At 31.9% G+C, this 71,574-nt stretch overlaps 7 protein-coding genes across 10 annotated transcripts in view; 3 read left to right on the plus strand and 4 right to left on the minus strand.

Annotated features, from left to right (window-relative positions):
* LOC125419082 (secreted RxLR effector protein 161-like) overlaps window positions 1-641 on the plus strand; it is a 3,242-nt gene extending 2,601 nt beyond the window's left edge. Inside the window, exon 2 of the mRNA XM_048464189.2 lies at window positions 490-641. Within this exon, the coding sequence (XP_048320146.2) occupies window positions 490-641 (152 nt within the window). The remainder of the gene's footprint in view (window positions 1-489) is intronic.
* Window positions 642-7,943: 7,302 nt separating this feature from the next.
* LOC107430016 (probable (S)-N-methylcoclaurine 3'-hydroxylase isozyme 2) lies at window positions 7,944-10,031 on the minus strand. The gene is made up of 2 exons (XM_048464398.2): window positions 8,932-10,031; window positions 7,944-8,703 (listed from the first exon to the last, which is right to left on the minus strand). The coding sequence occupies exons 1-2, from the start codon at window positions 9,580-9,582 to the stop codon at window positions 8,098-8,100; spliced, it is 1,257 nt and encodes a 418-aa protein (XP_048320355.1). The 5' UTR covers window positions 9,583-10,031; the 3' UTR covers window positions 7,944-8,097.
* A 779-nt stretch (window positions 10,032-10,810) lies between these two features.
* LOC107430006 (scarecrow-like protein 28) lies at window positions 10,811-14,456 on the minus strand. Its single transcript, XM_016040786.4, has one exon. It carries the CDS (start codon window positions 13,236-13,238, stop codon window positions 11,211-11,213), a length of 2,028 nt encoding a protein of 675 aa, XP_015896272.3. The 5' UTR covers window positions 13,239-14,456; the 3' UTR covers window positions 10,811-11,210.
* A 1,707-nt stretch (window positions 14,457-16,163) lies between these two features.
* Window positions 16,164-21,543, minus strand: LOC107430015 (plant UBX domain-containing protein 8). The gene is made up of 11 exons (XM_016040796.4): window positions 21,274-21,543; window positions 19,938-20,008; window positions 19,230-19,812; window positions 19,036-19,119; window positions 18,845-18,960; window positions 18,492-18,711; window positions 18,157-18,357; window positions 17,943-18,074; window positions 17,129-17,272; window positions 16,981-17,037; window positions 16,164-16,777 (listed from the first exon to the last, which is right to left on the minus strand). The coding sequence occupies exons 1-11, from the start codon at window positions 21,355-21,357 to the stop codon at window positions 16,670-16,672; spliced, it is 1,800 nt and encodes a 599-aa protein (XP_015896282.2). The 5' UTR covers window positions 21,358-21,543; the 3' UTR covers window positions 16,164-16,669.
* A 3,255-nt stretch (window positions 21,544-24,798) lies between these two features.
* LOC107430012 (uncharacterized) lies at window positions 24,799-30,505 on the plus strand. 3 transcript variants are annotated; one of them, XM_016040791.4, is made up of 14 exons: window positions 24,799-25,105; window positions 25,209-25,256; window positions 25,395-25,455; window positions 25,743-25,775; window positions 25,957-26,081; window positions 26,361-26,513; window positions 27,050-27,126; window positions 27,254-27,519; window positions 27,996-28,052; window positions 28,133-28,301; window positions 29,218-29,275; window positions 29,359-29,444; window positions 29,521-29,577; window positions 29,986-30,505. In XM_016040791.4, exons 1-14 carry the CDS (start codon window positions 24,961-24,963, stop codon window positions 30,079-30,081), a joined length of 1,431 nt encoding a protein of 476 aa, XP_015896277.2. In that variant the 5' UTR covers window positions 24,799-24,960; the 3' UTR covers window positions 30,082-30,505. The 3 variants fall into 3 exon arrangements, with proteins under 3 accessions (XP_015896277.2, XP_015896279.2, XP_015896278.2); XM_016040793.4 differs by having other exon boundaries at window positions 24,801-25,105; window positions 26,382-26,513; XM_016040792.4 differs by having other exon boundaries at window positions 24,803-25,105; window positions 26,379-26,513.
* Window positions 30,506-43,791: 13,286 nt separating this feature from the next.
* On the plus strand, window positions 43,792-46,641 carry LOC107430010 (cytochrome P450 87A3). Its single transcript, XM_016040789.4, has 9 exons — window positions 43,792-44,172; window positions 44,283-44,604; window positions 44,727-44,876; window positions 45,128-45,379; window positions 45,482-45,571; window positions 45,685-45,763; window positions 45,871-45,977; window positions 46,098-46,225; window positions 46,333-46,641. Exons 1-9 carry the CDS (start codon window positions 43,979-43,981, stop codon window positions 46,445-46,447), a joined length of 1,437 nt encoding a protein of 478 aa, XP_015896275.2. The 5' UTR covers window positions 43,792-43,978; the 3' UTR covers window positions 46,448-46,641.
* A 90-nt stretch (window positions 46,642-46,731) lies between these two features.
* On the minus strand, window positions 46,732-56,281 carry LOC107430013 (protein HAPLESS 2). Of its 2 annotated transcripts, XM_048464655.2 has the most exons (18): window positions 55,890-56,278; window positions 55,329-55,472; window positions 55,069-55,157; window positions 54,816-54,855; window positions 54,208-54,265; window positions 54,053-54,113; window positions 53,265-53,343; window positions 52,386-52,520; window positions 51,335-51,529; window positions 50,643-50,723; window positions 50,459-50,559; window positions 49,795-49,912; window positions 49,566-49,598; window positions 49,393-49,486; window positions 49,226-49,314; window positions 47,855-47,970; window positions 47,516-47,616; window positions 46,732-47,423 (listed from the first exon to the last, which is right to left on the minus strand). In XM_048464655.2, exons 1-18 carry the CDS (start codon window positions 56,088-56,090, stop codon window positions 47,092-47,094), a joined length of 2,067 nt encoding a protein of 688 aa, XP_048320612.2. In that variant the 5' UTR covers window positions 56,091-56,278; the 3' UTR covers window positions 46,732-47,091. The 2 variants fall into 2 exon arrangements, 1 of the variants encoding a protein (XP_048320612.2); XR_007238191.2 differs by lacking the exons at window positions 46,732-47,423; window positions 47,516-47,616 and having other exon boundaries at window positions 49,105-49,314; window positions 55,890-56,281.
* Window positions 56,282-71,574: the final 15,293 nt, after the last annotated feature.

Raw genomic sequence — 71,574 nt, forward strand, 5'->3', positions numbered from 1 at the left:
TAGTAGGTAGTGATGACAATATGGTCCGAACTACAAAAGACATGTTAAATTTCAAATTTGAAATGACAGATATGTGGCTTGCGGATGTGATTTTAGGTACGAAAATCACGAGGACTTTGAATGGAATCATTCTTAGTCAGACGCATTACGTAGATAAAATACTGGCTAAATTTAATAATGAGGATACTAATATAGCCAGAACACCCATAAGTATGAGTTTACACTTATCCAAAAATAAAGGAGAAAGTGTATCTCAAGTATAATATGCAAAGGTGATTAAAAATCTGATGTACTTGATGAGTTATACCAGACCAGACTTAGCCTAGGCAATAAGTAGACTGAGTAGATAAACAAGTAATCCAAATGAATATCATTGGAAAGGAATCTTCAGAGTGCTAAGGTACTTGTGATATACTCATGAATACGGACTGCACTATACAAGATATCCTGCTGTATTAGAAGGATACAGTGATGCAAATTGGATATTAGATATCAAGGACTCAAAGTCCACTAGTGGCTATGTGTTCACATTAGCGAGTGCAGCCATGACATGGAAGTCCTCAAAACAAACAGTAATAGCTCGATCCACGATGGAATCTGCGTTTATCGCGTTGGATAAATGTGGTGAAAAGGCAGAATGACTATGACAATTTTCAGAGGACATTCCGAGGTGGTCTAAACCTATGCCAGCAATAAGTTTACATTGTGATAGTCAATTTGCAATTGGCAGGGCACAAAATATTATGTATAATGGAAAGTCCAGACACATTCGTCGTAGACACAATTCCATTAGACAGTTAATCTCAACTGGAGTTATCTCAATGGACTATGTAAAGTCAAAAAATAATATTGCAAATCCACTAACCAAATGGTTAAATAGAGAACTAGTTAAGAAGTCATCGAAGGGAATGGGATTGAAGCCCGTGAGTAAAGTCAATGCGATGGAAACCCAACCTAGTTGACTAGAGATTCCAAGATCTAGGTTCAATGGCAGAACACAATTGTAAAGACTGGTTTGAATCACTGTCGAGGTTAATCCTTTGCCCATTCCAATGATGAAACAGTGATAGAAAGAGGTTAAGCATAAAGTATGCTTTTAATGATTCCTATAATTGTGTGTAATAATTTATGCATAGTTATGTTGATTACATTGGGAATAGGAATCACTTATGTGAGAGAGAAGAATGGCCGCTTTAAAGGAGAATTGTAAAGGGCGTAATTCTTTAGAAACTCTCGTAGAACCAAGGAGGTGTTCGGGGCCAAAATGAAGACAACAGTGAGAACTAAAGTGTACCAGGAATGAATTATGTGTGGGCTATGTTGTCAATTACACAAAAGATGAAATGGTTCAAAGATATCACGCCTACCATAAGTCAGTAAAGAAGATGTACTCTCATAAGGGAAGGTTCAAAGAGTAACATCTATCTATCCTATACTGATTCCAACTGCAGAGCTTTACCACTAGAGTCATGGTTTGTTTTAGAAATCAAATCATTCATGTGTAGGATTGTTGTATTTTGAGCCTAAGTTTGAATGATTTGTAAATGGGCTTTGGGCCTTTATTTTTGTGTTTTTGTACCCTACGTTTGATGGAGAAAATAATGTTTATTTTAATAAATAAATTAAATATTATTTTGAAATTTGTGGGGGTTAAGAGTTTTGAGGAAATATAACTTAATGGTTGAGAGATTGATGCTTTCATGTAGTCTCTAACCTTCTTTTCAGTTTTAGGGTTTTTCAGAAATAAAGAAAAATACAGAAAAAATGCTTTTGAAAAAATGCAAAAAACACAAAGAGAAAAACTGTGACTGGGGTAAAGTAAAGGTACGCTGATAGTTCGAAGAAGAAAGCTTCGGAAGTGCTAGATTTGAAAGCTTGTGCAGCTGTTGTACCCTCTGAGACATTTGTCACAGAACTCCTATACTGGTAGGCGTAAAACGTCTTAAGAACACTGTAGTATCATACAAGCCTCAGTCAAACTTCCAAAAAACATATCAATACAAGGACCTATAGGTTCTAATATGTTTATATAAGTTTATTTATTTTGTATTAATTTTTCCACATGTATTTACATATATACATATATTTTTCCCAACATATCGATCGTCTCTGGAGCGTTTTCTCCGTCATACAAAAGCTCCTGCAGCTCAGCAACCAAAGCCTTCTAGTCCAAGCTAGTGATATGCTTCTCTTCAGCATCATAGTACAAGCTTTGAGCCACCAACAAGTAAACTGCAAATTCTTGCTCCTTTCTTCCGTGTTCGCCCCTCATTTTCTCTTCCCCATCCACTCCATCACATCTCCTTAAAACAGCTTCTCAGTTACCACCTCCGACATTATCCATCGTTCCATTCTCTTCTCTCTCTCTCTCTCTCTCTCTCTCTCTCTCTCTCTCTCGCTCTCTCTCTCTCTCATGCACACCCTAAAATGGTGTGGAGTAGAAAATGATCTAGACCTGTAGGCTTTGTGTGCATTCTATGAAGGTGGGAAATGATAGATTTAATCTGGACCGTTTAAAGGGTTTCTCTTTACGACAACCCACAACTCAGGTCCTACCAAGATTTTTCAAAAGGTAAGGTTTGGACAAGATGGTGTGGAGTGGAAAATGATTGATTCGATCTGGAACAATTAAATTTCCTGAACCAAATGATATATGATTTGGGTAGATTATTTGGGTAGCTAAGGTTTCTGTGTCTTATCATCAACCCGATTACTAGCTAGATTTTCTAAAGGTGACCGAAACAAAAACACGGAGATTTTCCAATGAAGTCGACAGTATCCATTATTGCATTCTCCTCTCGCTATCTCTCTCTCTCTTTCTTAAATGGTGTGGAGTAGGAAATGATCTAGACCGTAGGCTTTGGGTGCATTCTGTGAAGGTGGGAAATGATCTAGATCGTAGGCTTTGCATTCTCCTCTCGCTATTTTAAACTTACAAGCCTCGAAAAGTGGCTCATAAGTTTCTCCAATGCTCATTGCACTCTAGGGTCCATGCAAGTGAAAATTTGTTTACTGCCAAATTCTTAGCTGGTATAATGTGACGAACATATTGGCCAGATAGAATGCGATCCTAGGTTTTAAGAATTTCGGTGGAATGGATGATAAGCCAACGATAACAAGCTGATTTCAAAACCTGAGAGAGATGAGGAGGCCATAAGTATTAGCGAAGCTTGTCAAAGTCAAATGAGGTTTCTTTCCAATTTGAAAGATATTTCCCAGAATTGGCCATGGAAATGGACCTGGGGAGTTGTGAGGATTTAAACTTAGATGAAACTTTGAAGCACTTGAGGATATTAAAAAAAAAAAAAGAAAGAAAAAAAAAAGGAAAATTTGTATGAAAAAGGAGGAAGAGAATAGTGGTTTGCTTTGTGAGTCTAGTTTCAAACATGATTCTCATCAGCCCCATGTGAAATTTTTGCAAGCTAAACTTGGTATACCAATCATCAATTTAAAGGGGTGATGATGTTTTGAGGTATGTATCTCTTTCAGGCATTATTTTTTGTATGTTTGATTGATAATTAAAATTGAGGCTACAATATTAGTGACTCGCGGGTTCTTCAATCAGAATCGTAAACTATCAAGGCTTTTATTATTAGACATTGATTGTGTTAAAATGCTAAGATTTAAAAATGCATTTAAATTTACAAATCTAAAGAAATATAAAATTTTAAAAGAGCAAAATAAACTTTATATTACTTAGGGAAATATTGTCCTTGCTCCTGGATCTTTTACGAACGATATAAACTTCAAATATATTTTAAATCTTAACCTTTAAAACAATCTAAAAACTAATAAAATAGATTCTAATGTCTTTTCATCAATAACAATGGTGATGAGAATTTCTACAATATTTATAGTAGTTAATGATAGCCAACCAACTTGGTTCTCTAATTCAATATTTAAGAGCTACTACCTAGTTGGATTATATATTTCACCGAATCCTAGCCAATCAACTTCTTTCCCTCATTCATTATTTAAGAGCCATTAGCTAAGTGGGATTATATATTTCACCAAACACATTTGAAAAATGTGCGAAAGATCCAAATTTTAGCTTCTTAGGTTTTTGCAAATGAAGTAGCATCTAACCTTATACTAGCATTCCTTTCCTTAATTATAGCTCCCTATAGAAATTCTTAGTGGGTAATGGCGAATTGTCTAAAATAGATTTTCTAATAGATTAGGTTAAAAAGAAAACTTCATTGGTTTTTTGTCCATGATGCCATAGAAGACAGGTTCCATCCATAGGCATTTAATGCCACTTTTTATTAATTACCAATTTTATCCTTTTGATATGAGAAAAAGTAATGAGTCTTTTAATTTTCCATAGTGCCTCTTTGGTCCATTATTTTACATTCTTCACCCACTCATTATTTTGTTAAAAATAAAATAAAACTTTTTTATTAACTTTCTTGTGGATTAAAATTTTTTTTTTCTTTTTAAAGCTTAAAATAAAAATTCATTGAAATCAAAAGGATATGCCAAACAAAAAACCTTGACTCAGAAAACTTTCTAAGATAGTCATACAATCAACAAGCGAGGATGGCAATCAACTTGAATCCACAGATCCATTGACATAGTGGGTTGCCGCCCACTGACACACAGTGTGGGTAATTTATTAGCCCGTTTATGGACCGAAACAAAATTTAAATTTGCAAAGTTTGATATATACAAACATACGTCATTAAAAAAGATTTTAAAGGCCCAATGAAATGGGCTTTTGTTTTTCCTATTTAATGCTTTAATCACTGTAAGGGTGTCTAACTCAAATTGTACATTTGACCAACCATGTGTATAAGCCACCTACATGGCCTTCCAGATTGCTTCCAACTCAGCACTTTAAGAATTGAAACTTTTGTTTTGAAAGCATGAATATACAGAACCTTTCCTCTATCATCACGAGCTACCATAGCCAAGTCCGAATTTAACTTTATGGTTTCCGCAGGTGGGCATCTTCAGCCGAGTGTGTTCAACTCACTAGAGCCCACTTGTCCCTCTCTATCCTTCCCTTCTTGTTTTTGTGCCTCAATCAGTTCTTTGAATCTGCTCCTTATCTCTAACGGTGAAAGGTCTACATTCATGACATTTCATTCATGGTACACTTTGTTTTTGAGCCACCATAGATGCTTTAGGGTGATGGCACTGAAAAAAATAATAATAATAATATTTCTTATCTTCTAATGGACTAGGAAAAGAAGATCGTTGTATCCCAACAAGTCCCATCTAATGCCCAATGGGCTAGCAAACAAGAGTCTCCTTGCCACTTCACATTGGAAGAACACAAGTATTTCGTTCTCGGCACAATGACACCCATGGACACAAATTGTCTACATCAACTCCTTTGTCCACAAAGTTCGAAAGCATGGGAAAACCTAAATTGGCAAGTTTTTGTACTGGATCAGAGACTTAGAGTCCGAGCCTCTCTTCGTCTTCCTCTGAGAGGAACTCTTATACGATGGTCGGAGGTTCACAGCCAAGAACCATGAGTTCGGAAACCGTCTTCTTCGCAAAAAACCTACACTTTGGAGCCAACTTGTAGGTGCTCTTCTCTATTACTGTCATTACCCATTTTTCGTTGCATGTGGTTGGAGGACAAAGCAAACAAGGAAGCTAGGGAAAATTTTCCAATACTGCTGGAGTTCTCACAATTCAATGCAACGTCCATTTAATAGTTGACATGTGTATTAACTTGTCCAACTCATAAACGGTTCTTTTATTTTCCGTATGCATGTTTTAACTCTGTTTTTCTCAGTTTTGATGCCGTTCTCCTTCTCAAAGACACTACTTCTACTCCAACAATTTTCAAACTCACAAATCAAGAACGAATCTTATCGGGAAAAAAAAAAAAAAAAAAAAAAAAAGAAAAAAGATTAAATTGGATAACCAAATTCTACAATTTCTTCGAGAAAACGCTGCAACTCAAATTTTTTGGTTTGCCCCATCAAAATTACAAAGAGAAACTTTGGCATATTTTCCACCAGAGAAAAACAACCTTCACTTCCATAAAAAAAAATCCAAAATTATTTAATATTTTTCTATGCATCAAATTACACACCCAAAAGAAAAGTTAAAAAATAAAAAGCTTTTTTTTTTCTTTTTTTTTTTTTTTTTTGCCTGAAAAAATAAGAAGCCTTTAGAATGTTTAAGTCACTTTATTTTGAAAAAAAAAAAAATCACAATTTCAAGGTAAATCATTCACAAAAGTAAAACCCAATAACAAAGGATGGTTGTAACACTTGCATCACATGCAAAGGTTTCTTACCCTCACCAAAGCTCTTCTTGCTCTGCCTCAGCCCTTTTGTTTCTATCTTTAATTTTTGTATATCTCAGTAAACAGCTTGCAAGTGGATTCTCTTCCCCTTTTCCTATTATCTTCCCGATACCAACCCCATAAAATATTTTTGTTTTTGTCTTTTTTTTTTTAACTCTTCATGATGTTCTAACAATTAAGTTACAATCGGTCTTTTCTTTTTGTCATTCCTTCTATGCCTCCTTAGCTATACTAAATTGAGACATAGTGTTCTATTTTATTACAAAATTTGCCATTCGTTTGGTGGCGTGAAGCACGTGAACACTCATTAGCCCGGACAAAACACGGTCAAGGTGGTCCCCCCTATATATATATATATATATATATATACGTTTAGGGTCTTCACCAATTAATGTGAGACTTTATTATTCTCTGAGACAAATAATATGCCAAACTGATGCCAAAAGACAGACTAAAACCAGGTATGCTATTGGTTTACCCAACTATCTTGTTTGTGCGGCAAACCTATAATAATTCTTTGGCTGGTCTTTAATTCAACAAAACCATTAGTAGACCATCTTAATGATTATGTGTGTAACATGGAAATTAACCCAAGGAGAGATTTTTTTAAGTTTTCTGTCACTGCGGTGATGATGATAATGAGCCCCACAGGGCAGAGAAAGACGATGTTTTTGTTTGCCATTTAAAGGAATATTGCCTTTCATATTTGGGCATGGAAATGGAAATGGGCCTGCTGGGTAGTGATGGGTATTTGGATATTAGACCAAGTTTTGAAATGCTTGAAGATCATCAAGAACAACAGGAAAGATAGAATGAGAAAGGAGCAGGAGAAGATTTATTAGTTTTTTATGTATTTGTCATTCACAATAATGCAATTTGATATGTGAATTTCATAATTAAGCTCCAATTATTTATGAAACTTTTCAAGTGAAAAAGTTTGGTTTCTGAACCATCATTTTGGAATGCAATGCAGGAAGGTGATTTATATCTATGTCTATCACAATCTTGAGTGATTTTGAGATGCTAAATCATCATCCACTTTACTGTATAGTAAAAATATCCATTTGCTTTGTTTTATTACGGAAAAACATGCATATCTCATATCTTATAATATAAAATGCTCGCCATCTTCACCCTCAACTACTTAGTAAATTGCCCAAAGGAATTCTGTGATCTGTATCCCACCTAGATTTTCTACTAGATAATTAGGCCAAACAAAGCTTTTGCTTTACTCATCTGTTTTCATGGAGAACATTACTGTTTTTACCATGTGAAATTAGACTTAAGTTGGACTGCCAACAGCAATGATGGAAAGACAGAAATAACAAATCATGAACTAGGTAGAAATTGAAATATATTTGGTATTATTGTTTCTAATTTGTTAAGTGTAGTTTTTCTACTTTAAAATTAAGTTGAGAAGACAAAGTTTGTTGATAAAGGGATGACATGGACAACTATGTAGTTGTTAAAAAGTTAAATGTGTAAATCTTGTTTTTAGAGTCAGCATTATTTGTTTTAGGTTTTTGGATTTACTTAACCCTTGATGCTAGTGCTATTTAAAAAGTCTAGAAGGTTCTTTATATTACGATAAAATCTAATTCATTTTACTATTCTCATATGAGGTCCTGGACTTAAAAGTCTGATTTTCAAAACAATCTCTGAAGCTGCATCAGGATTTGCAAATCAGAAAACATATTATGTAGAGTGTTCATTACATATGAATATTGAAGCTTCATGCAATAGCTTACCTTGCTTTCCTTTGTTCTTCATGCGTGCTTGGTGGTCTCTGTAGCTTCTGTATGCACCCAACAGAAGCTTTAGATCTTCACTTAAAATTTAGTTTTCGGAATGAGGACACGAGGCTCTTCTTTCACCATATCAATACTAAATTTCTCTGTCATATCCAAGTCCTTTGGATCCTTTCCATGTGGAAGCGACCAATCAAAGAAATGAATAAGGGAGGCAATAATCAATGAAACATGCATGGAAGCCATTGTTAAGCCAGGGCAAATTCTCCTCCCTGAACCAAAAGTTATGAATTCGAAGTCGTTCCCTTTGAAATTCAAGCTCGAGTTGAGAAATCTTTCTGGTTTGAACTCTAATGGATCTTTCCAGTAATTGACGTCCCTTCCAATGGCCCAAAGGTTAACTAGAATCATTGAGTCCTTGGGAATGGTGTAGGTCATAACTTGGCATGACTCAACTGCCCGATGAGGGATGAGAAGTGGCACAGGAGGGTAAAACCTCAAGGCTTCTTTAATACAAGCTTGAAGGTATGTTAAATTGGCTACATGGGATTCTGTTATAGAATTGTGTTTGATTTCTGTAGCAAGTTCATCTTCAACAATCTTCAAGCATCTTGGATTCCTAATTAGTTCTGCCATAGTCCACTCAATCACCCAGCTGCTAGTGTCTGTGCCAGCAATAAATAACTCCTGTAAATGCATTCATGTCTCTTTAGTCCAACCATTTTATCACCATGTCAATATGACCAAGCATAATCAATATCAATCACATTTCTAGACAAAGTCCAATGACAAAGTTTACAATTCCTCTTGGAATCCCTTGCCTCAAATAAAAATAATAATAACATATATAAACAATATATAGAATACACATATAATCACAATATATTTTTTTATCAGAGGTAGAAGACATTATACCTGAAATAGCAGATTCACTTGATCTTCGGGACAGCCTTTTTTGATGATGGCATCAAGAAAATCTTGATGGTTTGGAGCAATAACAATTTCTCTGTTCTCCTTCCTATCTTTGATGATTGTCTTCCACATCTCACTGCTCCTTTGATGGAGTTCCATACCCTTCTTTCTTAATCTTTGCAGATCTAATGGAGCCAATAATGGATAAATATCGAATATATTTGGAATAGAAGCCAGATCCGAAATATTCCTCAAAATCCGATTAATTTCCCCAGTATGAACACTCTCATCTTCCAAGTTTACAAGATCTCTTGAGACCATAATATTACTAAGCATATTAAGCACAACAGCAGAAACTACATCTCTAATTCTAACCACCTTCCCTTCCATTTTACCTATAAATTCCAACATTTCCTTCACCTTTTTCTCTCTTATACAAGCTTGACTACTTATTGCTTTGCTTGAGAATAGCTCTTCTCGACAAAGGGTCCTCAAGTTCCTCCAGAATTCATTGCACTCTAGAGACCACCCAAGTGAAAATCTGTTGAGTTCTAAACTCTTAGCTGCCAAAACTTGAGGAACTTGTCGTCCAGATAAATTCCGGTCATGTATCCTGAGAATTTCCATTGCAGCAGACGGCGATGAGCCTACCATTAGTAGTTGGTTTCCAAATTGAGTGAGATGAGAGGGCCATAGGTTTCAGCAAGGCGTGAGAGAGAGACGTAAGGTTTTGTTCCTATTTGAATAATATTGCCTATAACTGGCCATGGAAATGGACCAGGTGGAAGTGATGAGGATTTGAACACAGACCAAGTTTTGAAGTGACTGATCAGGACGATGAACAGAACATGTAGAATAAGGAGGAGGAGGAGGCAAAAATTAGTTTCTTCCGAGACAAATGAAGTTTGAGACATAGTTTTCATGATCCCAATCTCAAAGTGAAATTGGTAACTGAATCAGAAACTTAAAGGGTGATTGCCAACAGGTACTAGAAAGGTGGTCGGCCGGTTATGTTTAAGATTGTGTAACTTTCATAAAATATTTATATTAATATATATACTTAATAGTCATGAAATTACTTTATGACTAAGTTATGCCTATGGCGTTACCCAAAAAAAAAAAAAAAAAGGTAGACAACTATAGTTGCATCATATAAGGTTTTCAGCCACACGCCTCTGTCAGTTTTGGATAATGTTCTTAGAATTTTCAAAAAAATACAAAAACACCCTATTATGATTCATTTTTGTTGCCATAAAAAAATTTTTTTTTTTGGGGCACATTTTTTGAATTTTTCACCTGAGCAAAAGGGGTGACATTGCTTGGTTTTGTTAAGACTTAACAGCATCATGCATATCAATTTAAAATCTTAAAGATCTTCTCCAACCACTGCTTTCCTTAATTAAATACCATGCAAAAGAAATTCCCAGCGTATATTTTCTATCCAACCTAAATTATTCTAGTTGAAAATTTTGGCCAAATAAACCTTTACTTTACTCAGCTTTTGTCATCTGAAGCTCAACTGTTCACCTATCATCTCCCTTCTCATAGAGAAATAGCAGTGGTATTGTATACTGTTTTTCAAGAAAGCCTCCCTTATTATCTTAATGAAAACTTGATTATAAGTGCATTTAAGCACTTCTTTATATGGTTGAAGTTCTGCAATTTCTTTTTCCCTCTTTTCTGTTCTCTCTATTTTGCTGTGAAAATAGCTCAGGCAAGAGGAAAATATATAGAGGTTTAGAACTTCGTCATATACTTCACTATTCATGTCCTATGCTGATTCAGTTTACAAGCTTAAAGCCATTTCATAAACTAAGAAAAAAATATATAACTACATGATACTCTTAAGTAAAGTGAAGAGAACTAAATAAACCAACACAAATCAATAAAACCATTTCATATATAACATTCAAATTTTCAACTAGGTGATAACATAACAATACTACAAAGAATATCATCTTAATACAGAAAGAATCAAAGAATAAACACAAATTTGACTCCAAATACTAGTGCCTGAAAAAAAAAAATTCCTAAGAACTTGGCCTGCAAAGAATTGAAATTAGTATTTTGACCTAGTGTATTCATACAAATGGATCTGACACTATGAGGACTGACTGACTGACCTTATCTGCAAGAAAAGAATGAAAGAATAATATGACAGATTTCCCTACCTACAAAGAATTCTGTATCCCTTTTTTTCCTTTTTTTTTTTTCTTTTTTCCTCTGTATGCAACAACAACGGAAAGGAATTGTGATGGTATCTGTGAAGAAAAGAACAGCTATCAACTTGGTTGAGAAAAAGATGATGAAGTGCCTGCCACATCAACTGGTGCCCATGCTGACACAGTAAACAGAGGTTGATCTAGCCAACCTAGGGTAAGTCCCTCTCCGTCTTGCCCTTGCTTCTTGACATTATAATTCTCACCGGAGTACATCTTCAACAGCAACTGACTCTGAATCAATTCCCTCTCACTAATCCTAATGCAGTGAAACCCTCCTTGTTCCATCAACCTTCTCCACTTTTCAAAACTTTCATGCCTTTCTAACCTGTCGCTTCCTTCGCAGGCAACAATATTCCTTATCTCCCTCGCAAACATCTCCTCTACTTTGATCCTGGCTGGACTATCCAATGGAAGGCTTAAATCAATGGAATCAAATATGGCAGAATAGTATTTCAACGAGTTGGAAACTCTTGCTTCCAACCTGGGGTCGTTGTGTTCTGCTTCTTGTTCTGCCATAAGAACTATAGTGGGGTTCGTGCTTCGAATCAGTCCCAAAAAATCCCTCAGGCTTCCTCCATTCCCATCATAAAGAGTCTTGTGCAGTTGGAAAACACAATTCACAGCAACACTCTCGTGCTCCTTGACATGAAGCATCCAAAGCCTCACATCTTCCAATCTGTCCACAACCGGGTGGAACTCGAAAGGCAGGTTTAGTGCCTCAGCAAATCCGGCTAGTCTATCTCCTGTTTCGTTTAGCTCTTGCTTGGACTCACCTATGCCAGTGATTCTAACATGGCTTGGAGGATTAGTCCTAGAAGCTAAACTCTGGAACAAACTAGGCCATTGCAATCCTTGCTTAATGTCGAAATCTATAATGTGAACCCTGTCTTTCCCTTCAAAAGCTCTCAGCAATATCTCATTCGAAGTGAAATGAAGAAACTTTAGAATTGGGCTCACCTGGTTTAGAAGCCTCAATGCAGAGCCAGAATCATCATCCATTCGATCAAACTCCCGAGGAGTTGTAATGTGAAAAATATGAGGCCAAAGCCTGGTGACTCGCAGAGCTAAAGCTTCAGTATAGTAAGCAATAAGCCTGCTCAAAGGTGTTCCTCCTCTAGGAGAAGCAAGCTCCCCCAGTTTAGCTATAAAATGGTTAACCAACGGAATATTCTTCGACCCAATTGCTTCCAAACATGATGTTAGCAAACTTACAAGCTCAATCCCTTGATGGTCTACAGGGATGTCCTCCTCCCCTGCCTCTACTCCAGAACCTCCATGTGGGTCGTAAGGATGCGTAGACCCATTACCCACTTCATGTTCAGGGACTGCTTCACTGAGCCTCAAGGCCAAGTTTTGGCTTTCGGAGGACGAACTGGATGGAGAAGCTTCCTTTACCTGCCTGTGGCTTGTCTCACCAACCTTCTCACCCAGATCAGTGATCTCAGTAACAACTGATTCCACCCAAGGATTGTTTGACAATGGCAATGGAGGAGAAATCACTTCCCCAGGAACCAAACAGACCCTCTCTTCATCCCCTGAACATGTCAAAGAGAAAGGAACTTGAGGAGGGTTAAAACCAGGCTGAAACCAAAAATTCCCAGCACCCAATTGGCCTAAACTCAAACTATCACCCCCTTTATGAAAATCATCATCGTTGGCTTTTCCATTATCACTGCTACCCCTTTTCCTCTTGGCTCTGTTTATGAAGGACTCGTCCACCTGCTCTGCAAACCTCTTCAAACTCTTTCCTCTCTCCCAAAACTCCTCCTTGATCTCCTTCCTTGCTTCGGCGAATGCTGTCTGAGGACTCGGTGGCGGCGCTGTTGTTGCCAATGGTGGCAGCCGGATATTCTGCTTCAGGGAACAACTGCTGGTCTTTGATTCGATAGGTTTCTCCACCGAAAGTCCTACCGGCCTAATGGATTGTGACCGGGCGGTGTCTTTCCGAGGAAAACCACATGGCAAGTCCAATCTCTGTGTGCTCATTGAAGGCAACTGGAAATGGCAAGCTTGGAACTGTGCGGGTGCTTCACTCCTCAATCTATGCCTTGGCGATAGCAATGTGGAACTAGAACACCCAGCCAACATTTCTCTCTATAACCTTCCAATTTTCTTTCTTTTGTTTTTTAATTGAACTACAATTCACCCACCCTGTTTTTGCTAGCTTTATCTTTTCTCTCCCTAGTTCTTTCTCTTTTTTTCTACAGCTTTTGGATGATGATAAAATCTGTAGTGTTTGTTATTTTGTATTAAAATTCTTTATTTCTATAAAACCTTTTGAATGAAAATTTGAAGAGAGAAACCCAGAGAGATAGACTATTTTGTGAGTGTGTGAAAAAAAATAAATAAATAAACAAACAAACAATAGGAATCCGATGAATAATGGAGAAACAAATCAAAAGAAAAAAATAAAATAAAATAGGTTTACAAGCTTGTGTGTGTTCCTATATGCGTGCAAAGAAAGAACAGAATATGCAAACCCCACCCCCAAAAGAATGAAAGAATTTGGAAACTAATAGACCTACAATAGTAAGATCATCGGATTCCGAAATATTCAAAAGAAATTCATTGGAAAAGGCTATGATTTTTCTTCACAAAGGAGCTAACACAACGAATGGAAGTATAGAAATGTACATGCTCAAACTGGAAGCTGAAACACCCAGCAATTTTCAGACCCAAACCGGCAAAAGAAGAATCCATCAAGTCCACCATGGCTGAAAACTTGAATCCGAAGCAAAACCCGGATAAACCCAGGTCCAGAAAAACGAAAACCCTTTTCAAACTTGCATGCAAAGAAAACCAAATCGATAATCAACAACAAACAGACAAATAAAAAACCTCCCTCAGAAACTCACTCACTGCCCAAAGAAACCAAAAATCAAACAAGAACTGTGCTTTATATACTGACCCTTTTTTTTTTTTTTTTTTTTCCTTCTCAATTTTTTCCCTCACTACTCCACCGCCTTTCCTACTCTACTACTACCACTTCCATGGCTGTCACGATCACTGCTTTTCTCTGGGTCTCCCTTCTTCTTCTTCTTCTTCTTCTTCTTCTTCTTTTTTTTTTTTTGGTCTTCTGGGTTCAGTGACTGATTTGATTTACCAGCATTGAAAAAAATGATGGCAGAGTGAAAAGGAAGTTCAAGAAGAGTCTTAAGGGAACAGGATTTGTTTGCCGTGTGATTGTTATCGAACGGTGAAAAACAGAGGAGGATGTGACCGTTGGAGGCTGTCGGTGAAATATGACCGTTGGAAGAGAGAGAGAGAGAGAGAGAAAGAGAGAGGAGGGAGTTGGTGTACGGAGTTTTTTTTTCTTTTCTTTTCTTTTTTGTTTTTTTTTTTTTTTTTGGCTTTTGGAGGATGTGAATCTCTGTAGAATTCACGTGGGATGCACGTGCTGTCCCTTCCTTCCTTTCTTTCCTGCTGTTTTCCGTTTTACTTGACCGTTGGGTATTTTTTATTTTTTATTTTTTTTTTAATTATTACTATTGTGATTTGTATTTTTTATTTTATTTATTTGTTTTTTGGGCCTAAATTTTTGGATCATTAACTTCCTTAACTTCTTCTTAATGTCCTCTCCTAATTATTATTTTTTCCTTTTTTTGTTTTTGTGGGACACGTGCCGCATAGCAAGCCGCCATTACAGTCATGTTTGTTATATTACATTTTTTCTCTCTTTTTTCCCAACAAAATATAAAGAAAAATATATTATAAAATTATTTGCTGATGTCGAAATAATGTACGGAAGTTAAAATTATTATTATAATTAACAAAAAGTGAAAAAAGGGTGAAAGAAAAAAGAGAAAAGCGAAAAAGAAGATTTATTTTCAGTTGAGAAGCTTGAAATTTTTTGAATTTAAAAAGTTTGCTAAATTAAATGCATGTAATATGAAAATGTGAAATGAAATAATATTGAATACCTTTAACAAGATTGGTAATACTTACAAGATAAGATTTAAGCAAATATATATATATATACTTAAAAGTTAAGAATACACAAGATAAGATTTAAGCAAAAAGGAAAAAAAAAAAATAAATACTCAAAAGTTAAGAATACAAACCCTGCTTTTTTTTTTCTTCTTTTTTTTTTTTTTTTTGGAAGAATATAAACCCTGCTAAGTACTTTAAATTGGAAATTTGGTAAAAAAAAAAAAAAAAAAGGAAAGTGAAAAAAGTGAAAGTGTAAAAAAAATAAAAAATAAACAATAGGATGACGTTTTCAGGAGTAACGTTACTTAAGGAGGCATGATGTACATTACAATGATACATTGAAAAAGTAGAGTAATTTTATTTATTTATTTTTGGTGGGGGTGAATACAGTAGAGTAAGCTGGATTTTAACCCAAACTATGTATATCTATATGAATATGCTAGAAACCATTATGAAATTGCTGCCAAAGCTGCGACAACACCAAGATTCCTCGACAAAAAGTAAATTTCAGAGTACCCTTAACAATGAAGGTTTTTTTTTTTTTTTTTTTAATTAACAATTAAGCTTTTTTATGAGTCTAAGAAAATAATGCCAACCATCACCAAATAATAAAGTTTTTTTTTTTTTTTCTTCTTATGTTTTTTGGGCAATAACCAGAATAATAAGTTCCTCCATCAATTATGCCAAATCCAAATCATCCTATTGAATAGTGGTGGAGGTGACAGAAATGTTAAATTCACCAACCATTCACTCATCTTTATACCATTTGAAAATACCATATCCAAAGTTTTTCATTTGTATTAATTATGATTATTAAACTAACACTTTGAAAGTAGTAAGCTTAATAAATGACTAGCAAATATAAAATATGTTGTAATATCAAACTATTACTAATATTGGTAAATGCTAGTTTTATTATTATTGAAGATATTATGCTTAAATGGCAAGCGCATATAAACTATACGATAATATCAACTATTACTAATAATATTGAAAATTGTTAATTTCATTATTATTTATGGTATTAAGCTCATATGACTAGCAAATATAAACTATGCAGTAATATCAACTATTACTAATATCCAAGATCGCTAATTTCATTATTATTGAACAATATGGATAAAAATTTAAGTATAATAGTCAAGTGGCAACTGTTAATATTCCTTCAAAACAAAACAAATTGAAAAACCAAGGATTGTAATGTTCCTGTCAGGCTGACAGAAAATACATCCACTGCAAACATCTTCACAAATGCTAGAAAATAGGCAAGCCGCATAATTTAAAGTAGGTCATGCAGCTTACGCTGAAATGCACTAGTACAGATCTTTAATAAGCAACCTCATCTTAAAACCATAAATATATATACAAAACGTCCCCACGTATTAAAAACGGCATTTAATAGAAAATTCAAATTGACCATTATTGTTGGCTGTGCTTTGGATTTGATCCTGCTCATATATTCCCAAATTCCATGTATTCCATCCAAATAGTCAAAGCCAAATGACATCCAGTACTTTCATGTGATATTATATCTTACTAAATTAAAATGTTGAAGAGAGTATATCTCTACAATTATGGAGTATCATCTACTAAATCAACTCCAGATACAAGGCTTCCTGTTTGCTGGTCAACCCAAGTTCATTTAGGGTCAAACCACTCTCTCCATCCTCAAAAGCACGCCTTGGATATGGCCTCACCTGTTCCAGTATGACAGTTTAGCAAAGTAAATCGCAGATAATCTAAAGTTTTAGTAAATTTTATGGCGCACATATGCAGCCTGTGCACTTTTTAATCTAGACTGACAAAATTAACTGTATCATCAGAAAAATTTGCACAAAGTGGCAACAAGAGATTTACTCAAACATCATCAAGTGCATAAAAATTTTAATACTTTACTCACCAATCTGTATGAGCCAGGTTTGACCCCTCTACCAATGTCTATAAAGTCAAAAAGTGACTGCAAACAAAATTATAATCATGTTTAGGACCCTTTAGGTCAAGCAGAGCAGATATAAGGAGTAACGATTATTTCTTCCGAATAAAGTTACCTGCAGCTTATCAGACTTAACAAATCGACGACCACGGCGACTTCCATCAGGCATTCGCACCAAAAGGTTTATAGCATTCTCATCATCTGATGCCGGTTCCTGAGGTAGAGTAGCTTCCTTTGCTGCAAGTTTTCTCTCCAATTCCTGTCAATAACAATATAAGAAATTCTGGAGCAAATATAATGCCATCACCATAAAAGAAATTTCAAGGTCTTACTATCAATGAAATGTAGGAAATAACCATTATCCATCAACAATTAATAATTAAAAACAGTACGAAAATGCTAATGACATGAACTAGATCAAGATTCTTGAAATTTATTACTCTGAATCCATGTTTAGGACATTGTTACATAAAAATCCTTCTATATTCCAACTGATTTATTTTTTGAGTTAGGACTTCCAATTCAATCTTAATGGTGAATTAAATGCACAAAAGTATGGTTTTACCATAAAAATACAAAGGTAATTATAAAAAAATAATAATAATAAAACTTCATAGTAGCTAGAAATGATTTAAAAGAAAAAAAAAAATGAAGAAGAAGAGGATAATATCTAAGTAAAAGGAGAAAAAAATCCAAGTTTACGAAAGATCAATCTGTTTTGGCATTTCTATAACTTTCTAGAGGTCAATAATTTAATATTAAATGTATTAACAGTTTCTGATTTCAGAGGGCATACAAGATAGTGATTATTTTACAGTACTTATCATGAAAAAGTACATTACATCCTACACAGGTAGGCAGTTCCAATAACCAATTTCACATAATCCAGCACTATTATAACAAGACTCTTATATACCACTTAATTATACCTGCTCCTCCTCCAATCTCCTACGAGATTCTTCCTCCTTCTGTCTTTCTTCTTCACGACGAGCGTCAGCCTCCTCAATAGCCTTCAATTCTTTTTCTCTGTCAGCTTGCAGAGCTGCAAGAAATTCATCATCCTACATGCATATATTATTAGGAGAAGTTTAGTCACATGAATTTGATCGCCTGAAATTCAATTATTTTATCCAGACAGTACACCTGTTGTTCACGTATCAATCGCTGAGCTGCCAGAGATGGTGATGGAGGACGAGGTATAGGCCAAGAATGAGTACTCTCAGGTCGAATGAATTGATGGGGTGCATAAGGGAAACGATACCCAGTTCCTTCAGGAATTCCACCAAACATTGCAGCCTCAAGCATGACCGCTTCATCATGCTCCTCAGAAGAAATGCCTCCCCACTTCAGTTTGGTAAAGAAAAAAGTTCAAAGTTATGATGGCATGAAAAATACAATAAAAAAGAAAAATGATCTTTTAATTGGAAAAACTTATTTTCATGTCACACTGAACTAAATTACTAATGCGAAGAGAATACCTCAGCAGAAGGGAAGGCATCGCCATTGTGCTGTGAATGATTACCCCTATTCAGCTGTCTAGGGCTAGATGGTGGGCTAACCTCAAGGTCCTCAATAACCTCGACCTCTTTGGAGGATTCCACGGAACCAGAAGATACACGTCTAGACTGGTGCCTAACAAGAGGCTGCTCTTCCAAATCATCAGTGTCATCTTGAATAAATGAGGTTCCTGCTTCCAACCTAGATAGACCCATTGTATTATCATAAGATATTTTGCCTCCAAAACTAGAGAACAAGCATTTGTGTACAATCATGTCATAAAAAAAACCTGAGACGTGTCTATGACAATTTTGTAGCATTATAAGAAGTGTACCTTCCATTTGTCGCGCTTAAATTACCCAGCTCCACTTCTGCTGGTGCAGAAGTTCCTTCTTTTGGTGCTCCATAGCTCCCTCCCTGCACACGCAATGCTTTCTCTTGCTCTACTGTCTGGACTCAGATCATGTTAAATAATACCAATATAGTACCAATAACTAAAAACAAAACAATAAAAGAACAACGCACCTTCAGCGATAATGAAACTGCATGTGCAAGTTCAGCATCCTCTAAGTGAGGTTGTCTTTGTTGAGGCCCAGGATGAGTCAAGTCCTTCATCAAGATCAAAATAAGTAAATAACTAAGGCATCTACTTATTAGAAGCATCCAACAAAGAGGAAGTCCACCACTTCACACCAAATGTGAGGATAATTGGAACATACATTTTGTGCACTGAATTGCTGAATTGGATTGCTTTCCTCAACCTCCCGTTTTGAAGCCTCAATGGCAGCTCGAATCATCTCTTCTTCAATGTCATTGTTATAGTTTGGTAAGTCATCGAACCTTGGAGCACTAGGTCCAATTTTCCGATCATGAGATCCATCAAGCAAAACATCTTCTTTTGGTTCACTCTGCTGCCTGGCTTGAGCAGTTGGGGCAGCTGGAACCTCATTTTCATCATCAATAATAACAGTCTCATTGATACTCGTGCTATGTGCATGTGCTGTTTCAGTGACATCCTCAATGACAGGACCATGGCCTGAATGACCAGATGGCTGACTTCCATCCTTGACCTCTATTGGGATCTCTCTCACCTCTCTTGGATGAGTTACAAAGGGTGCTCGGTTTGTAAAATCATCACCGCTTTGAAATATGTTTCTTCCAAAATTTGGATCAAGAAGATGAAACGGATTCACATTTCTAGCTGCAAATGGACGTGCCAGAGGACGTCCCCAAGGTTCAGGTTGACCTGGATCATCAATATCCATGAAATCACTGGGAGCAACAACAGATGTTTCACGCACACTGTGGAAGAAAGAATTTAGACAACAACGTCAGAAAGAAGCATGGAATGCTTAAAAATATAAATCAAACTATACATATATATACATATGTACATATTTTTAAGTCACTACAAATAAATTCCATACTTTGCCAAAGTATTTCTATCTCCTTCACTAAAATGTGCATTCACAGCTCCATTGAGATCACCGCCATGCTCCTGATTTGCAAATGAAAAGGTAACACAGAATCATCAAATTATACAAAATAACAAACTCTCACTATGTATATAAGTCAGGAGAGAGATAGAGACAGAGTAGTTAATTAAAGGTTGGAAAAAAAAAAAAAAAGCTAAGAGCTTTCTCATATCGAAGACACTTAATATTCAAGACACTCTGATCATAAGCTTAATAATTTACTTCTGAATGGTCTTACATACCAAAGAATCTGATAACAAAGAAACCAACGCATAACTAGGCATGAGTAGTTTAAAACAAAGCTCAAAGTGAGAAAGTTTTGTGAACAATGAGATTTGGTGCAGGCATAATAATAGTACAGATAATATTAAGAAGACCAACTATGCTCCAAGAGTTTCTTTCTCTCGAGAATGAGAACACACTGAAGGGCAAAAGAAGCAGAACAGGCAATAAGATTATAAATACAATATGTTAAAATGTCAGCTTAGCTATTATGATAACTAGCTACCATAAGTCCAGCATTTGAAGCACTGTCTCAATCATTACTCCCAAAAGAAAAAGTTGCAAATTTACAATGCTAGTAGAAGAGTATCACCGCATCCCAAATACAAGTCGATCACACCATTTTTAATTCAATATTTTCCTTCCGTCTCATCCTAACCCTCATTTCAAATTTCCGTACTATCCAACTAATATTCATGCAATTTTTACATCTCCCTTGATAAGGGAAAGACCCAGTTTTTCTTGACAGTAAGCCCTTGCTATTATATACGTGCCATCAACTTAGAAAAAGTACAAATTTTCAGCACAAGCAACCAATGACTAACAGCCACAAATGGCCAAAAAAAAAAAAATAATAATAATAATAATAATAATAAAAACAGAACTTTATACAATTTATTGATTTAGTTGAACATATCAAATTCTTTCATCACTCAAAAACACCAGCCAAGTAGTCGCTAAACTGACTGAATTACTTAAACATCAACTAGCATCTAAAAGCATACAATTTACATCCCAATAAACTAAGATAAATGCATACAATTCCATACAATCTTCAAACAATTAATACCACCAGAAAAATTCCCAATTCAATTCAATCACACAACGTACCAGAACCCTAACCACACACCGATAGCAACATTAACCAGTTGCGATTCCTAAAGCATATATGTAAATAAAAATAAATAAATAAATAAATAAATTCAATTGCTAACCCTTCAAAAAACAAAAAAGAAAAAGAAAAAAAACCCTTGAAAATCGAATAGGGAAATCAAAATAATAATACCTCGAGCTTTTGCACGGCGATTGCTTCCGATACACCGGTGATGCTCATGAAGGTCTCGATTGCTTCCTGATTAGGCCTTGCCATTGAAGAATTCACAACAGAATAAACTGCGATTTTTCTCACTGTCTCGTTGATTTTTTCTTTGTTTTTTTTTTTTCCCGAAAATCAAAAGTGGAAACTTTAAATTTCTCTTGGGTTTCAAAAGAATTTCTCAGATAATTCGAAGAGATATTTGTGAAGAAAAATGCGGTGGCTTATATTATATATATATATATATATATATATATATGAAGAGAGAGAGAGAGAGAGAGAGAGAGAGAGAAGAGAAAAAGGGTATGTATGTATGTGTGCTTTTGGGTCTTCTCCAATCGGGTACGCCTCTTTGGAAGGTAACAAGGTGTCAAGTATCAGAGCAGGCAGTGTGGCATTTTGGCAAACTTGTTGTCTAAGTAGCTCCTTATAAATAATTAAAATAAATACAAATAAAGAGATTCTTTGCACTGCTATTTGGTTTTGTGGTGAGTTTGTAATTTTATTTCCCAATAAAAAAATAAAAAAAAAGTTGCAAATATATATAAAATTTTATGTTTATACAATTTCGATACATAGAGATATAAAATTTATGGAAAAACATACCATGTTAGCTGTTATATAGAGGGGGGAAAAAAAAAAAAAAGATTCAATCGATTTTCAAAAAGACATAGAATTAGCCACTAATAACAATTAATATTCGGTCCCAAATAAATTTTAAAGATTGCCATTTTTCTATTTAAATTTATTTAAAAAAATATTGAAATTATATGGATTAACACATATGAGCCAATATAGAAATCTCTTTGTATAAAATTATATGTTCTTGTAAGGATCTTTATCATATCAAATCCTTATATTCTTTTAATATTACAATTAGATTTTAAAAAGTTTTTTTCTTTATATATATATATTGAGATGTATATGAGAATTTGAAATAGGAATCACTGCAAGAAAATAGGAAAAATAACCAATGGACAAATATACCATTTGAGAAATCTAAAAGGGTTTATTTTTTTAAAATAAAAATCAATATATAATTTGTTCAATTATTAATTATCATGTTTACAATCATTTTGTAATTTCACTATTAGTGTGAAATAGCAAAACTCAAGATAACAATGGCAAAATGTCATACTAGCTTATACATTTTGTATTGAAGAGTTAAAAAGAGTTTTGAACATTTTGTGATACAACTTTATTTATTTATTTATTTTTGTTGTTGGATTTTTGGATTAGATTTTAGGCTTTGTTTGTAAAGTGTCAAAATTGAGAGGGAAATTGATTTTCGGAATTTAATTTTCTGGGATTTAATTTTCTGAAAATTAATTTTTCTCCTGATATATTTGGTAAATAATAGAAAAGTTGAAACTTATAAGTAATTAAATTTAATATTGTATAATAAATTAAAAATAAATATATATTTTAAAAATAATTTATAATTATTTTATTTGGAATTTTCAAAATAACATCATTATAGATAGGAACAACTTTTTCATATATTTTACTACATTGATGGAAATTTAATTCTTAAATCTATATTTTTTCATCTTATAATAAATATTCAAATAAAATAAAATTATCATTTGAAATTAGATCCCCACTAAATTTATTATTCTCCAAATATACCTAATGGTATAATTTTGAATAGGCTTTGTTTTTCATTCGAGTGTGCTAGCGTGTGAATGAAGTGGGTAGCCACATGCCCAACAACCCATGTACAATTGACATACAATTTCTAACCCAAAAGAAAAGCCACAATTTTGTATTTACATGGTGTTTTGCTTACGTTTTACTTTGAGTACAATTTTAAATCTTTATTTTTTAATTTGTATTTTTAAGTCTAAATTATGTTGACTTCAAAAAAAATAAAAAATGAAGTCTAAATTATTTTTTTCACTGGTCAATTTAAAATATTTAGTAAATCTAGTTTTATATATCAGATATAAATAAATAGTTTTATCTTTGTTCTTTATGATGACTATAAACTGTTAAAAACACTATTCCGGTCTTATAAGTAATTGTATTGCAAATATTAAATTAACAAATAAATATAAGTAATTGGTAAAAATAAAGGGAATCATGCACTTTTTTTTTTTGGTAACTTATTTTTCCCAAAAAAAAAAAACTTATATATAATAAACCACTTCCCCACAAATTACCCCCAAAAAAAAAAAAAAAAAAAACATTTCCCCAAAGAAAGGTCATGAAGGTCAATTGTGAAGGCAACAAATAAATTGACTTGGTACATAAATATAATGAGCGTGTCCCTTATTGACTATAGGAAAATGAGATTTTAGAATTTAGAGTTAAAATATGTGCTAAGCTTCATGTGTGACAAAGAATATTAAAGGTGAACGTGGAATAGATATAGCCAAGGGTCGGTCAAGCATGCTTCCAGAGACTTCTCCCTCCCAAATTGATAATTTAATTTAATTTAATTTAAGCACTCCCTTAATTTCCATTTTATCATATGATGAACAATCTTTTGAATTTATCTTGAATTCAATGAACAAGTTATAATTATTATTATTATTATTATTTGCATTTAACAAATTATCTTTGACTATATGTAAACTTGCAACACTTTTATGTATTTATAAGAAAAATTAGTTATTATCCTTTTACTTTATGAACTGGTATTATGACTTCATGCGCCAACTTAATAATTAGCCATGAAGTGATTAATTATTTTTAAACATTTATAGTATTATTAATTAGTGTTGGTAATCATATATCATTATTTTATTAGTAAGGTTAGCATTATTAAAATATCTATCAAATTAATTAACAAAAAGACAATCCTTAATTAATTTATTTTTATTTTTCTAATCCATTAAAATGTTCATTTATTAATATTTATATTTTATGGATATCTCAACCCATAATATTTTAATATGCATTATTGCTACTTTATTACTTTGTATTTAATTTCATATATGGCTTTTAAAGATTAATTTATAATATACTTTTAATTTTAAACCACACCTTCAAATGCTTACCACATGATGGAAACATGTTTTAAAATTATCAAAATCTCATATTTGAATACATTTTTTTTCTTAGTTATGAAAAAGGGACAAATTTAAAATTTAGATACAAATCTTGGCAATTTGGTATCTTTTGGAATAACCCCCAAATCCAAAGTTTGAGATCCTCATTCCCTAATTTAACCTTCTCCCACAAAAATATATATATATAGTCCGTGTATGATACGAACCACAATATTAGTATTAGTGATGGTTTTTTATAATATTGATGATAATTTTCTAAGAAACCATCGTTAATACTATAAAAAACCGTCACTAATACTGCGATCTTCATGTGAACCATCCTCACCATAGAATTTCTGTATATATATATATATATATATTTGCAATTTGCAATTTTTTTTTTTAATTACAAATTCTAGGTTTAGCATCCCAACAATGAAATCTAGGTTTTAGCTAGAAATATGTCGATGGCAAATTTTACAGTTATGGCCCTCATCTTTTCAAATAATGACAGTACAAGCAACAACAACAATACGAACCGTTTTGGTGCTCGGAAATCACATCCTCCTCCTCCCCCCCACCTCTCTGGTTTTGGTGAAACGCTGACCGAGCGCCACTGCTGGCTCTGTTCTCTGGAATCACAGAGCATCACAGAAAGAAGAAAATGGCGAAGAAGAAGAAAGAAGGAAGCTTTTGGATATGGGTAACAGCATCGATCATCTTCAGGCTCATTCTCATATATTTCCCAAGCAATCTCAATCTCTCTTCTCGCCCTGAAGTCTCTACTCCTCTCACAAGCCTTCGTCGCCGTATTCTTCCTCTCTCTCTCTCTAGCTCAGAAAGCTTCACTTCATGGCTATAATCAACTTTGCATTGATTAATTAATTTATTTGTTTTTGAATCTATTTTCAGTGGCTGAAGGGTACTGGTTAAAGCAGTCATCAGTGTCTCCTTATGCAGGTTTTCTTTTCTTTTTTTTTTTTTTTAATTTTTAATTCTTGGGTGAAAAATAGTGTTAAATTATACTAATTTTTTTTTTTTGGGGGTTATTATTACTATTTTGGGTTCTAAGAATTTTGCGTCGTGTTTAATTGACAGGATCTATGTACCACGGTTCTCCTTTATTGCTAGCTGTTCTTGGGCCACTCACAATCAAAAGGTGCCATAAAAGCTCGAAACTCTGTAGCTTAGTATTTATAGTGGGTTAATTTGCTTTAACTTGTTCTAGTTTTATATCTTAGAGCCTGATCTTTGGAATCAAAGAACCCAGATGCTAAATCCAATTCTTTGTTCTGTTTATATATCAAATCCTATTTTTGGCTTCCCTATCAAGTACATTCCCAAGCTGCCTCACACTGAGTTTAGCGTTCTTGAAATCTGAAGCTTGCTCTTTTTCATAGCACGAAATTTTTCTAACATTTTCTCTACAATTTAATTGCCGCACAGCATTGAAGGGCAGCCCAACAATCTTTTATACAGGTTAGACTAGTTTTCTCCCTTCTTTTACTTCTATGTTTCTTTTGATATTATTGCCTTAGTCTGTTTCTTGAATTCCCTAAAAGTAGGGGACAACTGACTTTTGTTTTTGGTTGTGCCACGTTTCTTCTCTTCTTCTTTTCTTATTTAACTTATGTTGATGTCAAAATCTGTTTGGATACAGTTTGGTATTTGTGATTGCAGATTTTATAAATGCATTACTTATTCGAGCTATTGGGCAGAAGCTTCAAATTACATATAGCAGGAGCTTGAAATCACTAGATCTTGATACAGTTTCAAAAAGCTCAGGTAATTATCACATATAAAGACCAATACCTGTTTGAGTTCTGATGCAGATAGGATGATTCAGTCTTTTATCAATGGTGTCAGCATGTATAAGAAGTAAAATTATGTATTGGTTGTGGCACTAAATGTATAAATTTTGATTAACTGGGACAGTTAGAAAATGGAAGTTTCTTGGATAGCCTATAGCAAATGTTTAATGGAAATTTTTGTATTGCCTCTTGGTTTCCCTCCCCACTTCATTCCTTTTCTCTACATCGCCCTTCACAAGCTAATAAATTACAGCATTTATGTTGGTTGCAGCAGCTCTTCCCTCTCGAGATATTGCTGCCCTCATTTACTTGTGGAATCCATTCACAATAGTTGCGTGTGTCGGCTTGTCAACATCCCCAATTGAAAACCTCGCAATCTTGTTGTCCATTTATGGAGCATGTTCAAGTAAGAAGCTAATAATGTGTTTAAGACTATATGGTAATTTTTTTGAAGTTTTGTTGAAATTGGTTAATCTACTCATGATATAACTCAAAATTATTATTCTAGCCAATATAATGGAGCTAAGAGATCTAGTTAACAAATAGGCTCCTGCTATAGCTGCAATCCGCTACCTTGTAACAAAAAAAGACAAATAAAATGAAAAAAAAAAAAAAAGAAAAAAGAAAAAATAAAAAAAAATCAAAATCAGAAGATACAAATCTCTTCTTATGGTGGTGAATATTTTTTTTTTATACTTCTCATTTTAGTGTTGATTTTCAATGTCTACTCTTTTATTTTTTATTTTTTTTATTTTTTATTTATTTTTTATTCGGAAACATGAGCAAATCTTTTATGATCATATTTCATTAGCCTTCTCATAATTACATTTATGTTCTGAAGGGATTAGCACTTGATGTACAAACAGATGAAGGATAGTTATCTTGTATTATTTTTAGTAATTATAATTTGCTGTTGAATGTAGTTCTTTTGATGAACCACAGGAATAGTTCCACTGGCAGCTTTTGGCTGGGTCATGGCAACACATCTGTCTCTTTACCCAGTGATTCTAATTGTTCCAGTATGTAGTTTTCAATTACCCATTGTATTTGATCCAACTGGGCTACATATTCTTTAGAATAACATAAGGAAGATTTTACAAATTTCCATTTTCATGCATGTAAGTAATCAATTTCACTTTTCCTCAGGTGATTCTTTTATTAGGATATGGTACAGATACTCCGCCTAGAAAGTTGTTGCTACAAAGGAGAGGTGGTAAACTTGAAGATAACCCCTCAAATGATAGTGATTTTCATCAAGGGCAAGCAATGAAAGAACCAGAACTAGCCATTGTGTTCTCTTGGAGACCCGTCAATCTTTTCTTATTGTGGATTATTATATGGTCACTCTATGTTTTAGTTCTATGTGGCATATATGTTAAACAGTATGGTGGTCTTAATGAGATGTTTAAAAGGTATCAGTTTAATATAACGGAATTTGTCTCTTGAATTGATTTTCCTGCTTCTTAATTTTTTATGTGTCACTATACATATACAATATAGGATGTGAGTGCATTACCTTTTTACAGTATTAGTAATAGATAGTTGACATATTATTTGGGAATTTGTGAAAGATCAAGTACTTTTGGTAAATGACAGCATCATGAAGTTCACAGTATGTGGAAAAAGTTAAATGCTTCTTAAAAGTCTTTTGTTCCATATGAAATGGGGTTGATTAAAGACTTTGTATAAGCATTGGCTGCACACGACAATGAATTTGGTAATGTAATAAAGAAGAAAGTTGTGTTAAAATTTTAAAGCTCATCTTATTCATGTAGAAAAATTTGGTCTTAGTCAATTTGAAGGAAAGTTCTAGCTGAAGGTTTATGTCTAATGCTGGTTGCTTAAATAATACATATTAACTCTTCCTGTATCTGACTGGTCTTTGCAGCACGTATGGGTTCATCCTCACCATGCAAGATTTATCTCCAAATATAGGTGTATTATGGTGAGCCAAAAATTTGTTGTTGGTGTAGAGATGTTCGAGTTGTGGTGCTAACTTGTTCATCATCTGTGCTTCTTCTGTAGGTACTTCTTTGCAGAAGTTTTTGATTTTTTCAGAAATTTTTTTCTGATTGTCTTCCACTTGAATATTATATTTATGATATTCCCATTGGCTATACGGCTGAACCACCGCCCTTGCTTTCTCGCATTTGTGTACATCACAATCTCTTCAATGCTCAAGTCTTATCCTTCTGTAAGTTCTTTCCTAACTTGCAGAAATTGTCTTTTTCACCAGGATCAACCATGGTGTGTAACAGATTGTCTTTCTATTATTTGTTTACGCATGACAAAAGATGATGCAAATTTCAAGATCTTAGATCTGGTCAAATTTGTAATACTAAAATAACTAGAGAGCCTGATGTAGAAAAGCTGATCTGTTTACTAATTTGATGGACCAACTGTCAATTTGAAGTTGGTGTAATCTATGTCTAAATTGGATAATTGTCTTAAGTTGGTGTAATCTTTGTCTAAGTTGGATAATTATCTTACATCTTTTACCCTTCAAGTTTTTTAAAAAGAAATAGTAATAATTAATAAGGAAAATTAAAATTCATGAAATTGAACTTTTCAAGGTGAAACTCCCTTGTAATTGGAACCTGATTCTCCACGTAGGTGTCTATAATTTTCTTGATATTGCTGCTTGTACTTTGAAATTTCATATATTATGTCACCCTCTAATTTTAGTATATTCCGGTCTTTCTCTGTCTATTGTCCTAAATGGAGTAACCACATACATAGTGGACATAATTGGCGAGACCAAAACTTCTTTAAATTATGTTTTAGGAGTTGTTCCTCATACATAGTGGACCTAATTGGCGAGACCAAAACTTCTTTAAATTATGTTTTAGGAGTTGTTTTTTCTTTTCTTGGTGACTAATTTGTTTTCAATTGCTGCTTCTGGTACTTGAAGCTTACAAGCTTCCATCTCAATTTCAAAATTTTCTAATCACATATGATAGAACCATCTTATTGATTAGCACTCCTGCCTGTTAATAATTGACTTGCTTATGAAATTATATGCTCTTTTGATTCTTATATTTTCACGTTTCTGGATTTATGAGTCGTTGGCAATCTGATTGGTTTTCCTTTGTTGGTTTGATTTTATTTAGGTGGGAGATTCAGCTCTATCATTGGGTTTGTTAGGATTGTTTGTTAATGAACTAGCAGGCAAGTTGGTTGATTCTATTTTGTTACTGTTGCATTCTGACATTGGTTGGCATCTTAAACTGTCTATCTTCCATGGCATGCAGAAATGCAGTTCTCCTTCTTCATCTTCTGTGTTTATGTTGGGGTTTCCCTCCTTAGCCCTGTGATGCACAACCTATGGATATGGAGGGTATGGCACTCTCTGAAGTTGATCTAAACGTTAGAGACATTGTTTTAGATTGTAACCCTTTTAACAAAATGTGCAGGGAACTGGAAATGCAAATTTCTACTATGCAACCGCCATGGCTTACGCCTGCTTGCAGGTTTGTTACTTTTAGTCAAGAGTTCCATTTTTTTTTTTTTAATATTAAATTGAGAGTTTTGGATCATTATAATCATAGCTTTTGGAGGGCCATAAAATGTTTGTTTTTTTCTCTTAAAATTTGATTTCAGAAAGTGTTACCGGAGCTATGCCAGTAACCTTCCCATAAGTCTTCGAATTGACATGGTTAACATGTGTAGATTAATGCGTTGCCTTCCAATCAAGTTATGCTCATTGTCAGCTTCAAGTTGACACATTTCAGGAATTATCTACCTGATAGTGCAAACACACTATTCTTGTTATTAATTCTTTGATACAACAGATTACTGATTGTCAACTGCTAGCATTGTATCAAATCTTTAGAATGCTTTAGCTTGATTCCTTTACTGATGCATGCCATTGCCTACAGATTATTTTGGTGGTTGAGAGTGTAAGTGCAATGCTCAATCATGATAGGAAGCTAAGAAAGCTCTCTTCTGCAAAGCTTCAGAACGTCAAATCTTGAGGACTTTGTGCAGCCATACAAGTTTGCTCTGATTATTTTGGCTACGCTTAATTGTTAAAAGTTCTACAGCTCCAAATACGCAGTTATGTGCTGCCTATGGCATTCTCTGACTAAAACACTCACAGTCGTTCAAGTTTGAAAGCCATTATACGGTTGTTTGGAAGGTCTACATTCTCTGAAATTCTTTCTCGATCAGCCGTTGGCTCTGCTTTCTCAATCAGCTTTTGGCAAAACTTTTTTAAGTTAAAATTCAGAGAATCTGTAATGACTAGTTAACTAACTGTGCCTCAGTATTTTTCGTTGCAACTCAGTATACTGGTCTAGAGAGGGAGTGACAGTGAGAAGAGAGAGAGAACCGAGTAAATATTGTAGTACACTGGATGTCAGATTTATAGCAAAGATGATTGATACAGTTTTCCATTTCCTCTTCTTGCTTTAATTTTCGATGGTTTTACTTTACTCATGGATTAGTAACTCTAGAACTCGTACCCTTCTGCTAGCAAGAAAAAACCAAGCACAATTTTTCGTCCGCAAAAGAACAAAAACTTGGTATAATGCAGCAGGGAAATTTACCAAACCCCGCATTGCATTTGGCAGATCCAGATCATCTTCTGGTTTCCAACTTATTTGTTTATCTTTCTGGTGTCATAAGTATAAGAAACAAATACCTGTGCGTTTGGGATTTATTTTCATTACCATTTCTTGGCATCGTCCAAGGAACAGAGACCAACCCATTTTCAACTTTTTGCAATTTTGAGTGTGTGTGTGTGTTTGTTTTTTAATAAACTTTTGCTATTAATTGATTATAGGATTTCCCTTTTTTTTTCTCCCATCCCATTTCATCATTCTAGACATCTAGGATAGGTGAGGACCAACATGGCTAGGTAGGTATCCATAATTAGTAAGCCGTAGGCAGTCAACTCATTGACTTTAGTGGGACACATTGGATCTTATTATAGTACCAGTCAGGTTTATTAATTACTTCCTAACTATAATTTTTATGCAAAATACAAATGCTTTTTGTCGGAATATCACTATACAGGTTAAAAAAATAACTAATAATGGAATGAAATTAACGGCTAATAATGGAATGAAATTAACGGCTATGTCACTACTAACCAGCAATTACCATTCCTATATATTTTTAGGGAGGGAAAAATTAAAGTTGTACCTAACCAGATCTTCATCCATGATATAGGGGTTCATTTCTTTTGTGATTGGAAAATAGATTTTTGAAATGATTTTGTTGAAGAATTTTCAAAATCTTAACTATTAATGGGCAATGGTTTTTCAGTAACATGAAAAAAAAAAATGATGGGTTCCCTTGGAATGGAATATTTTTCTTCTTTTTTTTTTTTTGGTTTTTTCCCCAAAAAAAGAGAAAAAAAAAATTCTTTTCTAAAGGGTATTCAACATCAAAACAAAGAATCACTTATTTAATACTTTTAAGTCAAGTTTGTGAGTAAAGAATCACTTATTTCTTAATTTATCATAGATCAGAAAAAAATAAATAATAAAAGAAAAGAAGAAAATAAAAGCATAGAATTCCTTTTGAAGCTGTTTATCGTGGTGTGGTGGGCTGGGTCAAACCGAGCCCAGTGTACTTTCCTCTCAATATGCAAACAGGCTAAAGAAGCAAAAGGGTCAGCTCTTATCTTTGCTTAAGGGATGTGCAATTGAATGAAGAAATTATTGTTGAATGCATGAATTGGAAATAAGGCTTGCTTGTTTCACAAGGTACCCTTTTATTTTTTTTCCACCAAAAAAGGTACCCTTTATTTTTTTAAATCAAATAAAAGGGACAAGTTCCCTAGGCTCTTAAATTAATCATGGTCCTAACTTATAGGTGACCACATTTTTAACTTACTTAACTTTGTAGCCTTGTTTTTTTATTTAGCAATCCAAAACAAGAAAATAAAATATTTCAAAAAAAAAAAGAAAATAAAATAAAAATCTGTTAGGTAAGGATCTATACACTTTAATGAATAAGCTATCCAAAGTAAAATTTGATTTAAAAAGAAACAAAAAAGCTTTTTAAGCCAATGAATATCAATTTGGAAGCATATATATTTTTTAGTTTCTTTCTTTCTTTCATTTTTTTTTTCTTTAAGTGAACCTTAATTAAAGAAGGATGGGGTGGGTTTGGAAGACTATTAGCATATTACTGGTTCTCAAATCAATGAATTATCGAGTAAGTTAAAAAGAAATTGTTATCCAAAAAAAAAAAAAAAAAGTAAGTTAAAAAGAATTTTGCACCATGAGGTTTTCATGACAGATTAGATCCACTTAACAATTTGAATCCTTGATTGCCTAAATACGAAGTTTTGAGGCCCAAAATTGAACGGTCAAACTAAGATCTTTCCAATGTTCAAAGCAAGAAAAGGTACAAATTACTTTAGTTTATTTTTTCAAAAAAGAAGTAGCAATAGGTAATCCCTACATGGATAATATTGGCATAACAAGCAGTGACTATAATCTTAAGTAGATGGAAAAAAAAAAAAAAAAAGGAAAAAATAAAAGACTAATGGCCTTTTACTAAGAACTTACTTTCAAGTGATTTAGTAGGGGAAATGATACGTTCAAGATTTCTTTTTTTTTTTTTTGGGTGAATATTCGATCAAGATTGCTTACGTATAATGTGGATTTTACTTGTATATAAAATATATTATGTCCTTTTTTTTTTTTTTTGCACATATGATAAATTGGTTTTTTTTTTTTTTTTTTTTTTTTAATACTCCAGTCACGGTCAAATCCAGGTCATTGATATACATCTAAAGCTGTCCTAAAGGGACAAAGACCTAAAAGGTAGAGGTGCAAGGATTAAAAAGTAGAGTGCAACATGAGGAGTTTATACATTACATTAATTCGTCGCATATGTGAGGAATTAATTTAAATGATTCAAAGTTCAACTTTAGAGAGAGTTGAGCTTTCATCAAATTCCTATTTTAGGCAGTTATATATAAATTTTAGGCAGTTGTTTGTAGGGCAAGAAAAGAGTTTCTTCCATGCATGTTTTCAATAAATTTTAGGCAGTTATATATAAAATTCTAAAAGTTGCAGCTTTGATATAGAAGGTGGGCGAGAAAATAAATTATATAATTTAACAAATTAACATTTTATTGACACATTTGCCTTTTTTTTTTTTAGGGTGAAGATACATATACCTCTTGATTAGATCTGCATATGGAAAAAGCGAGCCCTAAACCAACAATATTTTCATCCTTTATATATATACACCTCCCTTCTCCACCTCATGAGTACTTTCTTTACCCTATTCTCCAATGGCCTGAAAGAAAGAAATCGACCATGCATGATCTGCAACTCCTCACACCTGCCTTGATCAATAATAACAACAAATATTCATAACTAAGAGTACTTAATGGGAAATTTCATAGAGTAATTGATTTTATTATAAGATGTTATCATTAATTGTTTTGAAATTTCATCAATATTATTGTTTATTTTACCATTAAATTGGAGGCAAATATATCTAGGTATATTAATATTTAATTAGATACAATTTGACAAATAATAATAATAAAAGATCTAACTTTGGAAGTTAACAGCTACATTAGGTCTAATTCATCAACTTTGATTTCTTACAATCCAATTCATACCAAATTGATAGATATGATGGTCTTAGTATTAGATTTTTTTTATTAACTTTTCTATTATTTTAAAACTTGAGATTTAAAAATCAACTAACAATTTAATTTTTATTTAAAAACTGAATCCTATAAAGATTAGATGAATCATAAATATATTTTTAAATTTTAATTATTAAAACAATATAAAAATATTAAAAAATATCCTAATGATAAATCTACTAGATCTGAATCTAGTTATATATATATATATATATATATATATGTATATAGAAGGGCTCTTTATATATGAATATATAAGCCATTCATGTTACACTTTAGTTGTCAAATTAATGCACAAGTAAATGCCTAATACAACTCTATTCATGGTCTCCTTGTTTCTAATTCTATTACATATAATAATTATAAAATTATACGCTTTTTGTATATGTATATATATTGTTATCTTGGCAATCATAAACAGCTAATCCTACGTATGTAAAAGGACCCACCCATAGATTCTTCTCTAACATAACTTCTTCTACCGGACTTGTCGTTTCCCTACGTTTGTGTAAATATATATTTTATACAAAATCAATTTCGTAGGAGATAGTTAATAGATTTCAATTTAAAAGGGATTTACAAAGATTTTTTTTTAAAAATCCTAATTAATTAATAATACATTTATTTTTCTTTTTTCTTTTTTTCCCCTTTAAAAGAAAGATTTTGTTTTTTAGGAAGGCTAATTTTGTTTTCTTTTATGTTATCATTAACAACAATTCTTCTCCCCAATCCATGATCTCACATGTCAGATGTTACATACTAAGCTCAAGGCTAATCTTTAAACATTTGTTGACTCTAATAAATCCTCAAAAAATAGGATGTTGTTTATAATATTTTTTGCTACAGTAACTTATAAACATTTTAAACTCGATTATAAATATTTTTTAAAATAATTATTTATATGATTATGTTCAAATTAAATCCTTAATATTAAAATTAATATTAAATTTTTTTTTAACTATTAGATTACATTAAAAATTAATATATAAAATTATATTATAAATTATCAATAATTTTTTTAAAATAAAATTTTAATATATTATTAAATTTAAATTAATTTTTTAAAATTTAAAATTTTAATTTTTAATATAATTAAATAATTAACAAATTAAAATTATCGTAATTGTCTTGTTATGGGAGGTAGATTGATTGTTCATATTTTATGTGCTAAAAAATTTTAACGATTTACACGACAGCCATTAAAGCTGCTCCAACTGGGAGAACAGAAAAATAGTCAACTCCTGACACAAAAACAGGCGGTCTGACAGGGTGAGTGAAGGTGAGACTCTGTCTATGTGCTCACGACTTACGTCACTGCCACCGGCCTTCTATTTTTGGAATAAAAAGTATGCAGGTCTCCACAATAATTTAATAACAACTTGTTTGTTTTAACTTCTAAATAGTAATTGTTTTAAGTTTCATAAAATCAATAAAATCAATACGTAGGAATATTAAAAATTTAAAATATAAATTTTTTATAAAAATATTAAAAAATATTAAATATCGATAAAAAGTTATAAAAAATAATAAAAATTTATTTAAAAAATAAAATTTTTTATTAAAATTTTAAAATTAATTTATTTAAATTATTAATTATCAAATTGATTATAAAATTTATTAAAATATTAAATAGATATTATATTTTTTTTAATGAATTGATTTATAATAAGCATTAATGATTATAGATAAATTATTATTAATAAAAATATATCAAAAATATATATATATATATATATATATATATATGATATAATTATTTATTAAATAAAATATATAAAATGATTATTATAATTACATTGTAGTTCATAAATATCATCTTAATATCATATAGAACTTCTGAGTAGTTGAAAATCATCGATTTCTTCCTCATTTTGATTTTGAGATATGAAATATGAGAAGTAGTTAAGAAAATATGTATTTTCCTTATAATTTTACATATAATTATTAATTTGCCAACCATATGGATGTTGCATTATTAGTTGATTATGTGCATAACTACTATTCTTTGATTGTTAAGTTTGAAATGATAACCATGAGTTGCTAATTGATGACATTCCATACATATCAATTGAATAAGGATTATGAAAATGACTTCCAACCTTCATAGATTCAAAATTCATACAAATTGAATATTTTTTTTTTGTTGTGACATCTCCATTATAGATTTTTCTTTACGTATATAGTCTTTTCTAACAGCATCGAATCCTTGACTTGCATCTCTACTCCCATGATTTTTATCTTGTGTTGCATGTGTGTAATATTGTTCACCAGTAAATGGGCTTAATCCAACTTCTTAACTTGATGATTCCCTTTGGCCACTATCTTTTCTAACTTCTAATTCAGATAATTTATTAAAGTTATCTTCATCATCACTGGAGCTAGAGTGACTACTAAAAGTCTCAAATTGTGAATGTGTACCACCTGATGAAGCTGAAGTACTAATAATTCTAGTTGGCTCTCTCATAAACTTTTGAAATGAATCACCACTACTAGAATTTACTTATTCAGCAATCACTTTTCGAACATTTATTCCCTCTTTTTCAACTTGTTGAGCAATTTTTGGTTCAGGATTTCTTGAATCTCAAATTGTGAATGTATACCACCTAATAGAGCTGAAGCACTAGTAGTTCTAGTTGACTCTCTCATAAGCCTTTGAAATGAATCACCACTAATAGAATTTACTTCTTCAGCAATTATTTTTTGAACATTTATTCCCTCTTTTTCAGCTTATTGAGTAATCTTTAGATCAGGATCTCCTCCATATTCATCCATTGGTATATTTGATTGCCCTCTTCATCATCATCTTCCATTATAGTTTCAAATGTTAAAATTTTCAATGTTCAAAAATATAATCCATAATTTTTGTATTTTTGCTTTATCGATATTCAATAAATAAATAGAACTTATTAATGTTATTCAATTCAATTCATTCTATTTTGCTTATATTATTAAATATCTAAAAAGAAATTAAAGGGTAAAAAAATTATCAATGAAGTTAATTTGATAAAAAAGTTTTACTAAATATCAATAATATTAATGATTTTTTTAAAAAAAATTAAAAAAATGTCTGATATTTTCAAAATTTCAGTAGAAATTCCATGGAAAATTTCAAAATTTTCATGGAAATTATAGATTTTTTAACCAAATCGTTAAAAATTTGATGTAGATATTTTATGGAAATTTTACCGAAAATTTCAAAGGATATTATAGAAATTCTCTCAATTTTTATGTCGAACTTAAATTTTATTTCGATTCTTTCAAAAAATGGAAATATTGAAAAAATATTGAATATTTTAAACCTTGGTTTTATCTTTTTTTTTTTTTTGGGGGTAAATGTAGTTTTACCTTATTTGTTATAACCTTTAAGTAGAGCTCTTTTTTCTTTTTTTTTATTCTGATGCCAATATCAATGCCAATATCAATGAGCTATGTAATTGGAAAATTTCAAACTTGATTGTATAAAGGAAGGATCGAGAGTACCCCATTATTAAATAATTTAAATATAAAAATTTGGTTGGATAAATGACAATTTTTAGTAATTTACAAAAACAATAATAATCTTAGTTTTTATCATGTTAATAAATTTTCAACATAGCAATTAGGTATTCAACTAATTTAAATTTAAATTTTAACATATATGGTTTATATATATCTCCATATGGTGTAAATTAAGCATTACTTGTTATCTATAAAAAAATCTAACATATTAAATTTCTTAATACATATTACATTATGTCTATCAAAATACGATTTATTCTCTCAAACATATCATTTATCACATTATATTTATCAAAGTACGATTTATTTTCTTAACTATGTCATTTGCTGATGAGTATCATTTGTTAAGGAGTGTTAGACATTGTATAAATTGTAAATGGCCTATAATTCCATCTAATTTTGTCATATCTATCATAATATTCGTTACCCTATCAAACTTCCCAGCCATCAACATCTTAATCATCTAAAGATCTTTAAATGCAACCACAATGTTAGGGCTGGATAGTAAAATTGGGTTGAGATTTTCGTACAACGGGTGCATTTCTCAATAGATATTTTAATTATTTTTAATGAATATATATTATATATACCGCATGATCAACCACATTTGAATAATTAATTATAATACCATTTACTAAATTTTACTTATTAGTTTTTTGGTGTTATGAAATAGTTAACATAAATGTCTTCTGGGATTTCCCAACAGCTTTTTCCCAAGTAATAAGGAGCCAAAAGTATCCCAACTTTTTAAAAACAATGAACATTTTTTTTTTATAATAATATAAAACATTTTAAACATAAACTATGCAACGTAAAAAGGTTCTTTTCTTTATTAAATCACTACTTTTTTTTTTTTTTTGAACGAAATTTAGTTAGTTACGCTTTAAAACATTTATATAATTTAATTAGTTATTAGGAGCTTCAAAATTGGCATAATTTAGGGAAATAGGCGGTAGCTAATAAGTATGCATGATAATGATAGTCATAGCTGCTGGCATAATTGTCATCTGGGTAATAATAGTAGCATATATATTACTTTAATTTGCTAATTTGTTTCAATAATACATGCAAATGTGCACGGCACAAATAGCAACAACTTTCTCCTCAATCTTCTCGTTCTCGAGTAACTCAAAACCAACACCACATCATCATTCTAAGCATATTCATTACCATCACCATCCTTCTTAATTATTATGGCATAAAAAAAGATTAGAAATATTAAATAAATTTAGGATGGTTATACGAGGAACTAATGATTTCCTCATTAAACTTCCAACTATTGAAGTTTGATGAGATATTTCTAATCTATTTAGAATTTATTTGTAGGATTTTATTATGATTATTTGTTTAGTTTTCATTTTTTTTTTAATTTGTTTAGTTGTCTATTTCTAGTTAAATTAGGACTTTGCCTATAAATAGGATTCTAAGCCTATTTGATGTTTCATTCAGAATTCAAACTATTATTTCAATAATATAATTTTTATAATTCTTCTTCTTTTTCTTTAATTTTTTCTAATTTTCTATTTTCTTCAAAATTTAACAAACTTTGAAATTTCATTTTAATTTTTTCCCAGTTTAACATAACTTTAGAATTTTATTTTAATTTCTTCAAATTTAACATGACATTGAAATTTTATTTTCAATTTAATTACTTTAGAATTTTTTATTTTTATTTTGCTGCTGCAACTTTGTTTTCAACAGCAGTGATAAAGCTTATTTTCAATTTAAAGCCCGTTTTCAATAGTGATATCGGAGCATAGTTCTTTATTAAAGCCAGTTTGCTATCAGAGCTTTAGATTTAAGGGCCAGTAATTTTTGTTTTAGAGAAGATTTTCTTTCACCATGTCTTCAAATTATGGTGTTTCTTCTTCCCTTCAATTTTATTGTGAACACTATCAATTTTGGGTTGTTAAGATACAATCCTATTTCAAGGCACTTGGTCTTTGGGAATTTGTGATGAATGAAATTGAGACCGATTCCTTGCCTGCAAATAAATTTCTAAATTAGATTAGGCAACATGAAGATGAGAAATCAAAGAGACCAAAGGCTTTATATTGCAGTCATGTGGCTATCTATGATTCAATTTTTTCAAGGACCATAAGTTGTTATATAGCCAAAGAGTGGGACCAGTTGAAAGAGGAATTCGAGGGGAATGCCATAAAGCAGTTAACCTGATCCTAACATTTAATAGAGAATTTGAGATGTTAAGGATGGTGGAATTTGAGATCGTCAAAGCCTATGCAACTAAGGTGATGACGATTGTTAATCTAATTTGGCTTGCTGGAGATCAACTCCCTGATCAAAGGGTTGTGGATAAGATTATGTTAAGTGCCACAAATAAATTTGAAACCAAGATTTCAGCTGTTAAGAAATCTTGTGATTTGACTACTTTGTCAGTTGCTGAGTTGATCATCAAACTCCAAGCTCATGAGCAAAGAAATGCAATCCATAATTCTAAACAAATTTAAGGAATGTTTCAGCCAAGTCTAAAGGTAAGAAGCTAGCCTCAAAATTTGATTCTTAATCAATTGTAGAAGACGGGAGCAAGAGGAAAAGAGAAGCATCAAACAAGGGCAAGTTTCTTCCATGCCATCATTGTAAGAAAACCAACCATGTGGAGAAGTAATGCCACTTCAAGAACAAGCAAATCTATCATTGCAACTTTTGCAATAGGAATGGTCATAAAAAAAAAAAAAGTTTATTATGTAAAAAAAGCTCAAGAAACTCAACAAGTCCCGCAACAAGCCAATTCAGTTGATGAACAAAAACAAGATACATAATACTTATTTATGGCCTCGCGGATTGATAGTGAAGCAGATTCTTATACATAGTCGATTGATAGTGGCTACACTTCACACACAGCTAAAGTTTTGCATTTTTTTATCGGTAGTGATAAAATCATTCGGACTAAAGTGGTATTTGGATATGAAGAGAGTTTTTACAGAAGAACAAGGTACAGTAACCAATGCACACTAAGTAAGGACAAAAACATATTGTTAATATTTTATTTGTTTCAAGATTATCACAAAATTTGTTGAATATTGCTCAGTTACTGCATAACAAAATTTCTCCGTTAATTTTAAAGATTCTATTTGTACCATTTGTGATCCACATGTAATTGAGATTGTTATGATCAAAATGGTTGGAAATTCATTTTATTTGAAAGGTGATTCTCTACATCACCATACCTTAATTGCTAGAGTTTATGAGAATAGGAGATGACATCAACGATTTGGTCACTACAATGACAAGGCATTAAAGTTTTTACATACTACAAATATGGTTGATGATTATTCACAGATTTGACTTCTCTGATGAAATATGTGAAAGTTCTCAAGAAGGCAAATGATTCAATAAGTGTAATTTTTTGCAATAAGATTGGCCGTTTTGAAAGATTTTGTTGAGCCAAGCAAAATTAAACAACTCAAACACCTCCACAACATGTCAACCATGTGGATGAGCAAAATGATGCTACAGAGTGTTTGTTTATGGCTTCTCATGTTAAAGATAAACTTGATCTAGTTTTAATTGATAACGGATGAAGCAAGTTGGATTTAATTAAGAAAAATCTCAAGATGAGTTTTGGAGCTATAAGATTTTTCTATTCTTTTTAGAATTTATTTTTTGGATTTTATCATGATTATTTGTTTATTTGTTTATTTTTGTGTGTGTTTAGTTTCCTATTTCTAGTTAAATTAGGATTTTATGCTTATAAATAGAACTCTAAACCTATTTGATGTTTCATAAGCCTATTTGATGTTTCATTCAGATTATCATTTCAATATTACAAAATTTGTCATTCTTCTCCTTCTCTAATTTTCTAATTTTCTATTTTCTTCAACGTTTAACAAACATTGAAATTTTATTTTAATTTCTTTCAAGTTTAACATAACTTTAGAAGTTTATTTTAATTTCTTCAAAGTTTAACATCACTTTGAAATTTTAGTTTCAATTTAATTACATTACAATTTTAATTTTCTTTTATTGCTACAACTCTGTTTTCAACAGTAGTGACAAAGCCTACTTTCAACACCAACATAGTATAGATAACTTTTCATACTTTGTTTTTAATTTTGATGTCCGATTGGTTTTTGGCAATTATAGAGTATAAGCAGAGTGGTGTAAACCCTCTAGTTGATTAATGTATTTCCAATTGAAACAATAATCATCTTATTCTGTCTGTGTAAGCTAGAAAAAGAAAGTGGTTTTCAATATATATTTGCATACAATGAAAGACCTGTCTGATGATGATAGACTTTGATTTTGCATGTGGGCTCGCACAATCAGATTTTCTGCCATTGTTCAATCAAGACAGGTAGGACCTCCAACAAAGACACAAGAGTTTTCCATGTTATAAGAGAAAAAGCTCCTTACTTTATGATCAAAAAGTTTATTAATTTAATAGGGGACAAAAAAAAAAAAACCTGGAGTCTAAGACAACACAAAACTTGATCTTGTAGCAATTTTGATCTTGTAGCAATAGAGAGTGTGTATAATATTTTTTATTTGTTTTTATATTATTATTTATTCATTTATTATTTTAGAATCCACCAAAACGAAAAAAAAATAATAATTAAGAGCTGTTTGAGCTGTCATTATTCTGCACCCTTTCAAGGAGACCTTTCCAAGCCCAATGCCAAACAATCAAGCAACCTGTGTGTATGTGTGCGTGTCATCTTATTGTATAAAATAAAACCCCTATCAACCCCATTAGAAAACAAAATTTTCTACATCACACTCTTCCAACAATTTTTTTACAATAAAATAAACCAAAAGACATACTTAAGAGTGTTTAATATTATAAATCCAATTAAGTTTACCAAGTATACTAGTGTAATGTAATTAAAGCTGTTCCTTGTCTTATTCTCATATTATACATATACACATATATATATATATATATATATATTTTTTTTTTTATATACACTCTAGTTTCTTGAACAGCTAAGTATGAGATAGACCGTCTTGTGCTTAAATGAAAAACAAAAGAGAGCTTCTTCACGAAGTGGGAGGAAAGATCATATCGATCTAATTCTAACCGGTTTAACACCGCATAAGTCCTAGAAACGGCATTAACTTTACAGCTTTGGAACACCCAGGTGATCACATATAATTGTCTATAAGTCTTCCAAAGTTTCAATGCAATATATGTGTTAAAAGAGAATCACAAAACCCATATAATTAAGCAGACAAAGTTATAGCTAGGCAAACTTTCACGAATATTATAGCTAGCATTGTCTGAATTCCTGTTCTCTTATATTGTCCATATTTGCAAATTGAACTTACAATATTGTAGCTACAGATATATACTCAGAAAGAACTAATAATATATATATATATATATATATATTAAAGCTGATTGCATATAATTGTGGATTTGTGGTTCACAGTGACCTCCACCTAGCTAATATTGTGGTAGTTGTTGCAGGGCCAAGACAGCGGCTCATTAGACCCGTGGGGGCGGTGCTCTATGTGTGTGGAAAATTGGGTTAATTAACTTAATCGTCATAATGAAACTACCTAAAATAGTTAATCCAAAAAAAAAAAAAAAAACAAAAAATGAAAATTTACACAGAAATGATAACACAAAAAAAATTAGGGTAGTAGTTGCATGAATATATCTATAGAACAATGATCCATTACCAAAATCACCAGTGATGTATGCATTAAGATTGAGAAGTTGAAGTTGGATAATATTATTTTCTTTATAGTATATATTTGTTTATATATATATATATATATGTATATGATTACAGCCAAAGGAGATCTAGGAAAAGATTTTATTCTGAAAAACAAGGAAAACAAGAAAGTAAACAGAAGAACAAACATGTGTATGTTAGTTAGCATGTCATAGATATCGGAGAGTATTTATCATAGATATTGTTCAGATTTTCATAAGATTGGCCAAAAGAGGGAAAAACCCACTTAGATTTTTTATAGAATTTTTACAGTATAACGATCCAATGAAATTTTGTTTCAGATGCTTAAGTTTGGTCAGACAGATACTTTGAACCTCTATCTTTTCAAATCTAGGGTAGAGTATTCTCTTATTACCTGCAAGATCTCCTTAAAAAAGGCCAAAATCCAGCCTCGTGCTTTCTTTAGGAAATTCCTTGGTACATAATATACATGCATATAAATATAAATATATAAATTTCTTTTTTTTTGAAACTTATATTAATTTCTAATTAATAATCTTTTAATTAGCCAGCTCTAACCAAACATCATCCACCAAGAAAAGAGGAAGCATCGTGGTGAGCTTCATAGTCATGCAAGGCTCTCTCTTAACACAATTTTAGAGGCCGTTGACAAAAAACATATATCTATTATATATATATATATATATATATAATTGTACGTCTAGACAGGGAATTATCCTAAGCTATTCTATTCTATCTCTAACTACTTGTACAGCTTTTTTTGAGCAACCAACTTCAGAGAAAACCCACCCCAAAAAAATATTAATATTATTTTCCTTGTTTAAGTACTAGTTATTTATGAATTCCAAGCTTCTCTATTTAAGAAGATCTCGAAATGCTTGCTGAGATACATGCCAGCACTTTCTTCTCCTTCTTGTCTTCTTCTTCTCCACACGTTTTCACCTCAACTTTCTTCTTTCATATTCCTAGTGTTTCTCAACTCTGTTTCTAAATTTTTCTTTTTTCTGACAAAAAAAACTAATACAGCATTATATAACTCTTTTTCCTCAAGTTCCAAATCTTCTTTAAGAAACTATTTATAGGGAAAAAAAAATGTGGGTTCTGTGCATTGGAGCTCTAGTTATCATATGCATCACACATTGGGTTTACAGATGGAAAAATCCCAGATGCAATGGAAAACTACCTCCTGGTTCAATGGGTTTTCCACTTCTTGGAGAGACACTTCAGTTTTTCAGTCCCAATACTTCTTCTGATATTCCTCCTTTCATTAAGAAAAGGATGAAAAGGTAAAAATCTTTTGATAATATTTCAAAAACCCAGTTTGTTTTCCTTTTCAAACGTTTCATTTTTATTTGTTCTTAAACAATGTTTGTTTTCAAATTTATTACCTTTTCAGATATGGGCCTATATTCAAGACCAATTTGGTTGGTCGACCGGTTGTAGTATCAACAGACCCGGATCTAAATTACTTCATTTTCCAACAAGAGGGACATTTGTTTCAGAGCTGGTATCCAGACACATTTACAGAGATCTTTGGAAGACAAAATGTGGGTTCGTTACATGGTTTCATGTATAAGTACCTTAAGAATATGGTTCTGAACCTTTTTGGTCCTGAAAGCCTTAAGAAGATGGTTCCTCAAATTGAGCAAGCTGCAACTAGAAGATTACAACAATGGTCAAATCAGAATAGTGTGGAATTAAAAGAGGCCACTGCAAGTGTAATTATTTTCAGGCCAAAACTATTGCTTATTTTCTCTGATTGATTAATAAGTGAAAGAATTTTATTTTATTTTATTTATTTATTTTTTTTAAAAGTCTGATTATAACTTGGTTTATGCAGATGATATTTGACTTGACTGCAAAGAAACTGATCAGTTATGATCAAAATAACTCCTCTGAGAATCTAAGGCAAAACTTCGTTGCATTCATTCAGGGGTTAATCTCCTTCCCTCTGGACATTCCTGGAACAGCTTATCATAAATGTTTACAGGTAAGCCTGCATTTTCTTCCTCACACACTAGGTCAATGTGGAAAGTAGGAAATCAGGTCAAGAAGAACATAGATATATATATATATATATATATGTATATACAAAGCTGATACCAAGTAGACTTGATTATATATATCAAGCATCAAATCAAATTTCTCAGGGTGCAAAAGATGTAGTAAACCTTTTATATAGAGGTTTGCAAAACGATTTTGTCTCTCCTCTTGGTCTTAACTCTTCTAAGCTGTTGACAGGGTAGGAAAAGAGCAATGAACATGCTGAAGAATCTGCTACAAGAAAGAAGGGAAAATACCAAGAAGCAACAGAGTGATTTTTTCGATTTCGTCCTCGAAGAACTTCAGAAAGAAGGAACTATCCTAACAGAGGCAATTGCCTTGGATCTTATGTTTGTGTTACTGTTTGCCAGCTTTGAAACAACTTCCCTAGCTATAACTTTAGCCGTTAAGTTTCTTTCAGACCATCCTCTGGTGCTAAGCCAATTAAGGGTATGGGGAAATAACTTAAAAACCATTTGTTTTGACAATATTTCCTTTTGGTACCAGAAACTAACAAATTCTTCGATGTGTCTATTTTCTACCCTATACCAGGAGGAGCATGAATCCATTGTAAAACAAAGGGAAAATCCTGATTCTGGACTCACATGGAAAGAATACAAATCAATGACATTCACATTTCAGGTGGGTCAGAAACTTTTTTCAAAGCTTAATAAATTTTCTAGGTGTAGCCCTTTTTTTTATTTTTTATTTTTTATTTTTTATTTTTTCAATAAACTGATAGGTTCAACTTGCAGTTCATCAGTGAAACAGTCAGACTCGCTAATATTGTCCCAGGTATCTTCCGGAGAGCACTTAGAGATATCCAGTTTAAAGGTGTGTAATAAAGCTATTCGCTAAATTGACAATTATAGTTAATCAAGAACTAATCAGGCATAGAATATTGGTTTTGACATATGATAAAATTTTGATTTTTCATGCAGATTATACCATTCCAGCAGGTTGGGCAGTCATGGTGTGTCCCCCAGCCGTACACTTAAACCCTGCAAAATATGAAGATCCTCTGGCGTTCAATCCTTCGAGATGGAAGGTAAGCTGTTCTACTTTACCCACAAGCTGCTAATTTTACCATAAATGAAATGTTGTATGACATAAACCTTTTGACTAGTTTTATTATTTCTGATTGTATTTTAAAACTGGTGACATACAGGGAATGGAATCAAATGGTGCATCCAAACATTTCATGGCTTTCGGTGGCGGTATGAGATTCTGTGTTGGAACAGATTTTACTAAAGTGCAGATGGCAGTATTCCTCCATTGCTTAGTTACCAAGTACAGGTAAGCATGTCCTGAGAAAGAGAGAGAGAGAGAGAGAGAGAGAGAGAGTCAAAGACAAAGAGAAACAGAGCAACAGAGATTAACATGTTTCAAACTGAACTTTTCAGGTGGGATGCAATCAGAGGAGGGAATATACTCCGAACTCCTGGTTTACAATTTCCAAATGGTTTCCACGTTCAGATAATGGAGAATGAGACAAGGAAAGATGGGAAGGACATATAAACTTTACGGATGGTGGTACAAGAGATTCAAAACTTTTGGTCTGTTACCAAGAAGAATTACTATTCACAGCTGCAAAGAAGGATAGTAATCAGCAATATACTCAATGCGCAAAATGGAGAAGCACTTGTCATTGTTACTCCAAAAACGACAATGACCTATAATTTTAATGGTCATAAAGTTTTGTGCCTTTTTTTTTTTTTTTTTTTTTTTTGGGGTTCTCTACATATATTTTATGAAGAAAAATCAGCTCAACGGCATCTTGTAAGCTCGAGCATATAACATAGTTTTATCAAAATTATCATTTGTAACCATCATTGTAAATTACATTACTACATCTTTTTTTCTTTTTTCTTTTTTTTAAATCATTATTATTTCCAAAAGAACCGATACAAAGTATTGAGTACTACTTCAAATAAACTGAGACTTCTTTGTTGCCCTGAAATGAGAAGATAGCCATCAAATAGTATCATAGTAAGTTCAGATACTCTTTCCACTTAACATGCACCTTACATCATTTCCCTTAGAAGCCTATGTCTCTGCTTGTCAAATTCATCTTCCTTCTCTTCGTATCTAGTCATGTTAAATAATCCTTCATTCATTTCTCTTTCCTTTCTCCGTTTGCAGTAACAAATATTGTCACCAACTTACTGCATGACACTTGAATGCCTACTTCGCCTACGCTTGTGCTTTTCCTTGTGAATTTGATGGAGATAGAAATTATAATCATTTCCTCTTTCAGAATGGTTATGCAAATGATTGTTGTGAATGCTTCTTCGCCTATATTGAGCACTATACTTCTGGCGCCTCACTTTCTGTTGGTGATGCTTGTTAACATGAATGTGGTGATGGTCAATGTCAATTCTGTGCCTTCGAGTATTCCTGACACTCTCATTATCAGTCCAACAATGATCTTCCCACCAATCATAAATAGGATCAAAGAGTCCCTTCTGATGTAAAAGCCATAACAGAACAAGTACTGCAATTCAAAGTACATTGCACAATTTAATCCTTGTACCTGTAAAATTATCCACCTAAAAATTCATTTTTCTGTTGAAAAAGTAGATTTACCTGTTGGGAAAATGGCCAAAAGTAGACCAAACATCACAATCCACCCCATACATATATACTGAATGTGGCATTTGAAGTCAAAAAACCCATAGCATTTCCTTCTGAAATAAAAACACAGAAGGAATATTAAAAGCCAAAGCCAGAACATAATGATCAAGCAAGGAAAACCATCCATATTGCAAAGTTGGAAGCACTTAGAGAGTCCAATAAAAGAATATTCCAATGGAAGTAGCACCCATGTTGAATTTAATAATAAAATTTAAAGCAAAGAGAAAAATACAATGGAAAAAAAAAAAGGATTTTGAAATATTTTAAATATTGTTCCTTTCTTAAACAAACCTGCAAGTTTTTCCAGTAATGAAGTCTGCTAAGCCATTCCATAGCTTGTACCAAATGCTTTCAATAGACTCAAAGAAACCATTTATACTGGTCTTTGGAGCATTAAAGGGTGTACTCTGCACCAAATTAAAGACTTGGTTCAGACAAGCATATGGATCAACTGGAAGAAGACACATGATCATTCTCAAGCATCACTTGTTATATCTAAGTTTAGTATCTGACATCTGAAATGAAACAATTTTTAAGTAAGCATCTTTACTTTGAATGCAACGAAGTATAATTTCCATCAATCTAAAGCAAGTCCACACATCGTCATTCTCACTCCTCAGTTCACATTTTCTTATGATCTGACAAAATTTGGGATCTAGCCTCCTCTTAAGTGAGAGTGGAAACCATATCTTATTCATATACTAGTATTTTCCTTCCCAAAAAAAAAAAAAATATATATATATATATATATATTCATCCACCACTGTTCAGACTATTAGGTGCATAAGATCCGTGTGTAGTTGCATCTTGTATTCAGCAGTTTCAAACAAAATAAAGGTGGGTAAAGGTGCTGGTTCCCAGAATGTTCACATCCAAACTGGCATCTTGAGCTAGCTTACTACAGTATATCAGAATCTATAATTGATACAACCAGCTAAATATATCAATTGTGGAGAAGGGTTTAATTCTCCTATGGCTTCAAACTTGTGCTTCTTCACAGTACAATCTTAAAATGCAATGGGTGGCTTGTCGTCAAGGACAATTACTTTCAACTTTTCTTTTTATTTTTAATTTTTTTAATTTTTATTTTATTATTATTTTTTTTAAAGAGCTTTATCTTTTTCAAATACAGAAGCCATCCAGTCTCCAAACTTCCAAAGCAATGTCCTCGATAATGCTCCCCATCCTAGCATGCCAGGACGATTTCATCTTCAAGACCTTACACTCCTAAGTCAAGAGCTTGACAAAATAAGGAACAGAAGTACACTACGCATATGCTTCCAAACTACATATAAGCCATTTCATTAATTTTTTTTATAAGTGCAACTTTTAGAAATCCTGATTATGTTTCAGCTTCAGAAAAGCTATTATTCAAAGAGTAGATAAACGTATATCTATTATCTTTAAAATGAAACTATTTTACCCATCTGGAGCTGTTAGGTACAGATATCTGAACAAAAACAATTAATTATATGCCTTTAAAGGATCAGCCCTGATAATGTTTCAGCCAAATAAAGGTATTAAGCAAAGAGTAGACTAACCTATTTCTCTAATTAATAATTGTTCCTTTCTTTTATCTCTTATGCATGGCCTCTTTCGATCAAACTTTCAAGATGTAATGAGAAGTATAGGGTAGATCATAATTTCAAAGCTGCACCAAACCTGTGAACCATTGTCAAGGACAGTAGCAGTTGTACTAAATTGGCACTCAGCTCTGTCTGCTTCATTATAATCAGAATCCTTTAGTATAGCTGCAGTCAAACTCAACCATTAGTCAGAGATTCATTTTTGCTGCCACCTCATCAGACATTCGGAGGAATCTATCTTACCAGCACATACATATTTTGCAGCTTGATCAGTAGCTGGGTAGAGTTTAAATGATCGGGTTATCTCTTCTTTCGGCTTCATGATAAAGAATTGCTCCTGAAAAAGTCTCCATCAGGGAAACGATAACAGATGTTCTAATGTAAAATTAAAAGTATGACAGGGGACATTAGAATACCTCCATGAGGGTCACATCTCTTGAGCAATCAAACTGCAAGATACAAAAAATTCATTACAGCTGAAATGATGCATCATATCAGCCATTCATTAAGTATGACTTAATCCAGCTACTTATAAACTCTCTCTAAGCATACTTCAACTTATTGCTATTTTCTGGAAATCTTAATGACTATATTGCATTAAAAGATAAATAAATAAATAAAATAAAATAAATTCAACAGAGATACCGTTAAGCTATAGGATGCTTCCACTTCACCGGTATTCTTTGTTGTAATTGTAGCAACTCCAAATTGAGCAAGGGCTTCAAATGTTGGGATGTTAATGCTTAAGATTTTTCCAGGGCTTCTACAAAAAGATACAAAAAGATAAAGTTCTGTCTGAAATGGATAAATATACAAAACATTTGGAAATGGTTACACTCTTAACATGTCGAGTGAAAAAAAAAAAAAAAAAAAAAGGGGAAAAAATGTTCAGCATTGCCATAAATCTTATGGCATTCTGTATGATTACTCATAAACACACATTTTATATAATTGTAAAAAGATCTCTTCAGTTATATTTGTATTGTGGCAAGAATCTACATATGTAAAATTATAATTACGAATAAACCTGACACCTAAAATCTTGTGCTAGAGAAATAATCAAGTGCTTATGCAAAGAAAGTCAACAAACGCATAATCCATGTTCACGAAGTCAGTTAGAGAAGACAGAGAAGCTACCCTAATAGAACTAAGACTGGGAAACATTTATGTAAAAATAGACAAATAAATAAAAAGTCGTATTCATCAAAAAAGGGAATCCCCTTTTGCACGATATAGTTCCATGTTCAAGCATAATTATCTACAGGCTATATTTTGGCATGAAGTATAGGGTGAAGAATAGGAAATCAACCTTTGGTAAACATATTCAACATCATCAGCTCTTAGTTCTATCAAGAGATTGGTATTAAGAACTTCTGTAACTCCTATCGAAAATGAGTGAGTTCCTGCATTCTGTAGAAAAGTCAAACCGAACTAAGTCCAAAAACTTAATTGACATCCTAATGAATATAATTCAACAATTGCTGAAACATAACTGGATGCTGGTTTATCCTTTCGAACCTTCCTTCCACACCATATAATGGCGACTGATTCCTTCTAATCCTGTTTTGGTCAGCCTGTCGAAACATCACAGTTTTTTCTCAATACAAAACAAAAATTCAAAAACTATGCTTAAACTTCTTCTGAATTATTTAATAATCATAAATCTTCTCAGATAGCTCATTCTACAAATGGAAAGCAGAATTCTGCACTTATTATATAGGAACATGTATGTGAGGAGTGTTCCATTATCAACCAAACCATTGAAGCAAAAGGGAGTTGATGCTGATCCTCAATTAAATGGTTTTTGGAAGTTACAATCCATTAAATTAAAGCAGTCATGCATGACGTACCGCAGGATTAATTCCATTCAAGGGTTAGGATGGTTTGAAAATGTTTATCAAATCCAATGGAACACAGGATGGGTCCCCTATATAATTTAACAAGATATATATTCCAATGCAGTTAAAGAAATTCCAAAGCAAATACAAAAAATAAAAATCAGATTAAAGGTGACAGAGTCCATTTTTGATAATTAACATCAGATGCAACAGCAGGGGGGACGTTGTGTGGGTGTGCTTCTAATAATAGTTTGTAAAAATGAAAACCAGGTAAACAAGAGAAAAGGGAAAAATCAAATGAGGAACACAAACTAAAGATGTTGGATTTTCCAACTTGAAATGCTAACCTCCCAGAAATTCCACAACTGATTATGCAAGCAACTCCAAAATGGTGAAGAGCAGAAGTTCGGCTGTCCATTGAAGGCCTCATAACTGACACCAATTTTGTTACATTCAAGCCCATCTAACGTAAATCTGACTCTCTCAAGCAGCATCCACATGGAAAAGTTCCCTCCCAGAGTCTGTGGTTGACCAGAACCTCCCTTAACAAGAGCCAAAGAAAACTCTCAGCACTTCAAGACCAAATAATCATAGCATGCTAGAATAAACAAAAATAAATTAGGCATTCTCTATTAGCCTACACTACTATCGATTAGAGGAATTGGTCAATTATCACAGCCACAAATCAAAAGCACAAAATTTAAAAACACCAGGCTTCTCTATATTATGCGTAGCTGGCCCACTCATAAGCAGCCAGATTTGCTTAGGTGAACAAGCCAACTGATGAGGGGCCACAATAGAGAGGACTGTTAGAAATACAAAGAAAATTTAGTTCAAGAAAGTAATTAGTTTTCACAAACATGGAAGAAGTAACTAATACATTAAAAATTAGCATAGTTATATGCACCATAGTCAGCTCCAATGTTGGAAAGACAGAGAAAAACAAATGACATACAATAAAATATGTTGATATTCTACTTGATAAATCTTGTGATTTCTAAAGAACCACAAGTTACAAGTTCAGCAATTTGACCAATAGCTGGATATTGAAGTGTTTTCTTTATAACTTGCAATTTCAAATAGATGGATTGTCAAATTTCTCTTGTCCAATTATGAATTATAATACAAAAGTGCAAATTCTTTCTTCAGTTGGCATGATAGGATTTGTTATGAATACAACAATTAAAGAACAAACGTTATTTCTTTTTCGGACTATCTGCAAAAAAATGATCTTATACTACAAAGGGTACCATGACAAAGTTCATGCCACATCAATATTAGCATCTCAGATATATGGGTAAGCAAGATTGGATAAGAGAAGAAAATTCTGCCAGCATTTAACTCATGATACATTGTCAATGGATTATAGTGGCAACCATATAAGGAGTCCAAGCATACCTGCCTTGGAATTACAAGATAGAAGTCCTCAAATGATGGAATATTTGTGTATCCAACAAAATCTCCAATCAGATTAACTCTTAAAAAGTTGTCAGTGGATGCCACCGTTCTATTTTCAGGACCCACAACCACTTCCTGATATCAAAAAATGGTTGAAAAGTTATTTTTTGCAATTTAAAACTTCTGTTTCCCATTTTAGTATGATAAAGCCAAAAACACAAAAGAAAATCGAACTAATCACAGTTTCTACCAAAGTGAACAACGTCTAACGACTTTATATGAGTAGAAGAAATAAAAGGTTAAAAAAAAAAAAAAAAAGGACTTCATCTCATGATAGAAAAACAACAGTACTTTCATCCTGTCCCTATACTAGGACTGATTTATTTAAACAGTTTTATTTTAAAGAAAGCAGTTAATACTATTTGAAAAACATGCCGTCTTCCAAGAAATTAAAGTAGTTTCCAACTTCAATAAAAAATAGAATATCAGCAGATGAGAAAAGTTAAACTTCCTTCAAGGACTACCAAAGGAAACTTTGAAAGCTCGAAGATTAAATTCCTATCTTTTTGTTTCTTAATTTACTATGAAAATAAAAATGAAAAACAGAAACCTCATCTAAAGGGGAATGCATTGAGGGTGCATCGTCCACACTTGCCAATACACAACAGACATACAATAATACAACACCCAATGAAAAAGCCCCATCACTCTACCATCAAATATACAGAAAAGCCACAAATTCAAACTTTTCAACATGATGTAAAGCTTCTATTATGCTTCAATAAGATCATGTTGTAAGCTTCCTCGCCCTTTGAAAGACAATCGAGCAACCTGAAACAACTCAATACATGTAGACTTCTGTATTGGGTACCAACATACCGATATTGTAGATCCTGTCTTCACCTGAATCTGAACACTGAATCCGATTGACCGCTGTCCAATACCAAAAACGTGGAACCTAGGTGGATTCAAATACTAGTTATGGGATAAAAAAGAATGAGTTAATTTTCAAGGAAAAAATAAAGCAGAAATTCAAATAAGCTGAAGCCTGCTGTGCTCTGGGTCTAAGTAAAAATAACCAGTAAAATAGTAGTACACTTAATGAACTCAGTTACAAGCTTCCTCACATAATGTGAAACTTCAAAAGTTGAAAAGACATTTAAAGTCAAAAACCACTACCAATCATATAATTGATGAAGATCACAAATATCTTATTCAATGATTATGTTTTATTTTACAATTTTATGGTAACTTTTAAGTTTATTTGTTTGTCACTAGTTTTAGGTATTATGGCTTAGTTGCACTTTTGTGCTAGTTAAGGTTTTTAGCGGGTTTTATTTATGGTAATCCAATTTCCTAGACTTGATTATGAATTGACTATTGAAATCCGGCCTCCTGCTTTTATGTTGTTTCCTCCTTCATCTTGTCCTTTTTCTTCCCCTCATTGCTTTTTCTATTATTTCCATTTGATCTTCTACTATGCACATTATACCAGAACAAGCTTATATAACTAAATTTCTTATTTATAAAGATGCAGGATCTGTAAAACTACTACCAACTATGAAAAGAGTTATAATATTGAATATACAACAATGACTTCCAGAAAATTGATTCTCAATCTCCCCATCAAACGATAGTCATTATAAAGTGTGTGTCAAGAATCATACCATTCACCAGGGAAGCGGACACAATGTGCAGTATTAGCCTTTCCCCTCATCCACTTATCAACTAGTAAAAAAAAATCATAATCACTAGTCACATAACAGTAAGAGTCATCCTGCAATAAAATTTACAATAGCTGCATGGTCTGAAAAGCACTTACAAACATTTCCACATGATGAAGGAACCCGTCGCTGTGGCCCACAGGGACAACAGGTTGGCTAAAAAGAGAAAAATATGAAAGGATTACAACAGATACACATTAAAAATATTAATAAGGTAGATGAAAAATAATAAGTACATGCATGCACAAAATTCTTCAGTACAAGAAGTGAAAATACTTTGAGTGCTTGAAAAGGCATAAGTTAAAGAGCAAGAGAAGTTCAACTAGTAAGAGAAAAAAAAAATGGTACATAAAATTATAATTGAAAATACATGAATAGATAACAAGATCACCATAGGTTAGATGATATTGACAGTCTAGTTACACATCAAAATTTTGATGATGGAATCTAGGGAAAGCAACCTATTCCTAAGTCCAGGTTATTTATGTGATATAAGTGACAAAAAAATTCCATGAATTGCGTTTAAGTCTAAGTATTTGTCATGCATCTCCTGCCAAATAATCAAATTTGCTAAAAGAATATATAACAATATAAAGAGTAAGATGCTATTAAAATAGATACTAACAGTTCGAATCAAATTAAGTACGGTAGAAAAAGGAAAGACAAATCTGAAAGCAAAAGAAGTGAAATATTAAAAAAGCCATACCTGAGTGTGCTCGACAATGTGGCCATCTTGATCTCGCAACCTAGTGACATATGATGGAAATCAACCATTCACATTGACATGCATCGCAAATAACAAAGTCAAAATCCATGCGTACATAATATTAACCATAAAATAGCCTGTTAAAGAAACAAAAATAACTACATTGATATAAGAAACATTTCAAGGATGCATTTTCCCACTACTTGAGACATCATTCACCTCAAAAAGCTGAGATTAATAAAATATTTCCAACCTTTCACATATCTTCACAACCTTTTCACTTGCATCCGGCTCACATTTTCGTGTCTTCACATAGTACTCTTCAGGTTTATATGAGACATCCTAGGAAATTGATGTATTTGCACATGTCAAAGAGAGTCAGTCAATTATGAATCCAAATATTTGAAACTTTTAAGCTTTACCGAAACAAAACATCAAATATAGGCAGAATTTGCAAATAACATAAATGCCAAAATCCCATCAAACTTTTGTTTGCCAGATAAATTTCTGTACCCGTATGTAAGTAAGCTCGTAGAGGGCATAAGCAGCAGATTTATTGACTGTAAGCACCGGCGGTACTCGCAAAGTTTGCATCTTTTGGGTTGAATTCTCTTCAACTTCTACTAACTCTGCAACCAAGGATGCCTCTCCCCCACTCTGTAAAAAAAAATAAAAAAAAATAAAAAAAAATCATTACATCACAGCACATGATATTTAAATACATTTTGTTTGAACAAAGTGGTTAATAAAATACAATACTACCAGTCACTAACACTCTCTATTTTCTTTTTCCCAAGAACAAATCGTTTATATATACAACCCAATTCACTCAAAATTCTTTCACTGAAGCTCTATTCACAAGGGCCCCTGAACAAATTCTTCATCGTTTTTACCACCATCACTCTTCTTTCTCACTCTACCAAATCAAAATTTTTCAAAATTTTTTTTTTTAACATAGATTTCAAAAATTGAGAAAAAAATCATATTAATTAATTTTCACAGAAAAATTGACAAAAAAAAGAAAAAATAAAAAAGAAAAAAAAAGAAAAAAGAAGAGCTCGCTTTAGTGTTTACCGAACCGCTTGGAACAGCCATGTTAAGAACGATTTTCTTGGTGCAATTCAAGTCGTCAGAGTCGTCGGAATTCCTCTGGCACTTCTCGAGCTTCGATTTGGAAAGGATCTCAATGCCCATCACATTTCGACCAGCCACCAAACCGAAAAGACAAAACACCAATACATAATTTTCCCCTAATTTGTGTGTTTCGCTTCTCATTTTTTTTCTTTTTTTTTTTTTCCAATCGCTTTCTCTTTCAAATCTTTCTCGGCAAAAAATCTGTGTTTCTGATCCTGCTACTAACTGAATTTGAGAGAGAGATTAGAGAAGCTGAAGAAAGTTTGGTTTTTTTTTTTTGGCGGGGTAAAGTCAGTTTTAAAAACCGTTTTTTCCCCATTCTTTTTCAAAATTTATTTATTTTCTCTATTAACCGTTGTGATTATAAGTCTTTTCAATTATTATTATTATTATTTTAGCTTAAACATAGAATTTCCCTACGACTGTAAATAAAATAAAATTAGTTTTTTTTTTCTAAAGCAAGTTACATAAAATTATTTATGGTTAATTTTGATTTAATTAGTTTATATATATATATAATATTAGATTTTGTAAATTTTTTTAAGAAAAAAAATAATATTCATCACAATTTTTAAAGTATTATTAAAAATTTATTATTAAAATTATAAAATAAAAAACCATAAAATTAAATATTTAAATTAAAATATCATTTTATCATTGATAATAATAAATAATAGAAAATTATTTTTTACAATTTCAGTCATACTTCTTGAAAAATAATATTTTATGAGAAAAAAAAAATCTCAAAGAAAAAAGGTAATGGAACGTGAAGAAAACTTAAATCCATACAAGTAATATCTAAGGTAACAACGTTCCATTTAATCCTAATGGAAGAAAGTCTTAAGGCATTTGTTCAAAAAACACCCCTCCTGGCTTTAACCCTGTAGTCCTTAAAGATATCCAAATCTTCGCCAGAGCACATTTGTTTCCATATCTGGCCAAAATTATGCAATGAAATAAGATGATGAATATTGTTTTGGATCCTCTTGTTGTTCTTTCTTCCATACAGTCTTCAACCCAAGTTGTATATCATGCCTTTGTTTTTCAAACCTTTAGAACTTCTAGAATATATAGAAGATAACTCCAAGGCTAATTCTCTCATATGGACCTTTCTTGATTAGTTCAATCCTATATCATGGTGGAAACATGAAGCCTTAAGAATTATTAGACAAAACAACTTATGGAAAATGACTTTTGAGTAGGCAAAACAAGTCACTTCCATCTTCATGGTTAAAAGGCCATATCTCTACAATGCTAATGCTATTTTGTTTTGGATTCAAAACACAACATTTGAGTGAATGATAATCTTTGAGGCCCTATCTCCAAATGTTAAGTTAGAACTGGTCAAACATATATTAAGTCTGAATAATTATGATCCTCTAAAAGGGGACATAATTATTACATCGACGGGAGATCTCCGTGATGAGATGCTGCTCCAAGAATCCCTAGATAAATCCTTTAGCCAATATACAAACTCGAAGCTATGGAAATTCCCATGGAAAAAGATCTCTTACATCAGCTCTAGGATGCCCAAGATCCTCTTAAGATGTCCTAAAGACACTTGGATTGGAAGACTCCATAGATCCAAAGATTGAATATCTCATGAAGCAGCAGGACATAGAAAAGAGGAACCCATTAATCCTTGGCGGAAACACGTAATTGGATAGGAGATTACATCAGTTTTAGGATGCCCAAGATCCCATTAAGATGCAGATGTACTAAAGACATTTAGATTGGGGGTCTCATAGATCTAGAGATTGAATATCTCATGAAGCAGTAGGACCTAGAAAAGAGGAACCCACTAATACTTGGTGGAAACATGTAATTGGATAGGAGATTGATGACTATGACTATGACTGCTTTAATCTATCTCAATCCTAAAATAGTTTGTGAAAATGACAGGTTTGGCCCATTTATAAATAATTTTATTTGCTTTGTTAGGTGTGCTTTGTCCTAGTGTGCTTTTCCATTTGTGCTTTGTAAAAGCAGAATCTTTGGCTTTATTGTGTTTATGAAAAGTAGATTCCTGCTTATCCTTTCTTTCTTTATTAGTTGTAAAGGTAGCCACATCTACCTCTGTGTGTCAAGATTCTCTCTCATTCACCTATATAAAGAGAAGAGTTTTCAATTTATAAGCAAGTAGTTTGTAAAACAAGATCTTATCTTATTATAGTAAGAGTGTTTTGATAAATGGTTTTCTGAGTTCTTTCTTTCTTCCTGAAAACCGATATCTTCTTTATGTGATCAAATATGCTCTGAATGTTAGTATGCTTTAGACTTGCCCTTTGAGGATCTTATCAATCAAAAAACATGAGATGCTTTTATTGATCCAATCAATGCTTTTATTGATCCAGTCATTCTTTCTAAGGGAATTATGGTTAGACTCTATGAATTGGGTAAGGAGACCAAAGATAGAGTGTCTCTACCAAATGATTGTAATAGTTCTGTCTATGATTCCTTGTTAAAGCTCTTTCGGTACAAAAGCCTAGTTAATTATTTAGTTTTTCTAGTTGAGCTATTTGAGATCATAAATAGGTGATGACAAGTAAGGAAGAAAACTTTTTTTAACATGGAAACCCTATCTCTTGAACCCCATTGAATCTCTTATTCTCTTTCTTTACCCCGTATTAAATCTGAGAAAATAGATCATCTTGTACAATATCAGCATGATCCTGGATCCCTACCTACTCATCTTCCATTACTTGATCCTTACCAAGTCTTTCAAAATGATCTTTTGGGTTTAAGGGCATTAAGACCCTCATGAAGTCTAGTTCTCCTGTAGTCAAAGAATATGTCCAATCTTGTAAGATAGAGAGTTGTCTGATCCCTGTGACATCTCAGGAACAACACATAGACCTCACTATATCGTCTTCTTTAATTAACAACTGGTTAAGTGTAAAGTATACCCACATCCACTTTGGAGCAATTAGAATATTTCTATCTCTCCATGGCAGGTATGGTTTATCTATCACTGCAAGAATGGCTTTATTAAGCCATACATTTGTTCAATACAAGCATGTTGTAATCGGAATAGTTCTTACCACTCTGAATGCTAGAAGCATTATTCTCAATTTCAGTGTTCCAATTAAAGAGCTTAATCTTTTGAATCTTCTGAAGACCAATTACAACTCCATGGTGCAGAATAAATTGCTGGTGCTTTTGATACTACACCTCATTATCAGCTGGCATATCGATTGCAGAACCATGTGTTAAATCTGCAAATTCAAGGTTTATTTGCTAATCTTGTTTTCATAAACATAGAAACAAATACAAAAGGAGTATCTATATTTCAATTCCCTAGGCAGATTCCCAGAGAAAAATTAGAGAAGATAATTCCGCTAAAATAGATAATGAACTATGAGAGACTACAACAACAATCCAAACAGTCTCGACCATTAGTCTCTACTAATCCAACATTCTTGAGAAAAGAAGATGGATTTATAGAAACCACATTCTTGCAACCAAACATCTCTTCCTCATCAAAAAGGTTTTTCCAAGCAATGATGATATTTGTACATAACATAAAATATCATGGTGAATCATCTTATGACCAAATCTCCGTCCAGCACTTTTAACCAAATGAAATTAAACTCCATGTTAGCAACATTAATGGACATTTCATATAGGATTGCTACCCTTTTATATGTGAAATTGGATGTGATTATGATCTAGACTATTTTTCTGATAAAGAGATCACATTAAGAGCCTGCGAAAAGAAGAAGAAACATGTACCTAAATGCAAGCCTTATAAGCATTGTCATGAACATGATGATGATCATCACTCTGATCATAAAAGATAAGGTAAAAGACAGGATTGGATAAGTTTACATCAATCTTTAAAATCCCTTGAACAATATTCTCCTATAGAAACATTAGAGTTACTTAGTAGTCTTAATACCAAGCATCATAATATTATGTAGGATTCAGTCAAAGGCAGTTATCCTTCTAAAGAGAGATGAAGAGGTAATTATCACAAACCTTTATTCATCTACAAAAAAGAATTAGGGATTATTCACAATGAGAAAAAGGAGATATCTAAAGCAAAAGAGTATATGATGTTCTCTCCAACATCATATGATGAAGAATTCTCCAACTCAGAAAAGCAAAATCATTCAGGATACAAGGCCCAAGGGACACCTTTCATTTAGTCAAAAGAAAGAAATATCCTCAACTCCTATCACGCAAGTAGAAGAACTGCTGAATTGGCAATTGATGAATGCTAGCGCTCAAGACTATGTCTTTGAAAGGTAGCGAATAAGCTCGATAAGGTTGTAACATAGATGACCCTAATAGATGCTAGATTTTCAAATCTATCTTTGCAAGTTAGATAATTAAAAGATGGACTAGTATCTTTAATCTCAACATTAGATCATCAACTAATGCAAATGCTATCACAAAAATATTTGGACTTGAGTTCTTAGAAAAAGATAAAGAAATTAGAGATGTCAATTCTAGATTAAAACAGATAGATGGTGATCTCAACAGGCCATAAACCATGCCTTTTAATACTCTATTTCTCTCACCTCCTCAATAAACTCTAGCCACAGATTATTCCATAGTTTTCAAGATGACACATGAACTTTTCAACAAGGCCTTACCTAGCAAGTCTTCAAATTCATCTCCTTCTCACAAAAGTACCTTAGAGCCTCCTTCACTATCTACGTCTTCTGATCCTCCAAAGACTCTTAGGATTATGAAGCAGAAAGCAAAGAAGAAGATTTTTTTTTGATTCCTCTACGGAGTTCATTGAATCAGAGGAACTAGAAGATGATAAGTAAGAAACTAATGATGAGCAGATGGACATCTCCACTTTCTTGATGGCACAATCATCCACCACATACGAACTACCATCATAATAAATAGAACCCATGGTTTCTGAGCCTAAAACTAAAGGAGAAAGCAGTTAAGGACAAAAATTCCTTCCCTCTTGTACACATAACAATCTGAAATCTACCACATGACATAGTTCATATTTGATGACTTTGATCCATCTTAATGGTAAGAAAGGATGCATGAATTTGGTACTTGAATAGAGAGCCAGATGAATAGACCTGATCTAAAACTCATGAATGTACTAGGAGATTCACCTTCAAATTCACTACCAGACTAAGGGAGCAGTTTCAACAACTTGGAGAGTCCAAATAGTTACAACTTCTTCAAGTCTGTATAGCAATAGAAGTTGTTGGAGCTATATATTTAAAATTCCTAAAGACCACTATCTCCTATCTTTCTAGACCCAAAGAGAATACTTCACGAGTACTGCTTCTTAAAAACAAAGGACATTAACGCCCATTATAATTGAATGTTAGTCAGATACTATTTGATTAATAAGATAAATGATCCTAATCTAAAGTAGGTCTACATCTCATCTCTTCTAGAAGAGCTGCACCCTAAAATATATAAGATCTACATCTCATCTCTTTTAAAAGAACTACACCCTGAAATACATATGTCAATCTTGGATATTAAATTATCTATGGATTGAATTTTCATAGATCAGATTCATTAGATGGCTTGGAAGCCTTAGATAAATTTTATAAGCAACACCAATACTTTTAGAACCTTATGAAGAAGTAGCCACTTTGTAAATTTGTCTATTAAGAGACTTGACTTAGAGATATGTGACTGCAAAACCAATAAACAGAAGCATTTCCAAAATTAGCCTAAAAAGAAAAAAATATGGAAAGAAGAAAAAGTTCAGGTATTTCAGGAAAAAAAAAATAAAGCAAGCACATTAATAAAAAAATGGACAAGTGCTACCTCTATGGATGAAAAGGACATTATACAAGGTGATGTCCCATGAAGTAAAGAAAGACAATCAAGCTTCTACAACAATTACAAATTGATAGTCTAGGATTTGAGACAAAAGATGTTGATATTGAATCAATCTTCGTAGAGAAAAACCAAGAAGATGAAGAGACAATCTTTGCTTTACTAATAAAAGATAGTAGCAGTGAAGAAGATTGGTATGAATCTTTCATGGTTATCAATCAACAGGCTCTTCAAGTATCCACACAGCAAGTACAACATATTTATAAAGTAGAAGAATTCTAGTGCTCAATGTTCCAATACAAATTCTTACTATACTAGTGCCTAGAAGAGCATAATGAATCGTGAAAATCTCCTAAAAGAATATTGGATCCCACATGAAGAATGTTTCAAAATGATGATAAACTATTTTGAATAGAATGGATTACAAAGGAGCTAATTGGAATCAAATTCTTTCTTGACTGGATAGTTTGGATGAAAGTTTTAGGAAGCAAACTTCCTAATAAAGATATTCTCATTGGAATGGATAAATATCAGAATGCTTCCTTAGGGAATCAAGCTGCACAATTTGTTCAAAGCTTTCATCCTTCCTAAGCTTTATGCTCTGTGACAAGAAATGTCCCTAGGTTATAGAGATTTATAGAACAAGTTTCATTCTTTATGTACAGATAGTCACGAATCTTTCCAGCATGATCATCCTTATGAGAAAATGAGTAGTTTTTTGTTAGGTTACCCTTCAAGCTCAGTGAAAACAACCCTACCAGAGTAACACACTTAGGGATGATCCTAAATGATCTTGATATGCAAGAGAAGAATACACAACATTACACAACAAGGGGTAATTGAGCCAACCTAATATCTTTTTTTGCTCGTACAATATAAAAATGTAAAAGCATAATTTTGTCTGTGACAAACCAATTGACTTACAAATGAAAAAAACTAACCCAATATGGTTACTGTTATTTCTCCAAATTTCGCACAACTTTTTGGAGGTACTATGGAGTTTAACAATGGCACTCATTATTTGAATCAATTTCTTCTCTCTCAAATGAAAGATACAATTAAAGATAATTTCTTCTTGCCCAGGGTTAGAGTAGCTTCTTCTTTAAAGAAATATTTGAAAAGGGTTTCTTGTATGGGTAAAACCTTTATTACTGGGTTTAATTTCCTTTTTATTTTTTATTTTTTTCATTTTGTATGAATTTATCAATTTTATTTTATTTTATTTTTGGCGAAAAACTATAGAGGACTTGTTGGCTTTGGATGGGCCATCCTTACTATTTCCATAGGATAGAGTAGCATATTTAATCATAATGGGAGCACTTCGCTGGATATGAAAGAACCTAATAAGGCCTTGAAGATATTCATGGAACCATATCATTTATGCAAACCAAATTTTAAAATAATGGTGTCTCCTAACTACTCATTTATTTACTTGCATGTTATTTTATCTATTTCCGTTGATAACTGTTCATCCTTAATTAGATATCTAGTACATTCAAATTCATGTTTTTTGGTTGGAAAATTGGTGATAGTAAAGCAAAGCTACAACATTATGCTAGGGTTAGGATATACTGTGAGGACTTATACTCTCCCAAATTTAATGAAAAATTATTTTCCATTCAAGCACTTTAAATTGCTTTGTGTCTGTTGTAAATTTGTTTCCTTATATATATATATATATATATATATATATATAAATTGACTAAGAAACTTATCTTTGCAACATGAGTATCTTTGGCACTTTTTCTTTACTTGAAGACTAATTTTTACAATATAATTTGTAAGTAGCTTTTTCTCTTCTTTTTACTTTCTATTGCTTTGCACCCTTATTCTTTATTTATTTATTATATACTAGGAGTTTTATTATGGACTCATAAAATATCTAATATATTTTTTTGCTGGAACAATATAAAAATGTAAAAGTATAACTTTATATATGACAAACAAATTGAATTACTAGTGAAAAAAACTCACCCAATATAACTACTATTATTTCTTTGAATTTCACATTCTACCTCTCTGTTCTCATTCTTTCCATTTCCAAACATGCTTATTTTCATTCTTGCTCTATTATATTTCCTTTGAAAAATGTCCCAATGAAACTCTAGAAATCCTTATGACATTCTGCTCTTTTCAAAGTTGAAAGGGAAATAAAATTATGCTCAATGGGTTTTTTTGATTTTACTATATGTTAGGAATGAGGATTTTATACACTATCTTTTTAGAGATACAATGGACTTCAATGATGACACCCATTATTTGAATCAATTTTTTCTCTCTCAAATGAGAGGTGTAATTGAAGGTAGTGTCTTCTTACCCAGGGTTAGATTGGTTTCTTTTTTGTAGAAATATTTGAAAGGTTTATTACAACCATTGCAGTATACATAATTGTTCTATATAAGATTTTATTTATTTATTTATTTTTACTCTCTTCTTATATGGGTAAAACTCTTATAATTGGGTTTAAATTTTTTCATTTTGTATGAATATATTACTTTATATTATTTCATTTTGGGTGAAAAACTATAGAGAACTTGTTGACCTTGGATGGGTTGTTCTTACTGTTTCTACAGAATAGAGTAACATAACTTATCATAATGGAAAACACTCTACTGGATATGAAAAAACCTAATAGGAATTTGAAGATATTATCAGAAGCACATCAGTTATGCAAACCAAATTTTAAAATGATGGTGTTGATGTATCCTAACTACTAACTTACTTACTTGTATTTATTTCAATGGATCTCATTTTATCCTTAATTAGATATTTAATACACTTAAAATTCATTTGTTATGGTTGGAAAATGGTGATACTAAAGCAGTGCTACAACATTGTGATAGGGTTAGGATATACTGTGAGGATTTATGCCTCCCCAAATTCAACAAAAAAAATATTTTTCATTTTAGCACTTTAAATTGTTTTGTATCTTTTATAATATTTGTTATGATATATATTTTTATATATTTATTTTTTAAAAAAAATTGACTAAGAAACTTGCATTTGCAGAATGAGTATCTTTGGCAAGTTTTCCTTAGTTGAAAATTTGTTTACGACAATACTATTTGTAAGTAGCTTTTCCTCTTCTTTCTACTTTCCATTGCATTGCACCTTTATTCTTTTTTTGTTTATTATATGCTATGAGTTTTGTCATGGACTCATAAAATATTTTATATATTTTTTTGTTAGGACAATGCAAAAATGTAAAAAACATAACTTTGTACATGACAAACAAATTGAATTACCAACTGAAAAAAACACTTACCCAATACGGCTACTACTGTCTCTCCAAAGTTCACACTCTTCCTCTCTATTCCCTTTCCTTCCACTTTTAGGCAATCTTATTTTCATCTTGTTCTATTGAATTCCCTTCAAAAAAATGTCCCAAAGACACCCCAAATATCCTTCTGAATTTCCTTTTCCTTTAAAGTTGAAGGGGAATGAAAAATATGTTCAATGGGCCTTTTCATTCTTATGTATGTTAGAAAGGAAGGTTTTACACACTATCTTTTTGAAGGTGTTATGGAGTTCGATGATGCCACTCATTATTTGAATCAATTTCTTCTCTCTGCAATGAGATATGCAATTGAAGATAGTGTCTTCTTGCCTTGGATTGGACTGGCTTCTTCTTTGTGAAAATATTTGAAAGGAGTTTATTACAACCACTACAGTTTACATAATTGTTTTATATAAGATTTTATTTTTAATTTTATTTTAACTTTCTTTTTGTATGGGTAAAAACTTTATTGTTGGGTTTGATTTCCTTATTTTTTTATTTTTTTATTTTTTTATTTTTTATTTTTTATGAATTTTATTTAATTTTCTTTTTAGTGAAAAGCTGTAGAGGACTTGTTGGCTTTAGATGGGCTACTCTTACTGTCTCCACAGAATAGAGTAGCACATCTTATCATAATGGGAAATACTCTATAGGATATGAAAAAACCCTAATGAGGCCTTGAAAATATTCTTGGAAGCATATCATTTTGTGCAATCTAAATTTTTAAATGATTGTGTTGATGTATTCTAACTATTAATTTAGTTACTTGCATGTTATTTTATGTGTTTCAATTAATCTTTGTTTATCTTTGATTAGATACTGAGTACACTTAAAATTCATTTGTTGTGATTGCAAAATGGGTGACACTAAAGCAAAGCTACAACATTATGACAGGGTTAGGATATACTGTGAGGATTTATGCTCTCTCAAATTCAACGACAAAATATTTCCCCATTCTAACATTTTAAATTGCTTTGTGTCTTTTATAATATTGATTATATATATATATATATATATATTTCTTAAAAAAAAAATTGACAGAGAAACTTACATTTGCAAAATGAGTATCTTTGGCATTTTTTCCTTAGTTGAAGACTTGTTTTCAACAATATAATTTGTAAGCAACTTTTTCTCTTCCTTCTACTTCCCATTGCTTTGTACCCTTATTGTTTCTTTGTTTAGTATATGCTAGGAGCTTTGTCATGGACACATAAAATATTTGATATATTTTTTGGCTGGGACAATGTAAAAATGTAAAAACATAACTTTGTTTATTACAAACAAATTGAATTACTAATGAAAAAAAAGTTACCTAATATGGCTGCTATTATTTCTCCAAAGTTCACACTCTTCTTTTTTGTTCCATTTCCCTCAATTTTTTGGCAATCATATTTTCATTCTTGCTCTATTGTATTTCCCTCAAAAAAATTTCCTAAAGGAACAATAGAAATCCTTTCGAATTTTCTTTCATTTCAAAGTTCAAGGAGAATGAAAACTATGTTCAATGGGCCTTTTCATTCTTACTATATGTAAAGAAGTAAGGTTTTACACATTATCTTTTGGAGGTACTATAGAGTTCAATAATGACACTTGTTATTTGAATCAATTTCTTCTCTCTTAAATGAGAGACGTAATGATGATAGTGTTTTATTGCCTTGGATTAGACTGGTTTCTTATTTGTGAAAATATTTGAAAAGGGTTTATTATGATCATTGCAATATATATAATTATTTTATATAACATTTTAATTTTACATATTTTTTTGCTCTCTTCTTATATTGGAAAAACCTTTATTGTTGGGTTTGATTTCCTTTTTTTTTTTCTTTAATTTCATATAAATTTATAATTTTTTTTATTTTACTTTATTTTGGTGAAAAACTGTAGATGACCTGTTGGCCTTGGATGGGCTATTCTTACTGTCTCCATGGAATAGAGTAACATATCTTATCATAATGAAAAATATTCTGTGGGATATGGAAAAACCTAATAAGGTCTTGAGGATATTCTTAGAAGTATATCAGTTATGCAAACCAAATTTCAAAATGATGGTGTTGATGTATCCTAACTACTCATTTACTTACATGCATGTTATTTTATTTATTCCAACTGATCTTTGTTTATCCTTAATTAGATTTTTTGTACACTTAAATTCATTTGTTGTGGTTGGAAAATGGATTATACTAAAGCAGTGCTACAAAATTATGATAGGGTTGGGATATCCTATGAGAATTTATGCCCTCCCAAATTCAATGAAAAAATATTTCCCATTCTAGCACTTTAAATTATTTTATATTTTTGTAATATTTTTCATTACATATATATATATATTTATATTTTTTTAAAAAAAAAATTAACTAAGAAATTTATCGTTGTACAATGAGTATCTTTAAAAAATTTTATTTTAAGCGCTTTTTTTTGACAATACTATTTATAAGTAGATTTTCATCTTCTTTCTACTTCCTATTGCTTTGCATCCTATTCTTTCTTTGTTTATTATATGCTAGGAATTCTATCATGGGCTCATAAAATATTTAATATATTTTTGTGCTCGGACAATGTAAAAATGTAAAAATATAATTTTGTATATGATAAACCAATTGAATTACCAATGAAAAACAACTCACTTAATGGGGCTACTGTTATTTCTCCAAATTTCACACGCTTTGTCTCTATTCCCTTTCCTTCTATTTTAGGCAATCTTATTTTTGTTCTTGCTCTATTGTTTTTCCTTCAAAAAAAATATTCCAAAGAAACCTCATAAATCCTTTCGAATTTTCATTCCCTGTAAAGTTGAAGGGGAATGAAAACTATGCTCACTGAGCTTTTTCATTCTTACTGTATGTTAGAAAAGAAGGCTTTACACATGATCTTTTTAAAGGTACTATGGAGTTCAATGATGATACCTATTATTTGAATCAATTTCTTCTCTCTCAAATGGGAGATACAATTGAAGATAGTGTCTTCTTACCTCGGATTAGATTGATTTCTTCTTTGTGGAAATATTTGAAAAGGGTTTATTATAACCATTGCAGTATACGTAATTGTTTTATATAAGATTTTTTTTATATACTTTTTTTACTCTCGTCTTGTATGGGAAAAATTTTTATTGTTGGGTTTGATTTCCTTATTTTTAATTTTTTTTCCATTTTTGTATGAACTGCTTAATTTTATTTTATTTTATTTTTGATGAAAAACAGTAGGACTTCTTGGCCTTGGATGGGCTGTTCTTACTATCTCCACGGGATAGAGTAGCATATTTTATCATAATATATAAGACTATACTGGATATGGAAAATCCTAATGAGGTCTTGAAGGTATTCTTGGAAGCATATTTATGCAAACCAAATTTTAGAATGATGGTATTGATGTATTCTAACTACTCATTTATTTATTTGCATATTATTGTATCTATTTCAAATTATCTCTGTCTATCCTTAATTAGATATTTAGTACACTTAGATTTATTTGTTGTGCTTGGAAAATGGATGACACTAAAGCAAAGCTACAACATTATGATATGGTTAGGATATACTGGGAGGATTTATACTCTCCCAAAGTCAATATAAAAATATATTTCATTCTAGCATTTTACATTATTTTGTTTCTTTTATAATATATATATTTTTATATATATAAACCTTTTAAAAAATTGACTAAGAAACTTACCTTTGCAAAATGAGTATCTTTAGCACCTTTTCTTTAGTTGAAGATTTGTTTTCAACAATACTATTTGTAAGTATCTTTTCCTATTCTTTCTACTTTCAATTGCTTTGCACTCTTATCCTTTCTTTATATATTATATGCTAGGAGTTTTTGATATATTTTTTGCTGAAACAATATAAAAATGTAAAAGCATAACTTTGTATACAAACCAATTAAACTACCAAGACAAAAAAACTCACCCAATATGGGCTACTATTATTTCTCTGAATTTCATATTCTATGTCTTTATTATCTTTATTTCCATTTTCAGGCACTCTTAGTTTCATTCTTTACTCCTCTATTTCCTTTAAAAATTATCCCAAAGAAACTCTAGAAATCCTTTTGACTTTCTGTACCATTCAAAGTTGAAGGGGAAAGAAAATTATGCTCAATAGGCTTTTTTGTTTTTATTGTATGTTAGGAAGGAGGATTTAATTTACTATCTTTTTGGAGGTATTATGTAGTTCAATGATGACATCCCATTTTTTGAATCAATTTCTTCATCTCAAATGAGATATGCAATTAAAGATTGTGTTTTCTTGCTCAGGATTAGACTGGCTTTATATTTATGGAAAATTTTTGAAAGGGTTTATTATAATCATTGCAGTATATGTGATTGTTTTATATAAGATTTTATTTTTATTTTTTTTTTCACTTTTTTCTTGTATAGGTAAAACTTTTATCGTTAGGTTTAATTCATTATTTTTTATTTTTTTCCATTTTGTATGACTTTATCAATTTTATTTTATTTTATTTTGGGTGCAAAACTCTAAATGACTTGTTGGCCTTGGATAGGTTGTTCTTACTCTCTCCAAGGAATATAGTAACATATCTTATCATAATGGAAAAAACTCTACCGGAGATGGAAAATCCTAATGAGGCATCGAAGATATTCTTAGAAGCGTATCAGTTATGCAAACCCAATTTTAAAATGATGGTGTTGATGTATCCTAACTACTCATTTACTTAATTGAATGTTATTTTGTTTATTCCAACTGATCTTTGTTTATCCTTAATTAGATATTTAGTACACTTAAATTCATTTGTTGTGGTTGGAAAACGGGTGACATAAAACAGCGCTACAACATTGTAATAGAATTAGGATATACTGTGAGAATTTATACCCTCCCAAATTCAACAAAAAATATTTTCAATTCTAACACTTCAAAATTGTTTTGTGTCTTTTTCAATATTTGTTGTTATTTATATAAATATATATATATATATATATTAAAATAATTCACTAAGAAACTTACCTTTACAGAATGAGTATCTTTGGCACCTTTTCCTTAGTTGAAGACTTGTTTTCAACAATACTACTTGTAAGTAGCTTGTACTTTTCTTTCTACTTCCCATTGCTTTGCACCCCTAGTTTTTCTTTGTTTATTATAGGCTAGAAGTTTTGTCATGGACTAATAAAATATTTAATATAACTTTTTCTGGGACAATATAAAAATGTAAAAACATAATTTCTTATATGACAAACTAGTTGAATTACAAATGAAAAACAACTCACCAAATACAGCTTCAATTATTTCTCTGAAGTTCATACCCTTCCTCTCTGCTCCCTTTCCTTCTATTTTTAGGCAATCTTATTTTTATTCTTTCTCTAATATATTTCCTTTAAAAGAATGTCCTAAGAAAACCCTAGAAATCATTTTAAATATCCTTTCCCTTCAAATTTAAAGGAGAATTAAAACCATGCTCAATGGGCCTTTTCATTCCTATTGTATGTTAGGAAGAAAGGTTTTACACACTATCTTTTTGGAGATATTATGGAGTTCTACGATGACACTCATTATTTGAATCAATTTCTTCTGTCTCAAATGAGAGATGCAATTGAGATAGTGTCTTCTTGCCTTGGATTATACTGGCTACTTATTTATGAAAATATTTTAAAAGGGTTTATTACAACCATTGCAGTATACACAAATGTTTTATATAAGATTTTATTTTTAATTTTATTTAACTCTCTTCTTGTATGGGTAAAACCTTTATTGTTGGGTTTGATTTCCTTATTTTTAATTTTTTTTTAATTTTGTATGAATTTATCAATTTCATTTAATTTCATTTTTGGTGAAAAACTTTAGAGGACTTGTTGGCCTCTTACTATCTCCATAGAATCAAGTAGCACATCTTCTCATAATGAAAAATACTCTACAGGATATGAGAAAAACCTAATGAGACCTTGAAGATATTTTTGGAAGCATATCGGTCATGCAATCCATATTTTTAAATGATGGTGTTGATGTATTCTAACTACTCATTTATTTACTTACATGTTTTTTTATTTACAACATTACAACATTATGATAGGGTTACGATATAGTGTGAGGATTTATGCTCTCCCAAAATTCAACGAAAAAATATTTCTGATTCTTAGGATTTTATATTGTTTTGTATCTTTTGTAATATCTCTTTATATAGAAACTTGCATTTGTAAAATGTGTATCTTCAGCATGGTTTCCTTAGTGGAAGACATGTTTTCAATAATATTATTTCCAAGTAGCTTTTCCTTTTTTTTTCTACTTCCCATTGTTTTGCACTTATTCTTTCTTAGTTTATTGTATGTTAGGAGTTTTTCATGGACTTATAAAATATTTAATATATTTTTTTTTTGCTAGGACAATATAAAAACGTAAAATTTTAACTTTGTATATGAAAAACCAATTGGACTACTAATAAAAACAACTTATCCAATATGACTTCTGTTATTACTCCAAAGTTCATACTCTTCCTCTTTCTTCCCTTTCCTTCCATTTTTACGCAATCTTATTTTCATTCTTGCTCCATTGTATTTTCTTCAAAAAAAATGTCCCAAGGAAACCCCGGAAATCCTTTCGCATTTCCTTTCCCTTCAAAGTTGAAAGGAAA

This window comes from Ziziphus jujuba, chromosome 6 (assembly GCF_031755915.1).
Source record: "Ziziphus jujuba cultivar Dongzao chromosome 6, ASM3175591v1".
NCBI lineage: Eukaryota > Viridiplantae > Streptophyta > Magnoliopsida > Rosales > Rhamnaceae > Ziziphus > Ziziphus jujuba.

Bases quoted from the DNA above. Each gene is read 5' to 3' on its own strand.
- LOC107430006 (XM_016040786.4), bottom strand. From the start codon at position 13,238: ATGTTGGCTGGGTGTTCTAGTTCCACATTGCTATCGCCAAGGCATAGA.
- LOC107430013 (XM_048464655.2), bottom strand. From the start codon at position 56,090: ATGAGAAGCGAAACACACAAATTAGGGGAAAATTATGTATTGGTGTTT. The intron at 55,473-55,889 runs GTAAACACTAAA...TTTTTTTTACAG, and splicing joins TGGCTGTTCCAAGCGGTTCG to AGTGGGGGAGAGGCATCCTT. The intron at 55,158-55,328 runs GTACAGAAATTT...TCAATTTCCTAG, and splicing joins ACGAGCTTACTTACATACGG to GATGTCTCATATAAACCTGA.
- LOC107430010 (XM_016040789.4), top strand. From the start codon at position 43,979: ATGTGGGTTCTGTGCATTGGAGCTCTAGTTATCATATGCATCACACAT. The intron at 44,877-45,127 runs GTAAGCCTGCAT...AGCTGTTGACAG, and splicing joins CTTATCATAAATGTTTACAG to GGTAGGAAAAGAGCAATGAA. The intron at 45,572-45,684 runs GTGGGTCAGAAA...TTCAACTTGCAG, and splicing joins CAATGACATTCACATTTCAG to TTCATCAGTGAAACAGTCAG.
- LOC107430015 (XM_016040796.4), bottom strand. From the start codon at position 21,357: ATGGCAAGGCCTAATCAGGAAGCAATCGAGACCTTCATGAGCATCACC. The intron at 20,009-21,273 runs GTATTATTATTT...TTTGCAAATCAG, and splicing joins TCGCCGTGCAAAAGCTCGAG to GAGCATGGCGGTGATCTCAA. The intron at 19,813-19,937 runs GTATGGAATTTA...TTTCTTCCACAG, and splicing joins GATAGAAATACTTTGGCAAA to TGTGCGTGAAACATCTGTTG.
- LOC107430016 (XM_048464398.2), bottom strand. From the start codon at position 9,582: ATGGTAGGCTCATCGCCGTCTGCTGCAATGGAAATTCTCAGGATACAT. The intron at 8,704-8,931 runs GTATAATGTCTT...ATGCATTTACAG, and splicing joins AAGTGAATCTGCTATTTCAG to GAGTTATTTATTGCTGGCAC.
- LOC107430012 (XM_016040791.4), top strand. From the start codon at position 24,961: ATGGCGAAGAAGAAGAAAGAAGGAAGCTTTTGGATATGGGTAACAGCA. The intron at 25,776-25,956 runs GTTAGACTAGTT...GTTTGGATACAG, and splicing joins CCCAACAATCTTTTATACAG to TTTGGTATTTGTGATTGCAG. The intron at 28,302-29,217 runs GTAAGTTCTTTC...GATTTTATTTAG, and splicing joins TGCTCAAGTCTTATCCTTCT to GTGGGAGATTCAGCTCTATC.